The following is a 70,977-nucleotide window of genomic DNA, read 5'->3' as shown; positions in this document are numbered from 1 at the left end:
TTTGTTTGTCTCTCTTTTGCTCAGCTTCTTTATTCTCTGTCATTTGGTCTTCTGTATCACTAATTCTTTCTTCTGCCTCATTTATCCTAGCAGTAAAAGCCTCCATTTTTGATTGCACCTCATTAATAGCTTTTTTATTTCAACTTGGTTTGATTTTAGTTCTTTTATTTCTCCAGAAAGGGCTTTTATCTCTCCAGAGAGGGTTTCTCTAATATCTTCCATGCCTTTTTTGAGCCCGGCTAGAACCTTGAGAATCGTCATTCTGAACTCTAGAGCTGACATATTACCACAGTCTGTATTGATTAGGTCCCTACCTTTGATATTGCCTCTTGTTCTTTTTTTTGTGCTGAGTTTTTCCGCCTTGTCATTTTGTCCAGATAAGAATATATGAAGGAGCAAATAAAAAACTAAAAGGGTGGCAAAGACCCCAGGAAAATGCACTTTAGCCAAATCAGAAGAGACCCCAAATCATGGTGGGGAGAAAGCGGATAAAAAGAAGTTCAGAAAAAAAAAAAGAAAGAAAAGAAAACAAATTTAAAAATATATAAAAAAGAAAAATATCTATATATTAGACTAGAACGGGGTCACCCACTTAATTTTGGGGGTATTTTGGTCTCTTAAAAGAAACTACCTCCCAAAATTTTAAAGAATGAAAAGCATATATAAGGGTAAACACAATGAAGGGATGGAATATGCCTATAAAGATGAAAAAAACTTTTTTTTTAATTTCTAAAAAAGGAGTTGATGAAGTAAGTTGGTTAGGAGAATAAAGAAAAAGAAAGTGGAGAGATTTTGCTCAGGCTGGAGACTAGAACAAGCCCGGAGCCAGATTTAGGGCATATTTTGATCTATTAGAAGAAGTTGTACCCCAAATTTTTTAGAAGAAAAAACCCTATGTGTATACAAAAAATAAAGTTAGATACAATGAAGGGTAAAATATGACTATAATAATGAAGGTTCAAAAAAGATTATTATTATTTTTTTTAATGAAAGATATTGTTAAGATAAACTAGTTAAAAAACATTAAAAGAGGAAAGGGTAAAAGTTAAAAAAAATTTAGAAGAAGAAAAAAAATTAAATTAAAAAAAATTAAATTAACCGCAAGACTAAGGAATCATGGGGAGAAAGCCATGAATTCCATGCTTTGCTTTCTCCTCCTCTGGAATTCTGCTGTTCTCCTTGGTACAGGAACTTGGTCTTGGCTGGCTTTCTTGTTGATCTTCTGGGGGAGGGGCCTGTTGTAGTGATTCTCAAGTGTCTTTGCCCCAGGTGGAATTATGCCGCCCTTACCAGGGGCTGGGCTACGTGATCCACTCCGGTTCACTTTTGGGAGCTTTTGTTCCCTGAGTGCTTTCCGTAGAGTTCCGGAGGGCGGGAATCAAAATGGCGGCCTCCCAGTCTCCGCCCGGAGATGCCGAGAGCTCGGGGCCCCACTCCTCAGTGCGCCCTCAGAGAAGAGAGCCCAATCACTCCGGTCTCCGTGGCCTCCGGCCACCCTCCAAGCTCACCCAGCCTGCGACCAGTTCAAGGTAACCCCGGACTGAGAGCTCACTCCTCAGCTCTGTCTCTGTAGCCAGCTTTTCCGCTCTAATACCTGCGAGCTCTGCGGCACTCAGACACCCCTGATCCTTCTGTGACCCTGCGGGACCTGGGGCCACGCTGACCCCGCATAGCCTTCACCCCAGTTTAACCTCTGGAGCGATGTCCCTCCGTGGAGCAGACTTTAAAAAGTCCCGATTTTGTGCTCCACTGCTCCGCCACTTGCCGGGAGCCGGCCCCTCCCTCTGCGGTCTGTCTTCCCGTCGCTTTGGATTCACTTCTCCGCAGGTCCTACCTTTCAGAAAGTGGTCGATTTTCTGTTTCTGGAATTGTTGCTCTTCTTCTCTTCGATTTCCCGTTGGATTTGTAGGTGTTCACAATGGTTAGATAAGCTGTCTAGCTGATCCCCTGCTACCCGATGTCATCTCAGCCTGCTACTTCTCCGCCATCTTGACTCCTCCTCCTCATCAGACATTTTCTTAATAGATAAATTCTGTTAACAGTGTTCGAGCCTCCTCAAAAAAAAAGAAGTTTTGCCTTACACCTTTAGGGAACCCCAGAATCTAAAAAATCCATGGTGCTGAGTGGGTGTTTGTGCATGATGGTGATGATGATGTGGGGAAAGGATACAGAGAAAGTATTTTTATGGAAACTGACAAAGTTTTTTATGGAAGTTATGGAAATACTAATAAAACATTCTCATGATTAAATGCTCAAACCAGGGGTGCCTGGGTGGCTCAGTGGGTTAAGCCTCTGCCTTCGGCTCAGGTCATGATCTCAGGGTCCTGGGATCGAGCCCTGCAGCAGGCTCTCTGCTCAGTAGGAGCCTACTCCCCCCTGCCCCCCGCCTCTCTGCCTACTTGTGATCTCAGTCTGTCAAATAAATAAATAAAATCCTTTAAAAAAAATGCTCAAGCCAGCCTTATCTTGGTCCTCTATATTAACTCCTTCCTTGACAAAAACTTTGATTTTGTTAACTGGGGTATCTGTAGCATAATAACATCATTCCACACATGTCTTAAAAACAACCAACCAAATAACACACATGTAGTGAGTACCTAATATTTCTCCAAGCACTGGGCTTGGAGAAATGGAAAAAGAAAAGAAATGATGAAGATTGCTTCTGGAGAAGGACTTGTTTTCCCAGAGGTTACAGTCTCGTTGGGGAGACAAGTAGTACATACCCCAGATAATAATAGGGAAAGAATTAGGTTACACAACAGAGACCAAAAAGAGGGTGTAGTATCTCAAGAATCAGGAGATGAGAAATCCCTGGAAGAATCGATGAACATGTCACAGACATGAAAGGACCCGGGTTGGACCTTATGTGACGAGGTCCATAGTCACATGAGGACAGCCTTGTGAACGTCCAATGGCTTTAAGCATAAAGAGAAACACTCGACACTATGTGTGCTTAATCTAATGCACAATTTATTAATCTCATAAGCCTATTAAATATTGTTCTCCTAAAGATCCAAACACTACTTACCCAACCAATAACCTAAAATGAATATCCAAATGAAAAAAATTCCCTGATTTTTAAACATTGATTACAAACTTCTTCAATCAAATTTGCCTAATCATCTAATTAAAAAATCATAATTCAACCATACTGACTTCTTTTACACACTTCAAAAAATTTGTATATTATCACAATGATAATGATACTTTGTTACACTTAAAACAAGGATAAAAGTACTAGTATCATGAACTATTTGTTTCTTTATTATTTTTCTACTTATTTTTATTTTGATCCATTCCTGAGATTTCAGTGACTATACGAGATAGTAATTTCTATGCACCAAAGTCAAAGAATCCTCTCAGCCTAGCCTAGCCAGTGGGTTCTAGGTTCTATACCAACTCACCCTTGTTGGGATGAAAGGTGTGGTTACAACACCCAAGGGAATTCAATTCCAAATTTTCCAAGCTGGGTCCCTTTTTTATGATGGAATTTTGATTTCTGTGTTTGCAAAATCTCTCTCCACACTTTGCTGCATCCACCCTATACCCTCCTGCACCCCAGCTGTCTGCCCTGAGGGCCTGGCCTATGTGGGCTCATAGACGGATGGAAGAGACTCTGCCTTCCAGCTGGGTTCAGCTAGCGGGGCGCTCAACCTTAGATCAGAGGTCGGCAGTGGACTGGCACCTGGTCTGACTTCCCTGGCCCTTCACTGAAGTGGTCTTGGCAGGATGTGTCCCCCATAGCTCTTCTCGAGCTGGCCTCCTCCACCTGACCCTCATGTTCCATGTTCTAGGGACCGCTCCTTCCCTCGTTCAGGCAGGTGGTTGGGGAGCCAAGACAGCACCAGTGCTGCCTTCCTGCACTACCTCTCAGGGTGCCACTCAACCAGACCACACCTTTGTAATTATCCCCTCCTTGAATTATCCTGTCTTGCCAGGCGACTTATTTCCCTGCTGGGGTCCTGGCTGTGGCCTTGGTAGGGATGGTCATGTACTTGGATAGTTTGGATGCCCCAAGGCTGGGTAACTGCCCAGCTAGCCAAAGGCAGGGACGGGAAGGGCGTGTCAGAGGAAGTACACAGACTTTGCAAGATGGCTGCCAGTTTGGTCCATATAGTGCCGGTGGCTGACCTCAGGAACCACCTGCCATGTTCCCCGCAGCAGCGGGGGAGCAGGGGATCTCCCAGCAGGGAAAAATATTCCAGATGATAAGCTCGTTCAGAGACCAAGATGATCCTCCAGGTGGGAACTACACCTTCCAGGATTATTGTGGACAACGAGCGATAAAAACATCCATCAAACCTCGGCCAGAGGAAGTCCTTAAACCTAAGTCCTCACACACCAGACTGTTGCTACGGAGGGATGCTCGGCAGAGCCTTGTTCTTCCTTTATTAGAATGGCATCATTATGATCCTTTCCTGACTTCGGATGCTCCCTTAGAGGAGCTGGAGATTTGCGAGGTCGCATCTGCATGGATGCACTGGAGAACAAGAGCAATTATGCGGATAATTCAAGCAAGAGCCTGGCTTTGCTTAAGTTCCATAATCACCTGAAAAGCCTGTTTTTCAGAGTATCTCCAACAGCACATTCAGACAAAAACAATTTTGTTTTCTGGATGACTGCCTCAGTCTTTTGGCCCTGTGGTTTTAGCCCCAGTGGAAAAGTGATATTCGTCATCCTCTGGTCCTGAGCCCGTGGAATCAATAAACAAGGCGTCGTGATCAGGGCCAGTAACAGGTCCAACTGCACAGCAGAAAAAAGGGGGGGGCGGGGAGAGCTCCAGAGCTGTTCACTCTCCCTCTGCACAGCCCCCTCTGCCCAGCTCCCCACTCTGTGGACAGAATTCATGCAAGGCTGAGCAAGCTAGCAGGGGGCTGGTGGGCTGGGCCCTGCGCCCCCCATTGCCTTTCTGGAGTAATGGTCACTCCTGTAGGGGTGAGTCCTCCACAGAGCTCTTTTAAACAGCACGGACACCTCCCCTGCATGCATCAAACAAATGCAAACTTTGAGTCAGTGCTGGGTAAGAGGCATTTGGCCCCTTTGGGCAAACTGGCTTGGTGGTTATCCTCTGCACTGTGGGCATAGTCAGGGCATGGGGGTGATATGATTTGAGGGGGTGCAAGGAAGAACGCTTGGCCTTCCAGGGTGCCAGCAATTCTACAGTGAGAGCTGTGTTTCTTCAGCTCTTTGAGTGTTTTCCCTCTTTAAGAGGCTCCCACCAAAATATTATCTCCATGAGAAGGGATATTTCCTAAGACCATTAGTGCAAACAATGAGAGCAAATGCTTGTTCAGTGTTTGTACCGCGCTGCTTCATCTTCACAATCTCCTTGAGTGGGACGTGCTATCATCATCCCCATTTTACAGACATGGGGTCCCAGGGACAGAGAGGTTCAATAACTTCTCCCAAGCCACACAGCGAATAAGTAGAGGGGCCAGAGTTGAAACTGGGCAGGCCACTTGAAGTCTGTGGCATAACTGTCCTCTTTTCTGCATTTTGGGGACAAAATTGGGTTACTCTCCCATGGTGACAATCTAACAGGAAAAGTGGGTGTAGCGGAGCTGGTTTGGACTGGGGGGCGGGGAGGAAGTATGGATGGGGCAGAATCCAGGAGGAAGAGTAAGGGGTCAGCCGCCAACAGCAAGGTCTTCTCCAGACTGCTCAGAGCTCCCTGGAGGAGGACAGCCCCGCTGGTCCAGGGTTGCCTTGGGTTGGGGAGTTTGCCCAAGAGCCATGCAGCTGAGAGGACACAGAGTAAGAGGGAAAGAGAGTCAGATATGAGGCAGGGCAGGCTCCATGGAGCCAGACTCCTCATGGGTGGTTCTAGCTCTGCTACTTTTCAGAAGTCTCTCTGGAACTCAGTTTTCTCACCTGTGAAATGAGAAGGAGGGTGGCAACAGTATGTGACCTGTAGGTTTGCTGTGAGGACAGAAAAATACGCAATGGCTTGGCGGGTGTTAAGTATTCACCCAGTGGCTCTCAGTGTAGAGTGGGCTCTGGGGTCTCCAATGGGTGTGGAAGGGAGTTGGGGAGGGGTGAGGCAGCCTGGGAGCAGGTGGGAGATGAATGGGGGCAGGCTGGCTCATAGGGGTGGGCTGATACGGGGTGGCAGAAGCTGTCAGTCAGAGAGAAGGAGAGTTTCCTTTGGTAAGTGGTAGGATGGGTCCATCAGGTTTCAGACATTCAGGAACAAATGCGTGGGTCTGAGGAGGGGTGGTGGGTAATGACCCTGTAATTAGGAATCTTGGCCACACAGACGTGGCAGCCACATACAGTGGGACGTGACCCAGCCGGGAGAACAGAGGATATCTTGCCATTTGAGTTACGGCTGGACCTTGAGGGCATTCGGCGAAGTGAAATTTGACAAAGAAAGACATAAACTGCAGGATCTCACTTACATACGGAATCGAAAAACAACAGAACTCGTAAAAACAGAGAGTAGAATGGTGGTTACCAGGGGCTGGAGTGGGGGTAAGTGTGGGAGGGGGAGGGAACTGGGAAATGTTATATCAGGGTATGACCTTGCAAGTGGCAGATAAAAAAACTCCTGGAAATCTAATGCACAGCATAGAGATTATAGTTAGCAATACTGTGTAGTCAAGTTCAAAGTTGCCGGGAGAGGAGGTATTTAACCGTTCTCACCACAAAGAGAAATGGTAATTATATGGCGCGAGAGAAGCCCTACCGAACGCTCTGGTGGTAATCCTATTGCAATATACAAATGTATCAATCAAGCATGCTGTACGCCTCAGATTTACACGAGGCGACACGTCCATTCTATCGCAGTACAAATCAAAAAATTAAGTTTTTAAAAAAGAATGTCGGCTGTGAGAAACGGCCTGTTGGGGAAGACCGGGGGCTCAGGAGAAGATGATTTCGTGATGTCAGTAAGGAGTTCGGCGTGTGGGGAGGGAGAGGCCGAGCAAGGGGTGATGGGAAGGTTCTCCGAGGTGAGGACAGACAGTAGACAGAGAGTTTAGGTGGAGAAGTGGCCCCGGGCAGAGGGGCACACGCTGCTTTCCTGGGGCCCCAGTGGAAAGGAAGAGACATCAGATCTGGAGGGAGGTAGTTCTCAAAGACGCAGAGCTAAGGCTGCCGTAAATGAAGACCGCTCTCTTTTTATGGTCATCGCCTTCTCTATACTCCTGAGGGTGAAGTTATCAGCCAGGAGGGAGAGCAACTTGTAACCGTTGAAAAACATTAATCAAACAAAATATGGTACATTTATCTCTGCAGGCACCGTTGACCAATTTTGTTGTTGTTGTTGTGCCCATCGCACTTAGAGGGAAGCTGAAATAGCTCCCGTGGTAAGCTAACTTTGCAGCGCTGGAGTGTTTATAGAAGGATTAGTCCGAAAGACTCAGTGGCCATCAGACACTGAGGGCTAAGAGGGTCTTTTCATTTAGAGATATTAAGGGAGAGAAGTGGTGTGCGGCCGGGATCCATGCCAGTGTTGGGTGGGAGAACTCTGAGGGAGATGCTAATGTATCGGACTGAAGGTTTAAATTCGAAGGTGGTCAAAGTCCAGTGTTTCCAAAGACAAGCAAGCTAAATGTAGATCAATGGCCGAGACTGTTGGTCAAGGATGTAATCCATCATTACCTGTGGTCACAGTGTCCCCAGAAGCCCCCTCCTACATCACAGAAGGCTCAGTGTGCCAGCCTTGCCTCCCCAGCGTGTCACAAAGCATAGGTAGGAGAGAAGACAGAATCACCAGTACTTTAAAAAAAAAAAAAAAAAAAAAAAAAGGTCTTTCTTTGGGAAAGAAGACAGATTATATTAGGGCAAAATCACACCTGACTAATTTCTTAGAGTTTGACATGAAGGTGAATAGATTTGTGGATATAAATTGTATGGACCTTTAACAAACCTTTGTCTTGTCAATGGTTACTGTGAAATACTGACTTTCTGTGAAATTGGTGAGAAGGTAAAGTCATGAAGAGGGGATTGGTGTAGGGGCGACAGACACCGTGATTGGGCTCCCTGGAAATGTGCAACGAGGAGGAGATCTCCAGGTTGCCAACAAAACTAAATTCTTTTGTAGTAAATCATCAAATCAATAGAGAGAGCTTCTAGGAAAGACATAGAAACTTTGATTGGTCTCTAGAAGTAATGACAATATTAACATTCGCAATTATGTAGCAAATGTCCCCGGGTGCCTTGTCCTCTACAAACCTAACTCTTACAAGAGAGTCCTGCAAGAGAAGGAACAAAAGCTGAAAAAGGCTCCAGGGACTTTGTCCTTTTGACAGTGTTTTAAATCACTAAGGCTCCATACAAACTACCACAGACCGGATGCCTTAGACATCAGAATGTATTTAACCCAGTTCTGGAAGCTACATGTCCAAGATCAAGGTGCCGGCGGGGTTGGTTTCTTCTGAGACCTCTTTCCTTGGCTTGTAGGTGGCCATCCTCTCACTGCGTCCCCACGCGGACCTTCCTTTGTGCATGTGCAGCCTGGTGTCTCTGTCCAAATATCCTCATCTTACGAGGACACCCATCAGATAGGGTCACAGCAGCACTTTGACTTCATCGCCTCTTTCAAAGCCCATTGACGAATACCTTCTGAGATACTGGGGGTTAGAGCTTCTATGTATGAATTTGGGGAGGGGGAGGACACAATGTGGCCCAAAGCAGATAGCAAGTAGGGTGAAGTACCGGAAACTGGTTGTAGAGTCTATTGGACTCTCCCACCCCGGAAGGTGGGCCGGGTGTGTGGGGAGGTCAGAGGATGAGGAATATCTCCCCAAAAGAACGTGTGAGGGGAGAGCTTACCTCTCCCTCCCTCCTTCCTGCATGCCCTCCCTTCCCTCTCCAGTGAAATCTTGAGGCTTCTCTACAGGTCAAAAACACCGAGTTGCTGAATTCATTTTCTTCACCCTAGGGTCTAAATACAGAGTTGTAATAAGAGACCCGGCCACCCCCCACCCGACTCCGGGGCCAAATCCGATCGATGGCAAGCTGCTCCAAACACAACATCATTCCGTAGCACATAGTTGAGGTGGAGTGTGTGGAATGGGGCTAAAGTTACTTGAATTCTTTTCGAGGCTGACATGTATGCAACCCTAGGCACAAAAAGCCCTCTCTCTCTGCATTCAATTTGAAGCAAAGTAAACAATTTGTAGCAAGTAAACAGGGCAACCATTGTGTCCCTGCTCTGCAGACCCGGCTTCAAAGAGGTCTTTTGTTTTAAAGGATATTTAAAAATTCTTCATGAGCTGTAAAAAGTTATTTAAAAACCCCTTGCCCCGACACCCAAATACCTCTAATTTAAAAAAAAAAAAAGATAAAAATAAAAAAAACCCCACAACATTTATGAATAACGAGGAATGGTCATCTGGGGCCCGGACTTCTAGTCCAATCATGTCGGCAGGGTTTCTGCCGTGCTTTGGGGTGCCCTCCTGGGTGATGTGCAGAGAGGGAGGAAGAGGAGGGAGATGAGTTCTGGCTGTGAGGGAGGAGAGGGAAGCATGATGAAGGTGGCAGGGTCTCGGGGACAGTAGAAATTTCACCCTGGCAGAGCTGAGCCATTTGTCTAAGCCTCAGTGTGAGTGGAAACCCTGCAGGGGAGTAAAATCCAGGTACACCTGGGTAAGGGGCCCTCCTGAGGACTCGGGAGCAGCCCCAGCTCAAGTCCTATCACAACATCAGTAGGACCCCCAAATGCTCCCATGGGCCCCGTGAGCATCCCCCCTTGTGCTCTGTCCCCTAGGCCCAGCAGACCCCATGGGCCGTCTTTCTGGAATATTCCACAGGGATGCTGTAGCACCTCCACTTGGCCCTCCCCTTCTCCATAAACATGCCTCACCACTTCTCAGGGGCTCACAAAAGCTCCTGCTGCCCGGCAGTCCCTGAACTGGTCAAGATCGAAGGAACGGTCAGGTGCCTGACGTCCTGTCCCTCCTTGCGCAGGGGACCATGTTAGTCTTTTCTGCATCGCTCCAATTTTAGTGTATGTGCTGGTGGAAGCGACCACGGCCACACCCCTCCTTTTAGACAGAAGAAAACTGAGACCGAGAGAGAGAGGCCAGTGTCTAAGGCCCCACAAGAAGTGAGTGTCACTCCTCCCTCCTCCAAAGCCTCTTTGGCTTTGTCCCGGTGAGCCCAGCCTCCTGCTGCTGTCAGCTAATTCCCCAGTTTGCACAGTGAGAATTGTGACCCTTTATCTGAAGGCATTTACTCCCATTACGATGTAAATACATTAATACTTCTCCTGTGATCAGAGCAAGAGTAGTTGTATCAGATCCTTTGTTAGAAGCAGACTTGGGGAGGTGAGAAGGGGAGACCCTAAGCTGCTCTTGGTGGTGATGGTAGTGGAGGAGGGGGTGTGCCCCCCCCACCCCAAGGAAGATGGGCAAGAAGCAGGGGGAGGGCAGAGGGGCGCCCAAGACAAGTTTGCACACTACACAATATTGCCTCCATCTGGCCTCACTTGGATGGTCGGAATGATTTTGATATTATCCAGAAGACTTAGGATGCTGACCAAAGACTTCTCCAGATGCTCAGAAGTTGTACTTCCAAGCATAATTCTTGGCTCTCCGAGAACCACAAGTAATTGATGACACCCCCCTGCCTTTTCCACATCCTATCCTTTCCAGCTCCCGGACAGATAGATTTTCTTGTTTGTAGGCTCATTCATTCCAGGCTTTGTGGTCATGTCAGATTTGACAAACGCAAACGCAGTGTGGTCGCATTCATCGGTGGTCACCTGGTCCTCATTAGGGCCATCGGAGGAGGCCAGGGCCTGCTTTTGTGATTAGCGATTCCTCCTCCACGCGGGCCGGAACGCTCTCAGCAGCCTTTTGTTGTTTGCATGAAGGCCTTGGAGGACTCTGCCAGGCTCGGCTCAACATTTTCCACATGACTGATGGCATTCAAAGCTCTGCACTCCCAATAGGCAAATTTCTGGACTGGCTTTGTTTCTCGTTGGTTCAGGTGGAATAATAAAGCTCTTTCTGCCAGGAATGTCAGTGTGTGGTTGGGAAGTTGGCATTTTTCTCTAAGGAGGCAGGGAGGCCAACTGGTAAGGGCCTGGGTGCCTGGGGGCTGGGAGGCCAAGAGTCAGAGAGGTTATTTCAGTATTTCTCATTCTTACGGAGACAGAGATGGTGTGTCCTAGGGATCGGGTGGGCCACCAGAGGAAGTCTTCCTGGGGGGCTTGTGCTGTGGTGAGCCAAGCTATGGCGAGGCTCTCTGCCTCATAAGCTCCCCTTAGGCCATGTGGGGGCTGGGCCTGGGGCGGCGTGGAGGGTGTTCTGGGATCCGTCTTCCATTTCTGCAGCTGTGAGAATGGCTTGGTCCCTGCCAAAGCCTTTTGTTCCATTTTTCTCTTGCTTCATTGGGACATTTCCGGAACCAAATATATTCAACTGGTCTTCAGCCTCAGGAGGTAATTGAATATCCAAATGCTGGTCCTTCCATTGTCCGATGACCAGAACCAGCTGAAACACCCAATTTTGCAAAAACATTATGCTCCCGTCTTTCCCCCTAATTATCTCTTCCAATTATAATGTCTTCATATCCTTTTCTTGTTGAGGTGTGTGAGGCCCGCACGAATTCTGAGAATTCTTATGTTAAATTCCATTCTTCGGGCACCCAAATCACGTTCTCTTAGGCTGTTTTGCCCCACTGTACTTTGACATGGATTCCAAGGTCTGCATCTTACTGAAGACAGACCATTGTAATTATTATTTTGAAACGGACACATTTCTGAGCTCTTGGATCTGAGCCTGAAGATAAACATGGGTACTCAGGGGCCTTGAAACCCACACTCGCAGCTTGCTGATCCTTGCAGGCCTGTGAGATCAGTGCCAGACTAAACATAAAGCTGGCACTCCCTCCCTGGGCCAACACTTTGGGGCTTTTGTCAACTGGGCAGGAGTGCAAATCCTTGAAGATACTCTCCATGGAAAGCCTGTTTCTTTATGTCCTTTGGCTCGGACCTTGGCCAGGGTTGGCAACGTGGCCTTGAGCTGCCCTGGGATGCCTTGACATTTCCTCCTTTGGGCCTCTGGGGTCTTTGTTCCAGCTAAGCTGCATATCTCAGGGAGAAGAAAGGAGGGGTGAGCATGGTCTTCTTTCTTGGCCTTTGGGATTGAGAAGAAGCTTTGGGTTGAAGAGGAGCCCCAAACCCCGGGCCTTGACTGGTTTCTGACCAGAAGGTGTAGGGGGAATCAGAGAGGCGGGCTTTGGAATGGTGAGGAGAGGAGGGGTGATGGCAAACAAGCAGGGAATGTGAGTTTATTGCCTACCTGTGCTGAAGATGCATCTGGTGTTACTTGGAGTCACTAAACACCTGGGAAGTGATACCCCTTTACCTAGCCAGGCACCTCCGGGTATGTAAATGCATTGGCTCTGCAGCCACATGCAGTGACTGGGAATCCTACTTTGTCCTATATGGCGATGTTCCTGTCTCACTGGGTATCATTTACAACCCTCTTGAGCTGCCCTTAGCAGATCCTGGCTCTGGAGGTCATTCTCCTGGGTGGTGGCCCTCCATGGTTCTTCCTATAGAGGCCACCTCTACTCCCTGCTGTTTCTCCTGCTAGCTTCCCTTAAGCTTTCTATATCTTCATCTTGCTCCCCTGACCAGAGAAGAAGGGAGGAGCCCTCCTATTCAGAGGGCCCCCTCTTTTAATTCTCTTTGATTCTTAACTTCAACCAGTCCCTTGTCCCCCCTGGGTGACACTGCCTCAGGAGGCCTGCCGTGGGGACTGTTTTCCATTGCCTCTGGGAAGCAAACCCAGGGGGTCAGTCGACTTTCAAAAATAGAATGTGTTCCTGAAATAAGGGAATCCCAACATACATTGCTACTGGGATGATGTGGAAAGTAGGTGAAGAGTGAAGGAAAAGGAGCTGGGATGGGTGGGGAAAGACCAAGTCACCCATCTGGTCTCAGAAGAGCCACAACTGTGTCACAGCTAATGCCATCCTGAGACTGTCATGGAAACCACAGGACTATAGTATTTGCCCCCTTCCTTTGTCAGGGGGAGGTCCTAGGCAGGCTGATGGAAGAGATGGGCATGACCTTTTATATGCCACCACTTACCCTGATAATCAGCCAAGAGCAAAGGACAAGATGCCTCTCCCAATGAACAAATTCAGCTCACTCTCAACATAGGCTCCTTGAGTGTAGGAACTATACTTCTTCATCTTTGTATATCAATGTCAAGCACAGTTCCATCTCAAAATAAAGGCACAAGAAGAGCTTGTTGGTCTGAAGGAGCTCAGGCTGGCTAGGACCCAGATGCGACAGGCAGAATCAGAAAAATGGGACAATTGGGCATTGGGTCCAAAGCCAAGCATGTCTTGAGACGTTGGGTCAAGAGGGTCCATAGAAAAATGAGAATCACTAGAAACCCATTAAAATATTTTTCTTTGGCAGTGCCTGGGTGGCTCATTGGGTTAAAGCCTCTGCCTTCGGCTCGGGTCGTGATCTCAGGGTCCTGGGATCGAGCCCCGCGTCGGGCTCTCTGCTCAGCAGGGAGCCTGCTTCCCCGCCTCTCTCTCTGCCTGCCTCTCTGTCTACTTGTGATCTCTGTCTGTCAAATAAAAAAATAAGATCTTCAAAAAAAATAAAATATTTTTCTTTGTCAATTTTAACAAAGCAAGTACTCATTTTTACTAGTGATACAATGCAAAGATGTAGGAAGAAAAAGTTGTATGTCCCTTCACGTCTCTTCATTCTCTCTTATCTCGGTAAGCAAATTTTTTTTGGTCCTTGGAATTCCAAGATTTCACCAAGTTATATTTAGGTATGTGTCTTTAAAAAAATAACCCTGTCTAAGACTTGGGCCTTTCAACCTACAGTGTTAAATCTCATATCAGACCATGGAAATTTTCTTCTGTTTTTTGTTTAAATATTACTTCTCCTCCATCTGTTCTTCGCTTTCTCTCTCCTTCTGGAACTTCTATTATTTGAACGTCATATCTCCTGTTTTGTCCTCCAAATCTCTTACTGTTTCCTTCTGTTTTCCAAATTTTTGTTTTCATATTATGAGCTTTTCTTCTACTTGATCCCTTAGATCTTTAATTCACTGATAAGCAGGGATCATCTTTCTTTCAGTTTATTTCCCAAATTTTTAAGATAAAAAATAATTTTCTTTTCGTTCCTAGAAGTCCTGTTCTTAGACAGTGTCCTCTTGAGCATTCTCATTACTTGTTTTTTCAAGCACTTTTTGTCAGTCCTGCTCCAACAGGGGCCTTTTGGGCTGGAGGCTTGATCTTTCTCCCTCTCATCACAGACCCTTATGTGTTCCTGATTTTGTAGTCCACTGGCAGGCAGATCAGGATAAACACATTTATCAAATAGGGGCAGAAGGAGCAGGTAATGGGAGGTTCAGCAGTTTCTGCTTTCCGGAGTCAGCAGTAAACCAACTGGTCAACCACTGATCTATAGATCTGAGAAGGGCATCCTCTCTTTGAGCTCCTGGAATTAAGGTCTAGATCTTAAAGAAGATGGAGGTTGGGAATTATGAGCACAGGTAAAAGAATTAGCTTCCAAGAGGAGGGGAATATTCTTTCTTCTAACCTGCAAGACTGGCAGGGGAGGGAAATAAATATAGACCTTGTACCTTTGTCATTTTATGGGCAGTAAGTTAGGGGAGTCTGTGATCAATGTTGGAGATGGGCCTGGGTGGCCATTTCAATGTCTCCTCTAATTCAAAAATAATTAGCCACTAAGTTGTTCCTTCAATCTCCCAAGGCTTTCATCTGTCACAGTCAGCTCAAGAAGTTGGTGGCTTGAGCACCTCCTCTTTTTCTAACACTGTCAGGTGCTCTGATGAATGAAAGAGACTCAGAGGGCAGAGTTCCCACCCCAAGACACCTCCCTGTCTTTCAAGAATCTATTTGATTGCCACATCCTGAATTCTCCCTCCTGTCAGCCATCAGGATGCTGTCACTCCACCTGTTCCCTCTTCCGGTCCCTGGGAGGATTCTGTGCTTCCCTGGAGGGGCAGCTCATCCACACAAACACAGTGTTGCTGGGTAGTTCGGCAGGAAGGCCTGAGGCTATAGCTGTCCTTGGCTTACCTGTCTGTGTTGAAGGTGAGACTCAGGAAGAGCCAAAGTTCTGGAGGGGATAAGCTGGGATTGCTGAGAAGAAGACTCCTGGGGAATTCACAGTCAGACCTCAAAGGGGAAACCAATCACCAGGAGTAGGTGGCCTCTGATGGAGCCAAGGAGACTGACCACATGGCCACAGCCTTTGGCCACCATTTCCAGGGTGTGAGCTCAGCCAGCAGACAAGGGTTATGGCCTAGGAGTCTAGAGAAGGCAGAAGTCACCACACCAAGAATGATGAGATGTCCCCTTTGCCTTGAGGTTATGACACCACCACCACCCTATACTGTCAGAGGCCACAACCACCTTGGGGCCAGGGAAGAGAAATCTCAGAGATTTAGAATTTGGGTTTATTTTGTTTTCTTTTTCTTCTAGAAAGACTGAGCATAATTGAGAGGGCCTTTTAAATTTAGGATCTAGGTAATAAAGCGGATCAGAGCAGTAAAGACCAGAAGGAAGACAAATAAGTTCTAGACAACATAAAGGAACTAGCTTTATTCCCTGCTCGTCCAGGTTATACAAGGAGTCTGGAAATGCGAATGCACACACACACACACACACACACACACTCACTCACGCAAACACTTTCACGTCTTTTGATTTTTTCTGACCCCATTGGTTAGAAGATGACCTTAAATTTATAGGGGAAACCACAAGAAGGCAAACAACCCAATTAAAAAATGAGCAAAGGACTTGAATAGACATTTTTCCAAAGAAGATACACAAATGGCCAACAAACACATGAAAAGATGTCCAGTGTCATTAGTCATCAGAGAAATGCAAGTCAAACTCACAAAGAGATACTACTTCAAACCCACTAGGATGGCCAGATTTAAAAAAAATTTTTTAATTTAAATTAAATTAATTAACATACAGTGTATTATTAGTTTCAGAGGCAGAGTTCAGTGATTTATCAGTCTTATATAATATCCAGTGATCATTCCATCATGTGCCCTCCCTAATGTCCATTACCCAGCTACTCCATCCCCCCCACCCCTCTCCTCCAGCAACCCTCAGTTTGTTTCCTATGATTAAGAGTCTCTTACGGTTTGTCTCCCTTTCTGATTTCATCTTGTTTCATTTTTTTCATTTTTTTAATTTCATTTTTTTGTTTCATTTTTTTCATTTTTTTTCCTTTCTTCCCTTATGATTCTCTGTTTTATTTCTTAAATTCCACATATGTATGAGATCATGTGATACTTGTCTTTCTCTGATTGACTTATTTCACTTAGCATAATACCCTCTAGTTCCATCCGTATCATTCCAAATGGCAAGATTTCATTTTTTAATGGCTGCATAATATTCTGTTGTGTGTGTGTATGTGTGTGTGTGTGTATGTGTGTGTGTGTGTGTGTATATACACACACACACCACATCTTCTTTATCCATTCATCTGTCGATGGACATCTGGGCTCTTTCCATAGTGTGGCTATTGTGGACATTGCTGCTATAAACATTGGGGTGCAGGTGCCCCTTTGAATCACTACATTTGTATCCTTGGGATAAATACCCAGTAGTGCAGTTGCTGGCTCATAGGATAGCTCTATGTTCAACTTTTTGAGGAACCTCCATATTGTTTTCCAGAGTGGCTGCACCAGCTTGCATTCCCACCAGCGGTGTAGGAGGGTTAGGACGGCCAGATTAAAAAAAAAAAAAGGAAAACATCAAATGTTGTTGAGGCTGTGGAAAAATTTGAACCCCTGTATGTTGCTGATGGGAATGTAAAATGGCAGAGCCACTGTGGGAAAGTGTTTGTGATCTCAATTACTTAAACATAGTGTCTATCTGACCCAATAGTTCCACTCCTAGGTATATACCCCCCAAAACCGAGAACAGGAGTTCAAACACAGAGTTGCTCACAAGTATTCATAGCACATTTTTGACAATAGCCAAAAGTTGAAAGAACCCAACTGTTCATCAACAGATGAATACATCAAAGAAATATGGTCTTCCCACACTGTGGAGTATTATTTAGCCATAAAAAGGAAAGAAGTACTGATATATGTTCTAACATGGATGAACCTTGAAAACATGATGCTCAGCGGAAGAAACCAGACGCAAAAGACCACATATTGTATGATTCTTTTTATTTGAAATGTCCGGACTAGGCAAATCCTAGACACAGAAAGCAGATTCGTGGTTGTCAGGTGCTTGTAGAGAGGGAGAAAAGCAGAGGGACTGCTTACTGGGTATAGGGTTTCTATTTGGGGTTCTAGAAAGTTCTGGTATGAGATCATGGTGATGTTTGTACATTGTAAAGATATTTAATGCCACGGAATTATGTACTTCAAAATAGTAAACTTTATATTATGTGTATCTTTATATCGACCCCATATTAAATATCAGCCCCATATTAAGTATTGACCCCATATGAAATGGAATATCGACCCTGTATTAAAACTTGTACCCACTGGGTGCTTACTGCATGCTTGTACTTGGTGTAGACTCTCTCAACTTGGTCCTCATAGCAATCCTGGGAGGCGATATCATTATTCCTGTTTGCAGGAGAGGACACAGACCTACAGAACTAATGGGACTGCCCAAATCCCAGAGAGTGTGACTCAGGAACCCAAGCAGCGAGGTAAGAAAGAGCAAAGGGCTGCTAAGTCCTCCTCCTCCTTAGGACATCAGCTAAGAGCTCGGGACACAACACCAACTTGTGGTAACAGAGGAAGATCCTCCCCACGTCATCAGGCTGAGCATCAGGAGGTCCTGTTCAGGCTTGGGTCTCTGACGAAAGGTAAAACAGCAATGGGAAAGGACATCTGGAAGGAGACACCTTCCCAAAGCCTGTTGGAAGGAAGCTGAAGGTCACAAGGATGATCATCCTTGAAGGACTAGATGGCGATACTTGGATTGTGGACAGAGGTCCTCCCCCATGGAACATGTGGACCCAACCCAAGGGATACTGCTTCTTTAGTGTTTCCCAGCCCTGGAGGCCGGAGTCCTCCCTCTCCAGCACTACACATTAGTTCCTACAAAAAAGGGCCCAAGCAGGCCAGCTGAGAAAGAGTGGTGAGGTGACACGACGCAGGGGGCCACCATGCATGGCCAGCTGTCCCCTGAAAGGACTTCAGGATGGCAGCCAGCTCTGTCCCTGCTATAACAGACTGGTGGCCAGCACTCCAGTTGAAGGACAAGCTTCAAGTGAAGGTATGATGAACAGAAAGGACGTACCCTTGGCATTGGCTGTCCTAGCCCTGGGCCACCATGCATGGGTCCCCAGTGAAATCCCATACAGTGTTCCCCCTTCTGAAGATGATCATCAGAGCCGGCTCTTTGGAGGGCAGCAGTAGAGAGTTTCTGGCCAGTAACTGGCATCAAAGCCACAGTCCGTGATAGGACGTCCCTTGACTCCCGTCCTTGCAAAAAACTCGCTGATGAGATTCTAACTTTGGCCTCTTCTGAGTCACTAAAATAGAAGTGGCAAATACTCTCATGCCAACGCCTCTTCATTGTCATGGCTTCCTGGGGCGCAGGGTTGAGAAGGATTCCGAGCCCCTGTCTCAGACTCAGGAGGAAAGATAACTGTTCTTGATTGATTAGTGAGGTCTGCAGTGGGCGCATAGCCGCGGAGGTGGCCGGCTCCTGCGGAATGGTGGCTCAGCTGCAGGTTGTGATAAACCTCTTTATCATCCTAGGTGTTCACGGAAAGAAGTCTAAGGGCATTCATGTTGCTAGAAAATTTCTGGAGGTGATGATCACTGGGGTGGTGGGGCAGGGGGGAGCAACTCCCAGAAAGACTCCTTTCTTCTCCATCATTCTGTGCTCCTGAGAAGGGCGGCAGGTCAGGGGCTATTTCCTCCTCTCTCCCCAAGGAGCGAACTGGATTGCTGGCCAGAGGGGCCTCCTTCTCCAAGGCCGTTCTGGAACTCTCGTTAGCCCAGGGCAGCTGCAGCCACACACTTCGTCTCTCGTCATGGAAAGCTGAAGCTTCTCGGAGCCCAAGCTAAACACTGGCTGCTGCAGAACATCCCGTTTTCATGAGCCCCCGGTGAATTGAAACCCAGAAGCCAGCAGCACACCTGCCAATTATTACAGTTAATTCTGTGCAGGCCTGACTCAGGAACCGAGACAGAGAGTTCTGTTTGCTGTCGGGGGCTGCGCAGGGCGGGCGGGAGCGGCAGAGGCCCCGGGCTGTGAATACCCCCGTGTGTGCCCGCGCCGGGCCTGGCAGCCGCCGTGCCCTCCCTTGCCCCGGGAGCCTGGCATCCAAGTGTGACTTCAGTGGGGCCTCCTTCCCCCTCACTCTGTCTCTGTGATCAGAGATGTGGATGGTCCAGAACTTTCCTTTTTCCTTCTGCCTTCCTCAGCCGCCCCCTTAAGGACTCCGAGAAGAACCCGTTATTGCTTTCTTCCAAAGGAAAAGAGTACAAGACACTCAGCTTAAAACGGTGGGGTCTTTCTGGTTGCCTTTTCTCCTCGGATGTGTTGCCTTGGAAGATCCTGTTGATTGGGGCAGTCGCCCCTTTGTTCCCTGGAAGCTCCTCTTGTGGTGGGCCGCCACCAAGTTCTAGCTTGCTCTTGCCTGGCTCAAGGTGACCTTGAATCTGACGGCTCCGGGTTCTCTCTCCTGAGTTTTTCCAGGCCTCCTTTGGTTGATTAATTAATTCATCCATTCATTAGTTCATTTGCTTCTATGAAGCCAGGTAACTGGGCTGGGCATGGGAAGATAGGGAAGTCAGGTTTCCTGTCCTCCAGACTCAAGACGGAAAACAGACAGTAAGCAAATGATTACACAATGATCGAGTAGCATCATAACAATGCTAGGAGGGGAGGTACAGGGAGCCATGGCGGGAGTCCCAGGGATTAAAACCATCTCTGCCCCTAGGAAGGCGGTGAGTACACATAAGACATTATAGTAGCCCCTGGTGTGTGGAGCAAATATATAAGGAGGGAACTTAGTCTAGACTGAGCGGGAGTGCTGTCAAGGACGTTGTCCTCAACTCCCTTGGCATTTGCGGTGATTAGGATGAATCGGACAGTGGATCTGGGTCAGTGGGACAGCAATACTGAGGAGAAGAAAGAGTGTGCAAAGGGCCCCAAGCTACATGGCTCTTTCCAAAGCTGAGAAGACCAAGGAGGCTGGAGAAGGAAGAGCCATGAGGAGCCCAGCATGGGCGGCCACACCCAGCCAGGAAGCCGTGTGAATGGGGGTCTCCTTCTCTGGGACTGAGCGAGTCCATGCAGTGATCAGCACCCCTGTGACCCTTCTGCTCCTGCTCTCTCGTCCCCTGGTCCCTGGATGGCGTCTTCCCATGACTCAGTAAGATAAGCCATTGGCCAGCTTGACTGCCCATACTGGCCACTATGCTGGGGCCAAGGCTGGTATAAGGATGTTAAGATGCAGACCCTGATCCCCAGGAGCTCTCCCAGGAGTGCAGTGGATGGACCCAGGGATAGGGGATCTCAGTGCCCAGAGGAGGGCACCGTGACCACTTCCAGCCGGGGAGGGGTTGGGGAATGTCCAGAGGGGAAGCTTGTGTTGCTTCTAGAGGAACAGGCCTTCCAGTCACAAAGCGGAGAGTGCAGAGATGAGAAGGCCATGGTGAGCGGAGGGAATGTTTCACTGGCCTGTACATCTACTGCCCCTAGAACACTTGAGCCTCTTTATTAACCCAGGCAGTGCAACCGCATGTTGGAACAAATCCTCTCCTGGTGGGGCAGGAGTAGGGGCTCATTCCAAACCCCGTGCAGGGAGAAGAGGCAGCCGGGAGGGGACGGTGCGGGGCTGGTCTCTCTTGGATGAAAACCCCATCCTCTGTGACCGACAGCAACAAAAGACACCAGGTTGTGACTTCTCTGCTCTCCCATGCACCTGCCATGTGCCTACCCTGGGAGACTGCTCTGCCAGAAAACCAATCTAATCACCCTCATACCTGCCAGGGTTCTAGGGCTCCCGTACTCTCTGCTCCCCTCTGGCCCGGGCTGCAGCGAACGTTGCCTCACAGTGGCCCAGCTCCCCGAGCCACCTTAATCACACGGTATAAGCATCTATTTTAGTTACATAAACAGAGTTGTCTACATTTGGATCCCGGGGCTGGCTGCTGGAATTTGTAAACAGCGTGGTGTACGAGGCTTGAAGCTAGTTGCCAGGACGCGCTCCTTTCCCACTGCCTGTTGTCCAGTTTTCCCTTTTATAGAGAGTCTGGCTGGGAAAGAGAGACAGAACTTATTTGGGAATAGAGGACAATCTCTCCGGCAAATTCCTTTCTCCCACTCCTGCAACCACTACCTCCTCTTCTGAAATTTTGAGGTCTGGTGCAAAATGAAGACGGCTCTTGAGTTATGGGTTCCTCCTAAATGCTAGCTTCTCATAAACCTAAACCTAAACCCCACGGAAAACAAACTCAGGGAGATTTTATTCCCAGAAGGGTAACCAGGAATTTGGAATTGGAGGCAGGTTCTGAACACTACTGGACACTGCTGTCCCTCTCATAGCCGAGACCCTGCATGACATCGTGATGTCCCTCTTTGGCTCCAAGCAAGGGCTTGTAAGTTTCCAAAGTAATGACATTCTGGGAACCACAGAGAAGCAGTAACCTCGAGGGGGAGAGGGGCATTCATTTTTTTTTTTTTCTTTTCATTTAATAACCATTAGTGAGGTTATCTGTTCGGATTAGATGCTGCGTCTGGTACTGCAAGTCTTAGAAGGGATATGACACAGACTGATGGCATCAAAGTGCCGCAGAGGTGGCACGTCAGGACCCATCGTGAGAGATCCGGGATGGCCCAGTGTTGAGGTTTACTGGGCACCCATTTGCTGAGCAAATGAATGAATAACAACTAACGCGGCGGAGAAGGAAGCCTGTCACCAGGACTGAAGTCAAATCTTAACCTAAAATTCAGCGCAGGTTCACCTCTGCTCAAACCGACAGCCGGGATCGCAAACCGTCCCACTTTGCCTGGGATCGAGGGGTTCTCGTGGGTGCAGACTGGAAAAGAATTCCCAGACAAACCCGTACAAGTGGGGCAGCTGGTTGAAACCGCAAAGAAAAGAGAATTAGGGAGAAGAATTCCTGAATAGGAAGCGTCTGAATGAGGGACATAAGGGGGCGCTGGGGCCAGAGGCGGGCGTGAAAGAAGCACTTGCCTTTCCCCGTTCGTGTTTTCGTTCGGGAGAACAAAGAACCAGAACGTCATTCATCCACACAGGAAGAAACAGGGCAATTAGGAGATTATAAGGAGCTGGGCATCGCGGGCAAAACAAGAGGGCTTCAGTTCTTAAAATATCCCCAAACAAGCTCAGTAGTAAACAAAAGTGCAGATAGGTCTGAACTCCGTCTCCGCAGAGAACTGCAGGGAAATTCATAGCTTTCAAGCATTCAAAATGCAGGAAGGGTCTGGAACAGTTATCTGTTTCTCAAGAATATCCATATATGGAAAAGTTGCAGTTAGGAGAACCAGCAATTTTAAACAGTTGATGTTTAGTGGGAAGGTTCTACGTGCCACCTAGATGTTGCATTTCCTGGCTTTTTGCTGTAAAGTGTAACCCTTTTAGAAAGACGTGCAGATGTTACTATGTACTGATTTGATTTTTAAGGATGTCTGCTATTTAAAAAAAAAAAAAAGTTTACTGTGCTAGAAACGCTGTAGTTGGGCTGGAAGCACGCACGGGCGATGGAATCAGCAGCCGGCATCAGTGAAAAGTCAGACTGGACCCCGCGGAGGGAAAAGCTTAGCGTTGGCGCCACCTGGTGTCCGCTATGCGAGTTTCAGGCATGGAACCCAAGGAGAGGTGCACTGCGCATTTAAGCACTGACGGGGGAGGGCCACTTCGGGCACCCCAAAGAGTATTTTATGCACGCTGTGTATAATAACGACCTATACCTTGGTCTCGTATTCTGAAACTTTTGAGTTTGGTCATGACTCCTCCAGCCATTTCTCCTCATCTGTCGAATGGCTTTCATTGCCCCAGCCTTGCAGACTTGGGGTGAAGGAAAACATAAAGTGCCTCGCACATTGCCTGACACACAGAAGGTGCTCCATAAACGGAAGTAGCTGAGCTAGAGGCAATGGGTGACTGCTGGGCAGGAGGCCGGGTGAGCCTGGGAAAGTGGGCTGTGGGCTGTAACTTCAGACTGCATTTGAACTTTGGTGCTGTTAGTAATTTCCTGAAAGAAGACAATGCATTGAGAGCTGTGTGAGCTTTGGAAAGTGCAGCCGGAGCCTGGTTGCTTCAATGGTAGCAAAGCACAAGGTCAAGTTTTCTGGGCAAGACACCCCCCAGGGGCTTGAACAAGGCTCTCGGGTCCTGCCCAACCTTTCACAAGTTTCCAGAGATGTCCTAAAGTGGAGGCAGTTTTGCCGGAGCCTGGGACTCAGGGAGGGTGGTAAAAGTACCAGAATTGGACGAAGGGACAAGGGATGGTCAGATCCCTCCCCCACATCTGGATCCTCCCTGAGCAGAATCAATGCACTAGACTGCACAAGAATATAGTTCGAATCTCCTATAGTTCTAGTCTTCTAGAATCCCAAGAGTTCATAACTCTGGGTACAAAACAGAGCTTTGCTGGTGAGAATACGGAACAAAGAGAGCTTTCACTCATTGCTGGTCAGAATGTAAAATGGTGCAGGATCTCTGGAAACTGATTCGGCAGTTTCTTATCAAACCAAACATGCCTCTGTGATCTGATCCAGCAACTGCTCTCTTGAATGTTAACCCCAGAGAAATGAAAACTTACATTCACACCCAAATCTGTACATAAATGTTCACAGCAGCTCTATTCACAATAGCAAAAAAAAACTGAAAACAACGCAAATACCTTTCGGCAGATGAGTGGTTGAACATCCGTTGACTGGAGTAAAAGTCAGTGGCCAGCGTGGATGTACCCAACTCACTCGGATCTCACGGAAATCATGCTGAGTGGGGGAAAAGCCCATCTCAAAGGGTTTTATAGTGTGCAATCCTACTTACAGAACATTCTGGAAGTGGCAGATTTATAGAGAGGGCAGCCAGAGAATAGGGATACAAGAAAGGGGTGCAAGTGGCAAAGGAGGGGGGCATGGAAAGGTTAGTTTCTTAATGGTGATGAGGGAAGTTTTTACCCTGATGGTGCTGTTGGTTCCACAGATGATGTAACAGTTGAAGACACATCAAACTACACACACACACGCATGCATGCACACATGCGCACACACAGATGAGTGCTGGTTAAAAATGGTGAAATCTGGATTTGGTCTGTGGGCTAGTTGACTGCACTGTATCAGTATCAGTTTTCCAGGTTTGTTTTTCTTTTTTTTAAAGATTTATTTATTTGTGACATGGAAGGTAGAGGCGGAGGGAGAGAGAGTCTTAAGCAGACTCTGCTTGATCTCATGATGCTGAGATCACGACCTGAGCAGAACCCAAGAGTAGGAGGCTTAACTGACTGAGCCACTCAGCCACCCCCGGTTTCCTGGTTTTGATACTATATTCTGGTTGTGTATGATGTCACCACTGGGGAAGGCTGACTGGAGGGCAGGTGGGACTCAGCATTTTTGCAGCTTCCTCCGAATCTATCATGATTTCAAAATAAAAATAATAAACAAGAAATACATAGCATGGTTGTATTCATCACGCTCCAAAATAAAAATTAAAAAAGAAGTCAACCCAAAGTCTTCCCAAGGGTTGTTGGCAGTGAGGGCAGGCAGAGAAGAGGGCTCTCCCACCCAGAGCAGCACGAGCCCATTTTTATCAGCTTTGTACAACTGAACACCTCTGGACTCAGTAGCTTTATGAGTCACGCAAGCTTGACAGCTCTGTGGGGACACAGTGTGGTTGTTCTGAACACGGCAGCCTCTGGTGTAGACTCTGTTTTTCTAGCCCTAGAGGAGGGGAGCCTATCAAGCTTGAAGGACCATACAATAGAAAGTGGTCATCGAGAATTCTCCAGAACTGGACAGCAGGTGCCCCTGAGCCATGCCTTTTCTGGATACTCGGTAAAGTTGTGCTTTCTCCTTAACGTTGCTAACCTGAAGCGAATTCCTTCATTTTTAATTTTATTTTCCTGTGGTAAGAACATTTAGCATATGCTCTACCTTCTCAATGCTGTTCACGTGCACGACACCGCATTGCTGACTCCAGGGACCATGTTAGACAGCAGATCTCTGAAACTTTCCCATCTTGCCTGACTGAAACTTTGTGCCTGTTGGGCACTCACTCCCCATCTCCAAGTCCCACTAGTTCCCGGCAACCACCATTCTACTCTCTGATTCTCTGAACTATTTTAGACATTTCAGAGAAGTGTAAACAGACAGAGTTTGTTTTTCTGTGACTGGCTGATTTCACTCAGCATCATGTCCTCCGGGTGTCTCCATGTTGTCACAGAGGAGTTTTCTCTTTAAAGGTTGACTAATATTCCATCATATGTGTACACCACACGTTCTTCACCCATTTATCTGTCGATAATCCACATCTTGGCTGCTGGGCACAATGTCGCAATGAACACAGGGATACAGATAACCCTTCGAGATCCTGATTTCAATTCTTTGGGGTAAATTCCCAGACCTAGGGTTGCTGGATCATACAGTAGTTCTAGTTTTAATTTTTTGGATGACCCTCCACACTGCTTTGTGTAGCAACTCTACCACTTTCAATTCCCACCAATGGTGTGTGAGTCTTCCAGGTTCTCCACATTCTTACCAATGTGTGTCTTTTTGCTTTTTTGATAGTGGCCATCCTGACAGGTCTGAGGCGAAGCAAGTTCTTAAAGCTACCACAGTTTGGAACCCAGCGGAGGCTTGGAGATGGTTTTCTCTAAGACCAGGCAAGGAATCGTGGGTTTGTTCTAAATTTTCCAGGAGACAGAATCCTTAGGCAGGATTTCTTAAGGGAGCAGGTGCTTGGGTTTAGCCAATGTTCTCCGCTGAGACCAATCCTGTGTGTGTCAGGAGGGTAGGAAGGCTGGGAGTCCATGGTAATGGAGTGGGTGGTATGGGTGCTCCCACCAGGGATGTGCCTGGGCAGGGGGCTTCTTCTTGTCCTGGAGACTCTCTAGCCTGGTTGTCTGTCTTTGAATTAAACACAGACGCTCCAGAGAAAACCCACTCAACACAGTGCCCAAATGAAGGACTTGGGAATGAGGAGAGATATTGCCAATGATGTGTCTGGAAAGAGCCCTCTGGAAAAAGTTTCACTGAATGCACTAAGGGGACCTGTGTTCTAAGCAAAGGTAAGCCTGATTCTTAGCAAAATCCCTACATGTTTGGGGAGTGGAGTTCTTGATGAAGCCATACTTGTTGGGAATGGTCAAGCTTGTTTTCGATTAAAAGAAGAGAGAACATTAGAGTGACTCCTCTGTCAAATGGTGTCACTGCTGCAGACCCATTTGTCAGCTCTTGTAATATTTGGAAGCTGGGCACAGAGAAATTAGAGGCTCCATGTGCATGAAAGCACTGTGGTTTCTCAACACATCCAGCTCCAGCTTTTCACGAAACTGTTTTGCTCATGCTACAGCCATGAAAGAAAATATCCCGTTTTAGGAGTCCCACTTGGAAACTTCAAGTATTGTCAAGGCTCTCGAAATAATGCAAAGTTTCTATTCCAAGTATCTTTTTGATTGGGAGAATAATCTCAGTACCTTATAAATAGATGGGGTGGTTGGTTTCCTCAGTGCCCAAATCTAGAATTGCTGTCTTTTCTGAGAGTTTGGGAAGCATCGAGAGCTTTTGTTCAACCAGACTCGGGAAAACAATACAGACAAGTTCTTGCTGTCACAGAGCTCAAGTTCTAGTTAGAGGCAGGACAAGGAAATAGCAAGCAATAAAGTAGGGTAAGGTCAGAATTCAGAGATGCCACACACACAGGTTGTGGGCTGTGCAGACTCCATTCCCACTCTCAGTGAGGGTGTCCTCCCATTATGCACTGCCCAACCTACGCTACAGTACATGGCATCCCTGCCCAACTCAGACTATAAAAAAGACAAGGAAAATAAAGTAGGGGGACTGGTGACAGATTGGGAGAGCAGGAAAACACCTGTCTGAGAAGATGTCATTTGAAGTGAAGAAGAAGTGAGCCATGTGAAGATCTGGGGGAAGAGCATTCCAGGGAAAGGGAAAAGGCAATGCCAAGTGGTCAGTTGGATAATGGTCCCTTGAAGATGTCCGCACCTTAATCCCTGGAACCTGTGAACATGTTTCCTTTGTGTGGTAAAAGGGACTTTGTGGTTGTGATTGAATAATAGTCTTGTGATGAGAAGATTACCCTGGATTGTCTGGGCAGGTCTAATACAATCGCCAAGGTCCTCAGTAGAGGAAGGCAGGAGGGTCAGTTAGAGGTCAGAAGATGTGAAAGCAGAGGTTGGTGTGATATGAAGGGCCACCACCCTTTCCAAGGAATTAGGGCAGCCTAATTCCAGAAGAAGCAGGCTCTCCCTCCAGAGCCTCCAGAAGGAACCATCCTACCCACACTTTGGACTTCTGACCACCGGGACTTCAAGATAATAAATTTGTGTTGTTCAGGTGACTAAGTTTATGGTATTTTGTTACAGCAACAATAGGAAACTATTACAGATCCTATGGTGGAAAGAGAAGAGCAGGGAGACAGGATCAGACTACAAGACGAAGAAGAGGTCAGAGAAGGGGACCCGGGACTAGGTCCTCTATGGCACCAGGCATTCTGGACTTTATTCTGAAGAAGCTGGGAAACCAGTGGAGAGATTCATACAGGGACTAGCATGTTCTGATTTATGAGGTCCCTCTTAGAAGTGGATGAATGGGGACAAAGAGTGGAAAGTCATAACACAGCTCCGCCATGAGCCGAGGGTGGTTTGAAGAAAGTAGACTGACTTGGGATGTGCTTTGAGGTTTCAAATTAAAACACAAGACTACCAGAGCAGTAACAAACACAGGTGAAATTTATTGCTTTCCAGGCAAAGGAGACAAGGTCAAAGAGTCTGTGCAGAAATGGAAAGAAGTAGGTTTGGGACAACAGGAAGAAAGTATAACAACAACAACAAAAGGCAAGATTCTGAGAACAGGTATCTGGCTGGTTCATGAAATGGGTTGTAGTTCTTCTTTACATTTGGCTGTTACACTAGTTAACACAAAAGCTCCTAGCACATTTTCCAAAGAAGTCGGGGATGGGTTGCTAAAGTTCTGGTGGGTTTAATTTCACCCAGTAGGCAAATTCATACAGCCATGGTCAAGGCTGAGAGTTTTCTTTGATAGGGGGCAGTCAATAGTATTTGCTAATGGATTGGAGGTGGGAGCATTGGTTTTCAACCTTCTCAGCAGCGTCCCTGTATAATCTGAAAGTAGCCCCTGTACTTAGAGGGCAGCGAAAGCTTGAAGAGACCAGTGGCCACTGCAGACTGGTAGGTGGCAGGTTTAAAGTTCCAAAGAGAATTCACATATGAGCCTCACCTTGGGCAACATCAAGACAAATGGATCCCCACACCTGCTTGCCAAATCTTCAAAGTTTATAAAGAGGCATTAACTGGGTCTAGACCCATATACTGTGAAGGTGTTCTCAATACCATGTCATTATCTCAAGGCTGTGTTCTTGGAGCAGACTCTGGGAGAAGGAAAGATGAGCAGAACCCACATTTGAAGGACAGGATGGTGTTTGAGGAGCCTCCAAGTGCCCTGTCCAGCTCACAGGTCAGTGGGTGGTCACATCTTTTCAATGATGTTTCCCAATAGGGAGGTCAGGAAAAGAAAGGAATCAACACTAATTGTTAGGGTTTCAGCTTAAGGAACTGGGAGGTTGGTGGGGTCAGTCTGCTGTGACAGGGCAAAGGGAGAAGCAGATTTGGTGGGAGAATTAAAAGTTGTTTGGACCTTAAAGTTGTGATGCCCATTAGACATCCATGTGGAAATGTCAAGCAAGCATTTGGACATTTGAGTCTGAAGTTCAGAGGAGAAAACTGGGCTGGGGATATAAATTTACAAGTCAACTACATAAACATGGATTTTTAAGAACTCAACTTTATTGTGGTAGAGCTTACATAAAATTACATGTATGTATTTTAAAGGTACAGTTCAAAGAATCTTGACAAATGTGTACATCCAGTAAGTACTACCACAATCCAGACCTAGAACAATTCAGTTACCCCATAAAACTCTCTCAGTCTTTTGCAGCCAGTCTTCTCCTTACCTGGCCCCAGAAGACAACTGACCTGCTTTCTATCACTATGGATTACTTTTGCCTTTTCTGGAATGTCTAGAAATGGAATCATACAGCACAGCTTTTTCTGTGTATTCAACTTCTTTTGCTCAGATAATGTTTCTGAGATGTATCCATGTTGTTCCATGTATTAGTTCCTTTTTATTGTTGAGAAATATTCTATTGTGTAGATATACTATGATTTGTTTACCTATTTATCTACTGAGGGGTATTTGGGTTAATCCCAGCTTTTAGCTATCATGAATAAAGCTACTAGGAACATTCACGCATGAGTATTTGTGTGGACACACTTTTTCCCCCCATTTATTTTGGGTAAATACTTAGAAGTGGGATTTTTAAGTCCCCATGGTTACTTTCTAAGAAAGTGCCTGTTTCCAAGTGGTGGTACCATGTTGTGTTCCCATCAGCAACATAAGAACATTCCAGTTACTCCATATGCTCGTCAACACTTGCTGTTGTTGGTTCTTTAAAAAGGACTTTAGCCATTCCAGGAGGTGTGTAGTGGTATCTCCTTGTGGTTGTAAGTTCATTTCCCTAATGAGGAAATGATGTTGAGCCATTGAGGGGTAGAGCTTAAAGGAAAAAGAAGAAACAAAATCATAATTTGCTCCTTGAAAACCAAAATTTGTATAGGAGAGAGGTGACTGGGTCATCGAAGAACAATATTTCCATCACCATAGAAATGCAAAGTCTGAATTTGGATTTAACTGTAAATTGTGATATACTGGAAGGGTGTGGAGAAGTTAAGAGGCTGTGGACATAGAGTTACCTACCATAATAGGAGGTCAGTAGGTAAAGCCTACATGGGTTATCTCCTAGTAGGATTGGCTTGAGCAGAGTGACATTGACTGACTTGAAATTCTCCAAAGACAATTACTCGACTTTCTGCATTCCGCATTACTCGCCACTAGCAGTTGTTAGCCTTTTGATTTGTATCACAGTGGTGCCCTAAAAACAGTACTAGTAGCTTGAAAGGCAGATTCAATTCTAGACAGTCTTCCACTGTTCTTATCTTTCGAAGGAATTTTGGGTTTATTAGTGCTGGATGTGGAACTGAGTCACATCCAATTTTAAACCCAAAGCAGACTCAACTCCCTGGGCTTTAAAAACATATGCCATATGTAGGCAGAGGAGCTCTGTAGAGGTGTGGGTTGTAATTTGATTTTCAAAGAGAACATTTGCTTTTATGAAACTCGCTTTCTGGCAGATACCACTTTGCTCTCCTGTTGGAGACAATGCAGAGTGGATCTATCGAGAGCCTTTTGTAGAGGCCAAGTGGGCTGAAGCCTGTCAGGGGGAGACATGAAACAGCTCTGTCCTCCTTCCATTTTCTTCTCCAGCCTGCAACAGATGCTTGGGTCGTGTTTATACTCCGCTTCTGCAACCACTTTGTCAGTCCTCATCTCATTCCAGTTGTGTGAATTGAGTATCAGGGCATAAGTAGGAGCTATCTAAAAATAAACTACTAAAGAGCTACTCTTCACACATGCTAGAATATACTTTTCCTTGGTGAGGTCTGCTCAAGCTCTGCTTCTCTCTGCCATGTCCTCCTGCATCCTTCTCTTAAAAATAACAGCAAAAGGTCCTACTTATAAAACATTTTCTATCTTACTATGTGTCAGGTTCTGTAGGAAGTGCTTTCCATTCATTATCTCATTTAACTTTGGTGACAGCCCGGTGAGGTAGGGGCTTTTAATTTTCCCATTTTCCAGATGAGGAATCCAGAGATCGGGAACGTAAGTCATTTGCTCACCTGGTTTGTCAGCCTCCAAAGCCAAGCTCTCAGCCTCTGTGATGTATTGCCTTCCAGTTCGGCCTCAAATTACTGAAGTGTAGACTTGTATGCCGTTTTGATTCTCCTCACCTTTGCTCTAGGAGAATGCAAGACACCAAATTAAATGGTCAAGACGAGTTCAGGAGTGAGGGAGACGTTGGTCTCTGTTCCTTGCTTCCACCAGCAGGTGGCAGAGTTGCCCCGGGACTGTCCCTGGGAGCCCTTTGTAGGGCTTCCGTTTCTATGGAGACGCTTTCCGCCCCGCTGGACCATCCAACCATTTTTGTGTGGTTGAGGTCGCCTAACTGTGTTCAGTGAAGACAATCTATGAGGACATATGATGTCATGAGAGGCTGGCGTGGAGTTACAGAGAAACTTGCATTTCTTTAGCTCACACCCAGTATGTTAACTGCTACGAATTGTAGATAATTTGATATCCCAGCCACCTTCCTCTTGCCGCCCAGTGCACCTCAAGCCACATGGCTCAGAGTACTGTTTGATGACAAAATTCCATTGTAAAACACAGGTCATCTTACTTTGCACAGCTATATGACAGAGTGATGGGCAGCCCTCTGACTTTGACATGATTTCGGTGTATGTCACTACTGTGGCCACCACTCAGGGTTAGGCTCAAATCCTGGCTCTACCTCTATGTCATTCCGACCTCTGGACCTCTTTGTACCTGGATTCCTTAGCTGTAAAGCTCAGAGTCCCTTTACATTGTGTTGTCACAACTGCATGAGCCTAAGACAATGAAAGCGTTTGAGAAGGACCTGGCATTTGATAACACCCTGTCTAATTCCAAGGACTCCCACCATGATAGAAAAGGATCTTTTGGTAAGCGGAGAGCATTTAGCTCTTTTGGAGTCCGTACATAATTACCTGAACTTGCTTCCGTGTCCTTTGTATAGTACCCTTATTGTGGCCGGTTTCTACCGTACAAGATAACAATGTTGCTCTAAAGCCATATGAAAATGGTCTCAAAGAGGGGTTATATAAAGAAAATTCGGTTTGGGGCAACTGGGTGGCTGAGTCGGTTAAGCATCTGCCTTTGGCTCAGGTCACAATCCCAGGGTGCTGGGATCGAGTCCCGCATCGGGCTCCCTGCTCAATGGGAAGCCTGTTTCTCCCTCTCCCACTCCCCCTGCTTGTGTTCCCTCTCTTGCTGTCTCTCTCTCTCTCTGTCAAATTAATAAAAATAAATTTAAAAATTTTAAAAACAAATAAAATCAGGTTTATGAGCAGGTGGTTAGAATAGGGGTGCTGGCCCGGAGGCATATTGGCCTTCCCCTCAACCCACATCCCCATAGATGGCCGTGTTTATCTCATCTCTCTGGAGCGCTTGCCCTCGGCAGAAGTCTTACGGGGTACGGTGCTGTCCACCAAGCCTTTCCGTGAGGAGGGGGGCTCGCTGTGGCAAGGCAGTATCCTGGCTGGGGCTGGCATCACGGGGCTCAAGGAGGGAACTTTACCTCTACCCAATGCCAGCCTCCAAGCAGGCACACCCCATCAGGCACCAAGGTTAATTCCCAAAGGCCGGCCCGTATTTAACTTTCCACGTGAGATTAGATTAAATATTTGGGTTCATAAAAGCCTAGATTGCAGACCGCGGCTCACAAAGGCTTGGTCGGCTGCAAGCTGAGGGGGGCCTGGCAGGCTGAGATTTATGCAGAGTTCCTGAGAGCTTGCCAACACCAGCCAGGAGGTTTAGAACAGCCTGGCTTTGTAGCAGGGGATTTCATACTGCCCACGCACTGCCTAGGTAAGCTTCCATTGCAGATTAGTTTCTGAGAAATTAAGTAACAAAGCGATCGATTTCCCTTCCCAGAAATTATAAAAGGAGTGATTTTCCTGGTATAAGACGGCCTTCGCCTCTTCTCTTCTTTTTTCTCTCTCTCTGTTCTTTTCCTTCTACTCCTTCTTCTTCTACTTCCTCTTCTTCTTCTTCTTCTTCTTTTTTTAAAGATTTTATTTATTTATTTGACAGAGAGACAGAGAGAGAGGCAACCCAAGCAGGGCGAGTGGGAGGGGGAGAAGCAGACTTTCTGCCGAGCAGGGAGCCCGATGCGGGGCTCAGTCCCAGGACCCTGGGATCATGGTCCCAGCCAAAGGCAGACGCTTAACAATGGAGCCACCCAGGCGCCCCGACTTCCTCTTCTTTTTCTTCTTATCCCCCTCATTCTTATTCTAATTCTTGGTATTGTTTCCTTCCTCATTTCTTCATGCTCTGATAAAAATTTTGGAAGTGTTTTTGTGGAATGTTCATGGGAAATGCAGATAATCATATCGTTTTCTATTCTTGATATAAAAATGAAAGACTTTGGGGTACAGTCGGTTAAGTGTCTGACTCTTGATTTTGGCTCAGGTCATATCTTGGGGTCATGAGATCGAGCCCCGTGTCTGGTTCTGTGCTGAATGTGGAACCAACTGAAGATCCTCTCTCTCTCTCTCCCTCCGCCCCTCCCTGCTACTGTGCACTCCCCACTCTCTCTGAAACTCTAAAAACAAAACAAAACCAAACTGATAAACAACAAAAGCCTTCACTCCTTGTTGGACCCAGGTGATGCTAATGGTCCACCATATTTCCTTCGGAAGACTTATTATTATTATTATTATTTTATTTGATGGGGTACGGGCAGAGAGAGAGGGAGAGAGTCTTAAGCAGACTCCCTGCTGAAGATGGAGCCTGAGATGCGGAACTCGATCTCATGACCCTGAGATCACGACCTGAGCTGAAACCAAGAGCTGGTCGCTTAACCAATGGCACCACCCCAGATCCCCACCACCATCTTTCAAGAACGCAGAACTTTGGGGTTTGGGATCGAGTGGCTGTTACCTTCCTCACAGTGTCCAGATTGTCTCTGTTGTGAATGACACACACCTGTGACAAACACAGTTGGAAATAGGGGGTCATTCTGTGTCCTGAAGGTAGGGCACAGCCACTTGGTGCACAGGAGCTGAAACGGGGGTCTCGGTCTCACTTCTTTTACTCAGCTGAGCTGCCTGGTCACAGATGATGGAAATGGGGCATTACTGGAATGTGTGACCTCTGGCTAGGGCACTGTGGGTGCTGGGTGCCAACCTGGGTGACTTGGGTTTCTAGTCCCAGAGCTGTGGCCAACATGTAACTCCTGTGATGCCTGACGGGTGACTTAAGCTCTGTGGGCTATACTTACCTCACCTGCCAGATGAGCAGGCTAGCCTAAATACTCTCTAGAGGCCCATCCTGTTCTTTGACTAACAACTATTTATTGAAAATGCTTAAAAACATAGGTTCCCCTATGTTAGGTTGAACCATATGAAATTGCCGACACCGCCCATACTTAACATACAGAAATGGCAATTTCATATGGTTCAACAGAACATAAGTAACAGTCTTCACATTACTAAACACCTGCCATGGTGTTCTACTTAGAGAGGGATACTATGTGTACTGAATATGATCAACATCTATCAGTTAAGTAGTTATTCTGAGTATCAAAAATTTAAGCCTATTAGAACTTTCCAGCATAATGTCCATCAGTAAAATTGCTTTCACACATCAATTCGCTTTCCCCTTTGTTATGGAAAAGACAATGGGCTATTCAACCATGTCTCATGCAACAGTGCTCAAAATATGAATCACCCTTGGACTCAATGTTTTTTGAAAAAATTTTTCACCTCCCTTCACCTCCCTGGTACCAGGGGCCAGGTACTTAATCTACCTGAGACCTTTTCACTCTATAAGTAAGTCTTATCAAGAAGCACCTCCCAATCTGCTTTTTAAAAAATTTATTCGTTACTTTAGACAGAGAGAGGTAAGTGGGTAGGGGCAGAGGGAGAGGAAGAAAGAGGAGAACCCCCAGAGCCAGATCCCACGATCCTGAGATCATGACCAGAGCTAAAATCAATCGACTGAGCCAGAAGTTTTGCCATGAGCCTTTGTCCATGTTAGAAAAGCTGAACAAATAATCAGTAGTAGCTCCCGCAGCAGGATGCCAAATGCTGTTATGCTCGTACCTTAAACAAATCCGAAGAGCTCCAGTGGAATCCGGCACTGAGGTCCCTCAACTCAAAGATATTCTGTCACAGGGATACCCGATTGGGCTCTAGGGGACCAGGAGTCCCCTGAAACTGGATGTGGAGCTTTGTATGTGCATATGTATACTTTTGGGGAGAAGAATAGAATCAGTTCATTGAATTTCATTTTTCAAGGAATTTGTGAATCCCTTCCTCTCCTACAAGTAAGCTGAGAATCACCGTTCTAGTAGTTTCCAATTGAAATCCATAGTACGTGAGAGAGGACCATTCATTGATTCACCAAACATTTGACGAAGATCTGCGATGTACCCTACGATGCAGGGCCCTGGGATACAAAGATGAGTAAAACCGTAGATCCCTGCCCCCCAGCAGCTCAAGTTCCCACATAATTGTGATCCAAATGACTTTAGCTCTCTGAACGCCAGTTTCCTTGTCTGTAAAAGGGAGGTGAAAATCCCAGGGTCGTAGAGTGGTTTTGACTATCACATGAATAATTCACAATACATGGGTAATTGAAAACGAGCAAATAGACAAGCGTGGCAGTTTGCAGAAGAAGCACAGAAAAGGATCTCCAGCTCAGACAGAGTCCTGGGGAAAAGCTCGTGGGTGACGTGACCAAAGACAGGGTAGGAGGGTTTGAACGTACCGCCATCTTTATGTGTGAGCCCGGAGAGACTCAGCTCCTTTGTCCTGTAGAAATTGTATTTCTTTCTTCCTCTGCAGGGTGACTCAGGGACATCAGAAGACCGAGGTTACTCCAGTGCCCTCTCTTCTCTCCTCTGGGCTCCATCCCCCGCCTCCCCCTCAATACTTACTGAAAGTGCCCCATTCCTGTTTTAGCCGTGGAATCTCGAAGCTTCCCTTGAGGCACCCTGTCCTGGATGGCCTTGTCGAGCCTCGAAACACAGCTCTCCTGGGTCCCCATTCTCTTAGAGCCCTGAAAAGACAGGGACCTCACAATGGAGCACTCTTTTAAGTCAGGCGCTGGCCTAGATTTTTCACAGGTGGTACCATTGCTTTGATGAAAACATTCGCAGAAGGGTGTTGGCAGTGGGCCTGCCCTCTGCTACTGCCCTTCCTCTCTTCAGGGTTGTCACTGGTGGAATTCCGAGCACAGTGCACAGCCCACAGAGGAGATACGTGGGAGGCAGGGTGGGTAGATGAGCTCAGGGTACTTAGGAGTTTGCAATGCTGTCACCTCTCTGGGGAGAGACTCCAAGGCAGGGCCTCGTGCAGCCCAGTGCTACTGGAGTAGTTTCCAAAAAGTGCTGTCTGATGAGCAAAAATAACTAGAACAATTCCAATCTTGACAGCACCTTAGCAAAAACATTGCAGGGAAGCTGATTCTCAGCCCAGAAGGGGATTTCCCCCTTCCTCTGGTTAATTTTCTGCTGCTTGCCTCTGCTCATCACCCTCCCCCAGACCAAATTTCCCTCATCAGTCACTCCTGGGACTTCTCTACCCCTCCACCGGCCCTTCCTTCTGTACACTTAGCTCTTCCGTGGTGTTTTTTTTTTTTTTTTTAACTTGTCTCTATGTTCTGTCGAGTTTTTCATTTGGCTTCACAAAAGGAAACTGAATTTTCTCTAGATGGTGCCGAAACGGGGAGATAAACAAGCTGGTGAAATCACAGGTTTCTTTATTGGATGAAGAAGTGGAGAAAGGTTGGCAGAAAGAGAGGGTGAGAACACTCACAGGTGAAGGAGTCACCCCTGTACAACCAGCCCTGCGGGGCGCCTGGGTGGCTCAGTGGGTTAAGCTGCTGCCTTCGGCTCAGGTCATGATCTCAGAGTCCTGGGATCTCTCAGAGTCCTGGGATCGAGCCCCACATCAGGCTCTCTGCTCAGCGGGGAGCCTGCTTCTCTCTCTTTCTCTCTCTCTCTGCCTACTTGTGATCTTTCTCTGTCAAATAAATAAATAAAATCTTAAAAAAAAAAAAACAAGAACAAACAAACAAACAAAAAAACCAGCCCTGACATAGCACAGAGGGGTGGGTTGTCTTTTGATTGATGAAATAAGTGTGAACTCCTCCAAAATGAGGCAGATCTCATCTCTGGGAGGGTTAAGGAACCAGTGGTGATGTCTTGTGTGGGATTAAAGCTACCTTAGCTATACTCCTCACAGCGAACTGTTTTATTTTAAGGGGGGGAGAAAGCATGTCTTTATTACGTTGCTTTGAACATGTGCTTGGCATGTATTTTGGGGCAATCTTATTCATTTGTCAAGTTTCCTTTTCCACTTTCTAGGCTTTGGGTGGAGGGACGAGTGAGAGAAAGACCTGGGAGCCCTTTGAATAATAGGGTTTAATACAACGATTGAAAAAAAAATCTATTAACTTAGTTACCATAATTCTCAATGAATGAAATGTTGGGAAGGCATCAGAGAAAGACCTGGGTATGTACTTGTGCCCTTTCCGCAGGTGGGGAGATCGGAAACCTCTCTTCTCAGAAGAGGAAACAAAAGACATGTTAAAGAGAAGGGGCATTGTTTTCAGAAAGGCATTAGGCAAACACACGATTGGGTTGTTCAGGCTTTTATTGACTGGGCAAACCTGTAGGTTCTGGATAATCCTAGGTTCTCCTCCTGCCTACATTCCTTCCACTTCTGTTCACACCTGTTTGCTCCATCAATGCACCATGTTCAGCTCCATTCTCTGAGCTCCCTTATTGCTTTGTTCAGACCTCTGAAAACTCTTTGTTACTTCTCGTTGCTATTTGTTTGCAGTTCTCCCATGACCCTGAGCTTCCACAGACAGAAATCTCATATTCATGAAGGCATTTCCAGTGCCCCTCATGTGCCTGGCACATCCATTTATTCATTCAGCATCCACTGTGTGTCTCTGATGTGTCAGGCTCTGTGCCCACATTAGCTGTCCCAAGGCAGGCAAAGAAGATATGAGTCCTGTCCTCATGGAAAGGACAGTGGAGTAGGAAAGATGACACCCTAAGCCAATAATTACACACACACACACACACCAGCAATATACACACATAATAAACACATATACATGTATATATATATATATATAGTTTTATCCTCCATTAATTTTTTTAAAGTAACTGATCATTGAATTTTTTAAAAGATTTTATATGACAGAGAGAGAGAGAGAGAAAGAGATCACAAGTAGACAGAGAGGCAAGCAGAGGGAGAGGGGGAAGCAGCCTTCCTGCTGAGCAGGGAGCCCAATGTGGAGCTCAATCCCAGGACCCTGAGACCATGACCTGACCCGAAGGCAGAGGCTTAGCACACTGAGCCACCCAGCTACCCCCTCCATCAAATTTTTATGGTAAGGTAACCCGCAATCCAAAAAATGCAATTTGCATGTGCGAAGCTTAAAGACCAACAACAACAACAAAAATGCACTCACTCAATCAATCACCAACTAGGTAAGAAGAAATATTATCTCCTCCTTTGCATTCTCCCTCACTTTATCCCTTAAAGTAGCCAAATGCAGAAAGAGTCAGTGTTCTCCACCTTGTTCATCTATTTTATCATTCAAATTGCAGCAGGAGGGAGCTATGCCTACTTTATCCAACCTGACACAGACCCTGGAAGATGTCTTCAAAAGGGTTTTTATTACTTATATGGACAACTGGCGCAGGAACACAACAGCTGAGCAAGAGGCCCTACAAGCCAAACTCGATGCTGAGAACTTCTACTACGTCATCCTGTACCTCATGGTGATGATCGGAATGTTCTCTTTCATCATCGTCGCCATCCTGGTGAGCACCGTGAAATCCAAGCGGCGGGAGCACTCCAACGACCCCTACCACCAGTACATCGTGGAAGACTGGCAAGAGAAGTACAAGAGTCAAATCTTGAATCTAGAAGAATCAAAGAGCACCTTCCACGAGAACGTGGGTGCAGCAGGGTTCAAAATGGGACCTTGAGAAACGGAATAGGCACAAAGCCAACATCTGATATCTGGGTCCGAAGAGATGCCCTGTCGTGGAGTAAACCCAAGTTGTCATTGGTTAGGAGACACTCAGTTCCTTGCTTGCTGTGGAGAACTTTCGCGGAGATCATGTGGCCGCTCAACCAAGATAGATGACATTTTACTCTCGGTGATTTATACTTGCTCATTGGAGCCATATTTTATGTGCAAGACCTCTTTTAAGTTCTGGGCAATGTTAATGGCATTTTAATCAATGTCCACTGTGACAAATGTTGTCAAGTTAGTGAAAATAAAGTCAAATTTGAAGTGAAAGACCTGTGTGATGGCAGTGCAGATAGAGGGGGGACTAATAAATCACAAACCTTCTTTTTACAAAACATGGCTTTGCATGTGACAAATTCACTTTATAAATAACCCAGCTGAATTATCCAGAAGCTGTGTTTCAAAACCGCATCACTTGCTCACTGGCTTGACATCAGAGTGTTTATTCATTAATTCAGGAATGCAGAGTCTGAAGTGATGAATGAACAGAATCACCAGGTTACTTTACGGGTATTGTTTTCCTGACATTTTGCTTATTTGGAAGTCTGAAGACAGAACAAACATTTCACAAGGGCAAATCGTCCCCAGTGGAGACGTAGCATCTTTAAGAACTACCCAATACAACAGAAACCTATTTTTATTTTTATTTCTTTAAAAGATTTTATTTATTTATTTGACAGAGAGAGGGAACACAAGCAGGGTGAGTGGGAGAGGGAGAAGGAGGTTTCCCGCTTAGCAGGGAGCCTGATGCAGGGCTCGATTCCAGGACCCTGAGATCATGACCTGAGCCAAAGACAGACGCTTAACGGCTGAGCCACTCACACCCCAGAAACCTATTTTTAAATTAACACTTAAAGTTTTCCAGAAAACTAACTCTCCAAAGCTCTTGTTACTGTAGAAAAAATAAGGAAAAGTTGTAACATTGCCTTATAAATAACATATTCTTTCAACTCCGTTTATCTTCTTCCATGTATAATTACTTATTTTCACTTATGGTCCAAGGGACTGGTAGTACAGAAAGTGAACTACCCGTGTCCACTGAAAAGCTAGACAGTTCATTAAATCTAGAGATTGCATTACAGATGCAGTCCACAGATTAGGTGACTTCATCTGTTAATTAAATCAAGCAATACTTAGCACCTGTCTACTCTACTTGGGCCACTGGCGCAGACCCCAGGAGTGTGGAGATGAATGAGACTCTCTGAGCTGGAGCAACCTACTCATTAGAGAAGCTCGGGTACAGAAACATCATGATGATAGAACATGACAGGTTATAAAGGAGATCAGCACAGAGTGGGCAGAGCTGGAGCAGGGTTGGAAGGGCAGGCCTAAGTCTAACTATCGGAGTCGCTGAGAGTAGAAGTCGGAATCAAGATAGATGTATGAGGTTGTGGCTTTGTGCCCCTCCCCACCCTCCACCGCTTGCCTTTCTCCTCCACCATCTACTCAGCCAAAACACAGAAATTGTGAGTAGGACCCCAAGTGTCAGGGTACTAAGACAAAATTCAAAAAAGAAGTCCTTCTTCAAGGCATGCTTGTAGGATGTCTTCCATTGACCTTAAGGATTCTATCTCCAGAGTGAGATATCTACAAGGTATCTGATTCCTAGTAACAAATCTGCAATTACGCTAACATAAGCCTTACATAGAGCGTTATGGAAAGCCATTTATATTCCCAGAGCAGATGTGGCAGGAGTGGCCTCCTTTCTCAGATCAGAAACCCAGAAATGCAACTGCACACAGAACATTTCTCCCAGTCTGGGCACCCCGGCTACAAAATCCTGGCCTTGGGTCTGGATCCAGGCAGAGATCCAAGCTTTCCACCACATGACCAAGACTATCTTCATCACTAACCTCTGGTCAGGCTCTTCTGGGCCCTCAAGGAGGCCTCAACCTTGGCTTACAAACAGTGCAGGCACTTGGCATAAATGATTTTGTCCCCCTCTCCATGCTAAGAGACTTGAACAAACTCTAGCATAGCTTCTAACAGCTCAAAGTCTCATCCCCAAGAGGACCCCAAACCCCTTTGGAGTGCCTGCCTGAGAAAACTCAACAAGCTGCCAGGAGAATTAACTGTTGGTTCTAGCCAAAGCCTGGAGAGAAGCAGATCAGCTCCCTGAATCCCCTCTAAGAGCAGGCACTTTAGAAAACTTGGAATTATAAATCTTTTCTCTCCCTCCTTGGGATAGAAACCTTTTACCACCCAGAACTGTGCCATCTCTGAAATGCCAGCATTCAAGGAGGTAACTCTCCCGACCGAGTTGGGGGACCTTGCTCTAACCTGCACCATTGCCTCTGGTCGGAAAGACAGAAGTCTCTCTTTCAGATAAGTGCTTATTAACAAAATCAGAATGAGTAATCCCCTGGTTTTTGTAAATACTCACATCCCTGATTCTGCTCCACCGACCCCACAACCTCATTTTCTCTTTAAAATGCTCTGTTACCACTGTATAAATCAAAACGGACTTTGGTTCACACTGGACCCTCTTCTCTGCTGCAGTAGTTACTGAATAAAGCCTATGCTTAAGGCTTTCACTGGTGACCGGCTTGATCTTTGACACAGGAAACCAAATGGAGGGAAAGAAATTTAGACTTTTCTAAGAAAGTACATTTTATTATCACCGCTGAAAGTACAGTGTCAAGGTAGATGGTTATCAGCCAACTTTACTTTTGGGAGATGGGAGGAGTGGCCGACGTTTAGAAGCATGTTGGGTACACAGTTGTTGGAACCACTTGCCCCCGTCTGCCACTTTAGCACTGATTCCCAAAATTCCAGGCTGGTCACTTTCAACTGGGCAACTAAAGACCGCAGTTCAAACAGCTCGCTGTGTTCCCCATTCCCCCCCCTCCCCTCCACCGGGTTTGCTTTTAGAGCTCCATCGGCTTGGATGACTGACTTCCTAAGATCTGAACCCCACTTCCTTCTTACAAGCAGAGTTCACAAGTGGTTGGAAAAGGAGCCCATGGTCGTTGCTGCTCTGATGGGCATTTACATCCGCTACTGAGAGCCAGGTCCCAGCTGTGGCACTTGCCGGCTTTAAAACCCTGGGAAATCGCTTTAAAGTCTCAGCTCTCCGCTTCTTCATCTGTGCGTGGGTTCTTCTACGTCCTTCTACAGGCTCGGGGTGAGACTTCCGCGAGACCAGAGCCTCACGGCGCTCAGGACAAAGCTATTTGTTCCTTTCTATGGGAAGACTTCGCTGGCCGATGCAACTAAACCCTCCCCCCTCGGTTTGTCCCTTCGTCTGCTTCCTAACGTCGTGTACTTCATCATCGCAGAACGTCCCGGTGGGATCTGGAGTCAGTCCGCCTGGGTTCGAATCTAGATTCTGTCCCTGCCAAGACGCGCGTTTTCTTGCGCCAGCCACTTCTTCTCCCCTTGCTGGTTTCCTCAGTCCACAGAAGGAACTCCGTGGACATTCCCTGTCGTCACCCCGTCTTTGTTTGGGGTCCAAAATTGCGCCCTCCCGTGGGGCAGGGACAGAGCGTGCGCAGACACTGCGCGCGTGCGGCGCCTTTGTTGAGGGAGTCTGGGAACCCAGGATGGGGGCAAGCGCCTTCCCAAAGGTAAATGCACGCATGTCGTCAGAGCACATGAACGCCACATCTGGAAACTTCTGGGGAGCCAAGGATCCTTAGTCGGAGACAACAGGGGACGCGAGAGCCCCAGCGCTCCCGCCGCCGCCTCCCCCAGCTCAGGTAAATCAGAACCGTGGCCTGGACAGCCGCACCCGCCCGGGCCCATGGTGACCCTTGGCCCCTGCGCAGTCTCCCAACGCCCGGCCCACAGCGGCTCACTGCGCCGGCGCGCCCAGCTCAGTACCCTGAAAAGCAGCCCGGACCCACTGCGCCGGCGCGCGGTGCGGTGCATTTCGGGACCTGTAGTTTCCCTGCAGCATTGTGGGAGTTGCGGTTCCTGTGCAGTCCCGGCGCTGGAACCTCCGCGGCCTGGAGCTGTAAGTGGGTGACATCCGGTCAGCGGGATCCTGACCCGAAGCCCGACAGCTCTTTGAGGCGCTGGGGAGTCGGGTGGACGGCCCGCCGTTGGCCCGTTTTGTCCAGGATGTCCGCCAGCCGGCCCCCTGCCGCGCGGCGCCAGCTCTCCGGGTGGGGACCGGGACGGGGAGGGCCGCCGCGGTCCCCACCCGCAGAGCGCCCCTGCCTGGCTCTGGCGTCCAGTCGCCGCGGAATCCGTCCGACGCGGCGCCGGGGGCGCAATGTTTAAGCTGGCAAGAGGTCCGCGCGAGGCCCAGAGTTGTTCTGGCCAGAGAGTTTGGGCGGATGAGCGAGTGCTCTGGACAGCCTGTTCTGTGGATGGGTGGGGGAAGCAACGGCCGCCCGTGGCCCCCATCTCCGGGTCTGAGCGGGATAGGTGTTGTTCCCCTGGTGTCGGGGCGGAGAGGACCCTGGCCTGGTCCCCCGGTTACGGAGGAGTCGAGCTCCTGTGTCTCTGGCCCTGGGAATCCCAGATGACCGAGAATTGGGGCTCAGTGGTCGACGGAGTGATGCCCAAGGTTCACCCGCAACTAACTCCGTCCTCCCCGCACCTTCCAGCTTCCAAGGATGGGGAGAATAGTTGGGGTGACAAGGGTGGAGACTGGGAACGCGAACAGGTTCGGAACGTTCGGACTGTCATACTCAGCGGCTCCAAGAGCGTAGACACGAAGAAACAGACGATCCTAGAGTTAGGTGTGCTTAGAAGAAAATGTAGATTGCGGACAATATGTTATCCATATTGCTTTCACTGACCTAACCCAAATAAGCGGAGAGCTTTTTTTAGGAGAAAACTGGCAAAGGAAAAATGAGACTATTTTTCCAGTAAAGGACACAGAACCATTCCTGTCTGAGCCATTGTTATTTTTGAGATTTAAGCTAGGTTTGTGGATAGTTAGTTCTAGGAAAAGTCTAAAAACTTCCCGCACTTCACAGATTTTATATATCAAAAGTGTCCCCATCTGACTGGCTTTTGCCGTTCAGCCCTCAGATACCAGCTGTCTCCTGTGCGTGATTCTGCAGCAGGTGTGTGCTTATGGCTTGGAGCTAATAGCCTGCTGATATTTTTAGCTTTCTCAGTTGTTCTCATTTGCTGAAGTCCTGCTGGGGTGCTACAGAAATGGCTGAGTTGGAGTGTGTTAGTGCAGGGGGGTGGGGGAGAGTTAGCATTTGGAGGCAGCAGGTAGGAACAGCTGCCTTGTCTCTCATTCTCTCCCTGCCTCCCTTCCACTACCTTGTTTGCAGGTTGACTTTAAATATGTTTTTTTCTAAAGAGCTTAAATGTTCTCACTCCTGTATGAAGTTGTGGAGACTGCCAGTAAGTTTTCATAGTCCGATTCTGTGGCATCCCATTTGACTTACGGATGCCAGAGTTGCAGAGTTGTTCTTTGGATTCTGGTTTTCAAAGTGAGAACATTTTGGTTCAGAGAGGTGAATGGCTTACCCCAGGTCACATGCCTGCCAGGAGTGCCACCAAAAATAGAGTCCCGCCCTCTTGGTCCCTGCTGTCTTGCATCGACGGCATTTTACCCTGCTTGCCTCTTGTTTATGGTTCTTAAGCTTGGCATGTCCATTAGCAGAAAGAGAGATATTTGTCGTGACAGTAATGGTATTTATTTAATGTTTTCCATGTGTTGAGCATGGTGCTTTGCTTTGTGTTTACAGTCGGGCCTCCGAAGAATTTACAAATGAGGGACCTGAGGCTCAGAGAGGCCAAGTGACTTGTCCAAGGTCACCCCAGTCATAATTGTAGTCCTGTGTTGTTGTTGTTTATTAAGTCAACACTGTTTTTTGTTTTTTTTTTAATTTTCTTAAATAATCTGCACACCCAATGCAGAGCTCGAACTCACCACCCCAAGATCAAGAGTGGCATGCTTTACTGACTGAGCCAGCCAGTAACCCCACTGGGTGTTCTTTTTAATTTATTTCCTCCTATAAGCTTTTTGGACCTATTTGTCGACCTTTACCTTGGGAATCAATATCTTATATTAATCCATTAATGTGTCTTACGTTAAGCCATTAATTCTTAGATTAATTCATGTAATTAACATATTAATTACATTAATAGGACCTCAGAAAATTAGGAACAGCCAAACTCACCTACTATATTTGTACCCAACTCAATTAGAGCAAGAATTGTAAAAATGAAATTTACATAACCTTAAACATTGTAAGTTACAATATGGCTAATCCCCGAGATTATCCAAGATTCCTGAAATTGAAAATTCTAGCAATAGGTTATAACCTGTTAGGAACATATTTCTGTGGTGCAAGTCAGAATCTGCTGCTACTAGAAGATAAACAGGCCTTTAATCCGTGAAGAGAATCACCGTTATCGCATTTAAACTGACTTATGGTGTACGTTCCTATCATTAACTTACCTGGCTTTGAAAGAAGTCATGGGGAAAACTGGGTTATCTTGTGCCAACCACCAGCCTGTTTTCCAGTTACTATGACCTTGACTAGATGAGGTCTGAATTTTCTATATTTAGATGTTTTTGTAAGTAAAAGTTTTAGTAAAACATTTTTCCCCGAAGCCATTTTATTATCCCCATTCTAAAGGCCCGTGACATTGTCTTGTGCTTTTCTTAATTCTAAGTACATGTCAAGACAAGCATCTCCGTGGTTTTTGAATGCAAAGCTTTCTGCCTGCATCAGGCTAAGACTCGAGAGCCGCACCAGTGGGTTCAAATCCCAGTCCCTGTCTGACCCTGGACGTGTTCCATTAACTTTGTCTCCTCGTCTCTGGGATGGAACCATAACCTCTACCTCCCAGGGCTGCATGAGTTCATGCAGCTGATGTGCTCTCGTGCCGCCCAGCACCGTGAAGTGAAGCTATGATTCTGCTCTAAGCTGCCCAATTTCAGAAAAAATCGGGGCCCTGCGGCCCATCTAGTTGACACCCCCTTTCTTCATTTAGAGATGGGACCAAGGCCCTGAGAGGGAAGTCACTTACCAGAGTGTGTAGGTTCTTCATGCAGAACTCAAGTCTTCTGACTCTTGGGGTATGTGCCATATTCTAAAAATAGTGACATACAGGCTTGGAGCACATACTGTGCCCCGGCCGTGTCCCTGACCTGCCACTCCCTGCTTTGCCTTCCCCTAGGTCTCCCTCACAGCTGAGATGAAATTCTAGATAGGAATTGCTTTCGAAGGACAATTTTTTCCCCCATCATTTACTCCCTTCCAGATATTTTTTAAGAACCAAGATTTGCTTCATTAACACTCAGAGGACCTGAAAAACAGAAAGACACTCATCCACAACCCAGCTCTTGCTCAGGCCAGGAGGTGCGGGGAGAAGTAGCTTTGGCCTTGTGCCGTTGCATCCACAGATGAAATGGATGGGAGCGTGTGTCCCCTTAGGAGCAGCACTGCCGCCTCTGCTCCCGGGCTGTGCTCCCACCCCTGGCCGAGAGCAGCCAGGGTGACGTTTCTGCTCACCAAGACCCAGGCCTGCGTCCGTCCCAAGCCAGGCCATCTGCTTTCCATCAGGCTCTGGGTCACATTGTTAGGGGCACTGACCCCTCCTGTCTGCAGCCCTCACTCTCTTTGCTCAATGCACCCTTTCTCTCAATCAAAGAGGTCTTCCTATGGTGATCTGCTCCAGAAAACCGAGTGACCCGTTTCTTCTCTTTCCCACCAGAACAGCAAGACTGCCCTTCGAGCTCCCCTCCTCATGTGCTTGTCTGAGGGGGCCTGCACTGACCCGGAGAGAATCCGCCCAACATGAACTGGAAGGTGAGAACAGTGTTCGACATTATGGCTTGGGTTTCTTCTTTCTCCTCATTATAAAAATTCAGAATAACAGTTCTGTAGATATAGGTTGATTAAAAAGAAAAAAGTGGATTAAAGCAGGAATCCTAATAATACTTAATAGTTTAAGTTCAAACATATAAAAGTACATGTATTCCCCAGACTTTGGAGGGAAGGCTAGGCCCTTTCTTTGAGTGGGTATACAGACTTCGCATCTGCCTCACTCTTCTTGCAAAAACCATGCCTTTAAAGTTTTCCTACAGTTTCACATTTTGGTTTCTTTAAAGTGGGTTAATATTTTAGGCAACAGTCTACATACAAGATATTTCCAGATTTTTATGTTCTTCCTAATCTTTTACATTTGTGTTGCCAACAGCACTTTTTTTTTTCCAACCCAAATTTGAAAATGCATTGAAAGCATTCAATTTAGTTTTCATGGAAACAATTTTTTCCTTGTGTGATATAGCCATATTTCGTAAGTGTTGTATTTAGTTAAATTATCCATTATAACATCAAGTACAACTTCAACTAGTTGGGGAATAATCCCAGCTGTCCTCTGCAGCATAGACCCAGCCTCCGGGAGCACAGGTCCAAGGGCAATCATACAGTAGTCTGCAAGCTGTGGGTCTTCAGTGGGCCGTGGGCAGCCGTCAGCAGGGCTCACAGAGGGAAAGGAGAGTCATCACGTTAAATCCCTGAAGTGCGTGGGGTGTGGTAGAGGTTAAGAGAACAGCACCAAAATATATTTTATTGTCGATTCTTTGGAAGTTTAAAATCCAGTAAAAATTGTGTTATCTCACCCTCCAGAGATGGTTACTATTAACAATTTTGGTGTGTTTTCTTCCAGTCTTTTTTCCATACATGTAAGTGTAGTGTGTATATTTTCAAACTTAATGATCTCATTGTATTTTTTTTTTCAATTATGAACATTTCCTTGTTCAGAACATCCTCCAGATTTCCATTGCAAGGCTTACTGGAAAGATCTGGAAGCAGGACCTGGGAGCTGGGAGATAGAGAACCCCTCTCCTTCCTCAGCAACTTTGGGGAGGGGTTTTGGGGCCATGCAGGGAGGCCATGGGGACTATCCTCCAGGACGAGCCTGGTTGAAGTTAACAGGCAGAGTGAGAGGGGCGCCTGGATGGCTCAGTGGGTTAAGCCTCTGCCTTCAGCTCAGGTCATGATCTCAGGGTCCTGGGATCGAGCCCCACGTCGGGCTCTCTGCTCAGCAGGGAGCCTGTTTCCCCTCTCTCTCAGCCTGCATGTGATCTCTCTCTCACTCTATCAAATAAATAAAATTAAAAAAAAAAAAGAAAAAAAGAGGCAGAGTGAGGGTTTCTTGAAGGGGTCGAAAATGTAGGAGTGTTTGTTGAACGTACACTGGGGTTCCAGAGCTCACAGCGGAATGGCTGGGAAGGAAATCCAAGGCGGTGAGGGGGTCTGAGGGGAAGAAGCGGAAAGCAGCATGCGGTGGGATTTAGGGCAGGGCTTGTCCTTTCTGCGGTGACCACAGTCCAAGGCGGTCACTGGTGTGAAGGGCCACGTCAGTAGGGCTCAGAGCATCATGCTTAATGCTCCAAGGCGGTGGCTCTCACACCTCAGTGCATCAGAACCAGCTGAGGACTTGCTAAAATACAAGTTGTGGGTCCACCCCCAGTTCCTGACCACTTAGGTCTGGGGTTAACACAGGTTGTGCAGGGCACAGAGAAGGCTTTTATTTTATTGATTTTCTTTTTAAAATTTTTTTTTTTTTTGTTTGTTTTTTTAGAGAGCATGCACATGGGGGTGGGGGGGGAGGCAGAGGGAGAGGGAGGGAGGGAGGGAATCCCAAGCAGGCTCCACACCCAGCACAGAGCCCAACTGGGGGCTCGATCCCATGGCTCTGAGATCACAACCTGAGCCGAAACTAGGAGTCAGACGCTTAACTGACTGAGCCACCAGGTGCCCCTTCAAGATTTTATTTTTAAGTGATCTCCCACAATGGGGCTTAAACTCACAACCCTGAGATCTAGAGTCACATGAACCAGCCAGGTGCCCCGCAGAGAAATTTTTTTAATCCCGGAGTGACGGACAACCCATTTGAGCACACAGGCCAATCCTGCTTGCGACAAAAAGAGTTCTTTCTGATGTCAGGAGCAGAATCTTCCCAGACCTTTCCAACCTCGAGCAGACGCTCAGCTCTGTGACTGCTGGGGAGCAACCTCATATTTGAAAGAGGCCCTTCCTTGTGACATCAAAAAGAAGTGGCTTCTCGCCGCACCCTGACCTCACAGAGCTCTGGAAGGCAGATCAGGTAGCGCCCGGTACATCCTGCGGCCTTCCCTTTCTGGCTCAGGGGGCCATGGCTGTCAGTGACCATCAGCATCATGCATTAGCAACAGAGTATGACCTCATTGTTGAAAAAATTAGCCATTCACCTCCTTGAAGGTTGGTTTGTTTTGAGAGTTAAAATGAAGGGTTTGTTAGAAATCTAGCACAACTGAAGCTTGGTACCATAGAGGGGCAGGAGGGGAGCCCCGAACCCCTTTGCTTTAAGCCCGTGTAGTGTCCTTGACCTCCGCTGCCACTGCTCTGCCCTCTCCCAGTCCCAAAACTCATGTCTCTTGCTGCTTCCTTTGTCCACTACCTTTAAGAGGAAGGTAAATTCTCGGGGCGCCTGGGTGGCTCAGTGGGTTAAAGCCGCTGCCTTCGGCTCAGGTCATGATCCCAGTGTCCTGGGATTTAGCCCCTCATCGGGCTCTCTCCTCAGCGGGGAGCGTGCTTCCTCCCTTCTCTCTCTGCCTGCCTCTATGCCTACTTGTGATCTGTCTGTCAAATAAATAAATAAAATCTTTAAAAAAAAAAAAAAAAGAGGAAGGTAAATTCTGAAACTACTTACCTCTGTCCATGTGTGGATATATTTCCAATTCGTGCATTTTCTAACCTAAAATGGGGTTTCCACCTCTAAGCTGTTGATTTTTGCCTCCAAGGAAGTAAAATAAAAAAATGTTTAACACTTTGTTCTTTTATAGCTGAATTAGGGGATTATTTGGGGGGAGGTAGCAGAGGTTAGCTGTAACTAACAGAGTATGTATCTTCACAGAGGAAGATCTGTGTTTGTTTTTTTTTTAAGATTTTATTATTTTGTATATATTTGAAGGAGAGTGAGAGCTAGAGAGAGAACGTGAGCACACATGGAGGGAGAGAGAGAAGCAGACTTCCTGCTGAGCAGGGAGCCCCACATGGGACTCGATCCCACAGAGCCGAAGGCAGATGCTTCACTGACTGAGCCACCCAGGAGCCCCGGAAAATCTGTGTTCTAAGCCGCTTATATCTGTCAGGAGAAAAAGTTCCACTGCTGCGATTTTTTTAGTCTTTCATGCTCTTACTAGAGTGATCTTTCTGAAGCGTGTATGTTATGTTTATTTTTTCCTCTTAAAATGACTTTGCGGTTGGAAACTATTATCCAGATACTCTGTGTTCTTGTAACCTTAACGGTTTTAGTTAAATTCGGACGTTTTAAGGGTTCGGGTTCCTCCTTTTGCTCTCTGGCACATTCCTGCCATGTCACACGTCAACCTTCCTCAAATATCCATAAGTAACCGGCTAAATGATTCCAGAGGTAGTGATTCCGGTTGCCCTTGGGAAATTCAGTAGCCGAGGCTTCATTTCTTTGCGTAATGTAGGTGTAAAACTGGGGAGGGCTGGGGAGAACGTGGGGGATGTTTCGGCGTCGTGTACTGATGAAGAGAGTTCAGGCTTCGGAGCCGTCAGAGCTCTTTTCCAGACTTTACACTCTCTCAGCCACCACAATTAAGACAGTGTCCCTGTCTCCCGGGGATCCGATGAGAATCCCCGGGGGAAATGTAGGGGAGTCGCTGAGCACAGTAAGCTCCCAGTGGGCCTGACTGATGCTCGGTCTTCTGTGTGTGAAATCTGCGTGTAGGCCTCAGTTGTCAAGAATTTTAATAAAACTGGACGAACACCTATACACGTAATTTATGATTGTGTTAATTCCGTTTCCTTGGAAATCAGGATGCAGGGGAAGGAAGTCTGGCGTAGAGGTTAGAACGTTTCATTCTGAGTCTGGCCTCCTCATGAATTATTCACTGTGTGACGCGGGTTGGCCTCTCCCCCCAACGAGGAGCTTCGCTCTCCTTGTTTGTGAAACATCGTGGGGGACTAAGTCATCTGTGAAATCTCCCCTGGGCCTCGAGCTCTGTGAGCATGTCGTTCCCAGCTGAAGTTTCCTCTGACCGGTCGAGTTAAAGTGTTACAAGCAGAGACAAACGTTCTTCCCGTGCCAGAAGTCATTGTATAGGAATTGCATAAGTGATGTTTGGCGATTTAATGATTGCATTGGACTAAATCCTGCCTAGTCCTCTAGAACGGCGATCACCCAGAAAAAGCATGCCTTTATTTGGGAAGGAATTTTTAATCACACTAAAAGCTCATCATTGTTATTCAGGTCCCATTACTCATGTTTCTGAAACGAGTATCGTGTTTGCCTTGAGATGCTATTGTGCTACCGAGATTATCGTATAGTGTACCTTACTAGTACGGACTGTAATTCAAATCCATAGCTGTTCCCCGGGTATCATTTTAGCCCATGGGTTAAAGCCTCCCTCCAACAGAAAATTACAGGAACAGTTAATAGGTAGCTAAGTTTTCATGTTCTGAATTTTTTTTTTAACACTTTGTTCTTTTATAGCCGAATTAGGGGATTATTTGGGGGGGAGGTAGCAGAGGTTAGCTGTAACTAACAGAGTGTGTATCTTCGCAGAGGAAGATCTGTGTGGGCTCCCTGTGTGGAGCCCAACACGGGGCTTGAACCTGTGACCCTGAGATCAAGACCTGAGCTGGGATCAAGAGGCAGATGCCTAACCAACTGAGCCCCCCAGGCGACCCTTGTGTTTTGAATTTTATTCCTTTTTATGTTTACTTTACCTTCAAGTGCCAGAGCTAATGAGTAGCCACAACCGAGAGGAAAGCGTAGCATGCTAAAGTTGGAGAATCCAGAAGGAAGGTCCGGGCCAGCCTCCCCTGAGGAGGAGAAGCTCAGAAAGTCACGTGACTGGCACTGGTCACGTGGCCAGTGGGTTGGGGGGGGGGTGGGCAGAGCAGAGCTGTCACCCAGGCCCCCGGCTCTGGCTCCTGGACCATGAGGCTGCCTCAGGAGCAGAGGGCCCTGGGGGACTGGCAAAGTGTGTGGTCCCCTTGTGAGAGACCAGAGCTATGTCCACAGTCCACGGGCGGTTCCCTTGTGCAGCCAGCAGTGGGGGATGCTGGGGGGCAGAGTAGGGGCCGAGGTAGGCCTCGGCTGGCCGGTGCGGGGCCGGGGACCTTGCCTGTCCCGGACACTGGTGTGGCCCCAGCGCCTCGCCTAGCTCGCCTAGTGCCTGTTACATAAGAGGCGGACAGCGAAGGTTTGTTAGATGAAGGGACGCAAAAGAAACCTTTCTTATCAATCACGGAACATTGAGAATGCTTGTTTTCTTCTCTAAGGTTCTGGAACACGTGCCCCTGCTCCTGTATATCTTGGCAGCCAAAACCTTAATCCTCTGCCTGGCATTTGCCGGAGTCAAAATATACCAGAGGAAAAGGTTGGAAGCAAAACAGCGACAACTGGAAGCTGAGAAAAAGCAGCAGCCGGAGAAGAAGGAGAACTGACGGGAAGTCACAGGTACGGGGGCTTGGCGCGCGCGGAGCGTCCGGTGGGCCCGACTGGTCCCCGGCTGAGGCAGTCGGAGAACCCCTCAGCCCTCGGACCCCCCGGTATCTGAAGCAGACGTCTGTGGAAGGCGAGGCGTGCAGACCCTGACCCCGCGCCCTGGTGCGGACCAGCCAGGCCACACGGCTCGTTCCTCACACCCGCCCGAAGCCTGCGCTGCGGCAACCCTTAGTCGGGGGCCCTGGTGCTTGACCGCTCCTGGGTCACAGGGCTCCTGAGGATTTCGTGGAAGCTGGGGACCTTCTCCCAGCAGAAGGATGCGTGTTAGAATCACCCACCAATTGTACAGAAGATGGCAGACGGGGGTGCGGAGGAGGTGTGGCCACCGGTCTTTTGAAACCCATGCCCTCACCTGAGATGAAGAAATCCTGCTGTTTCTTCAGGATGAAGTCCGAGTTGTAGGAATGGCATCACCATCCCCATGTGTGTCCTTCACCCGGGTCCCATGTGTCCCCTCTAGCGCCCCCTCCCCACACTCCGCAGGCCATCCTTCAGCCGCGATAGACTTTCGTGCCCCTCGGCCTTTGCCCGTTAGTCCCAGAGGGGCCTTCCTCGCTGCGTCTTCCCCGGGCACCAAGTCTGACTCGTCGTCGTGGACCCACGGGAGGCGCCCAGAACACGTTTGCTGAGCTCAAGCCCCCATTTCAGGTTGAGCTTATGACGGTCCTTCTCCCGCACTGGTCTCAACTCTTCCTGGATCAGGCTGAACTCTGTGCTTCTCTAAAAGTTACGAGATTCAAATACGGTGTCAGGGGTTTCTCGATCAGTGGTCCCCACCCTTGGCCGATGATCAGAATTGGTAGACGTGCAGATTTCCAGGCCCCAGCCCCTGGCTGGGTGCAAACGTCCTCTGCGAGGGGACCCTGAGGCGGCCCCGTCGGCCGCCGCTCTGGGAGGCAGTGGGCCAGCGATCTCCAAAAGCCCTCTCTGCCCCGGGGTGCCACGCTTCTGCCCGTGGGATTCCCGTGGGGGCTTCCTAGAGGTGTGGAGGGGCACAGCACACTAACGAGTACTCGTAGCAGCACTTCTGCTGAACGACTGTCGTGGGGCCTAGCGTTGGCTCAGGGCGTTTGCTCAGTGTTTCTTAGACGGTGGCGGTCCCCCTCCTGACGGCTCCGTGCGGCCTGTTCAGCCGGAGAAAGGCCTGACACACGACCTGGTGAAGAGCAGGGTGAGAACTGAACCCAGGTCAGACCTGTGCCCCCCGGGCCTCACCCTGACGCGCCACCTTCCCGAACGCAGGGAATTCCACTGTGGCTGTCCGGTCCTCACCCCGGGGCTGGCAGCCCCCGCCTCCACTGGCACCATGTGGGTCCTTGGCAGGCTGGAGGCTTCTACCAGGCCAAAGAAGTTTCTGTCAAGGACCCTCCCTTTTTTTGGGAAAAGGTGTTTTACTGACTAAAACTCAGGAGTCGGCACAAGGGAGAACAAAATTAAAACAGGCAAGGGAAGCCCGTCCTCTTTGAAATGTTGCAGGTTCAAGTTCTGCCCCGGGCGGAGTCCTTTTGTGTGTGAGACCGAGAAGAGGAAGGGAAACGTGGGGCGTGGGTCATAAATGCCTCTCCCCTCCCACAGGCATCCACGGAGGGCTCCAGGGAAGGGGGGTGGTGGCAGCAGGCCTGACCCTTCATTTTCCCTCCAGCCTCGAGCCCGGTTTTATTTTATTTATTTATTTATTTATTTATTTTTAAATTTTTAATTTTTTATTAAAGTATTAATACCCTCTAGTTCCATCCACGTCATCCTTTTTAAAGTTTATTTTTATTTATTATTTTTTAAAATGTTTTATTTTTATATTAATGTATTATCAAGTTCCGTTTTAAAGAAGGGGGATTTTTACAAAACCACAATGAGATACCACCTCACACCAGTCAGAATGGCTAAAATTAACAAGTCAGGAAATGACAGAAGCTGGTGAGGATGCGGAGGGAGGGGAACCCTCCTACACTGCGGTGGGAATGCAAGCTGGTGCAACCACTCTGGAAAACAGTGTGGAGGTTCCTCAAAAAACTGAAAATAGAGCTACCCTATGACCCAGCGATTGCACTACTGGGTATATATCCTAAAGATACAAACGTGGTGCTCTGAAGGGGCACGTGCACCCGAATGTTTATAGCAGCAATGTCCACAATAGCCAAACTGTGGAAAGAGCCTAGATGTCCATCAACAGATGAATGGATAAAGAAGATGTGGTATATATACACAATGGAATACTATGCAGCCATCAAAAGACATGAAATCTTGCCATTTGCGACGACGTGGATGGAACTAGAGGGTATTATGCTTAGCGAAATAAGTCAATCGGAGAAAGACAACTATCATATGATCTCCCTGATATGAGGAAGTGGAGATGCAATGTGGGGGTGTTGGGGGGTAGGCAAAGAAAAAATGAAAGAAGATGGGATTGGGAGGGAGACAAACCATAAAAGACTCAATCTCAAAAAACAGACTGAGGGTTGCTGGGGGGAGGGGGGATGGGAGAGGGTGGTGGGAATATGGGCATTGGGGAGGGTATGTGCTATGATGAGTGCTGTGAAGTGTGTAAACCTGGCGATTCACAGACCTGTACCCCTGGGGATAAAAATACATTATATGTTTATTAAAATAAAAAAAATAAAGAAGGGGGATTTTTAGATGGGCAGAAAATCAGGAGTTTGTAAAAATACATTCTTTCATAGATAGACTTCAGTGGTTTCTGCTGGCTAAGTTGAAATGGCCGAGCATGAGGGGTAATGCCAAGCAAGTAAAACATTCAGACGTTTCTTACTTGTCCTTCTGGTCTTCCTTTCTAGAATTTGCGTTTACATGTCAGCCTGAGTGGATTCCAGCTGAGAAAGAAGAAAGAGAAGACAATTACTGAATGATGTGTCAGAGGATGAACTCCCAACCTGTAGGGTTAACTTAAAATTATATGAACTTTTGGGGCGCCTGAGTGGCTCAGTGGGTTAAGCTTCTGCCTTCAGCTCGGGTCATGGTCTCAGGGTCCTGGGATCGAGCCCCGCATCAGGCTCTCTGCTTAGTGGAGAGCCCGCTTCTCCCCTCCCACCGCCCCCACTCTCTGCCTGCCTCTCTGCCTACCTGCAATCTCTCTGTCAAATAAATAAATTAAATCTTTTAAAAAAATTATATGAACTTTTTTATGCTCTTAAAAGAACCTGTATTTTGTTTATTAAAATAAAATACTTTGTAAAAAAGGGGGTGTCTGTCTCTAGAATAAGCCAGTCTTTTGGTCTCACACAGACACACACCTGCCGTGTTGTGAGGGGGGTAGTTTTGCAAGCCTGCACCCCTCCCACCCTGTCCCAGCTCTGGGTGCCAGGTCACAGGTGCTCTTGACTCAGGACTGGGCCGCAGGAGGAGTGGCACCTACTCTAGAGGTGGAAGCCTTGGCCGCCTGTCCTCCCCAGTCCTTTCCAGCCCTCTTCTCTGCTGCCCTCCCACAGTCTCTTCTCTTGCTGACTTTCCACCATATTTTCATTGTTGGGGTGGAGGGAAGCTGCACACTCGCTTCCCCAGGGAGCATCTCAGCAGAGCGTCTCTGCTGAGCCAGGAGGGTCCTCGTGGGGCGGGCTACAGGGTGAGACCCACCGGCCACCCTGGGTGGGAGTCTCCGAAGAACTGTCACTGAGCCCTGTCGTGAGTGAGACGAGCGGGTGTACTGTCCTCTCCCCCTGATTGCCTGTTGGGATTTGCTGAGGAGAGATGAGTGGGGAGTTGAACTAAGGAGACTTCCAGATCTGAGAGAAGTGATACTAAGATTTTTTTTGACTCAGCACCTAACAGCCTGAGATCTCTATTAAAAGATTCCTGTTGTCTCATTTCTGTTGATACCAGAGTGGGTGCGGGATGAGGAAGCAGGAACCAAAGCTGAACATACGGTGCAGTGTTTGCTCTGGTCCCTTTGCTGGTGGCCACGTGGGAAATTTGCATGAGTGTCCAATTGGCCCTTGACCCACCCTGGGTTTGAACTGTGGGGCTCTATTCAGAAGCAGACCTTTTTCCATAAAGACAGTACAGCACTGTACTGTGTTTTCCTTATGATTTTCTTAGCATTTTTTCTCTAGCTTACTTTAAAAATACATCACGTAATACATATACAAAATATGTGTTAATCAACTTTACATTAGTTGGTAAGACTTCTGGTCAACAGGGGGCCGTTAAGTTTTGGGGAGCCAAAAGTTAAAACACATGGATTTTTTAAAAAGATTTTATTAATTTATTAGAGAGATCAGAAGTAGACAGAGAGGCAAGCAGAGAGAGAAAAAGTAGGCTCCCTGCCAAACAGAGAGCCTGATGCGGGGCTCGATCCCAGGACCCTGAGATCATGACCTGAGCCAAAGGCAGAGGCTTAACCCACTGAGCCACCCAGGTGCCCCCAAAACAGGTGGATTTTTGACTGCACAGGGCTTTGGCACCACTAACCTCTGCGTTGTTGAAGGACCAACTGTATATTAACAGATGTCCTCCCCACTCCGGCCCAGGTTGGTGGAACTTTGAATTTTAAATGAGGTGTACAAGGAATTCTCTCTTTCTCAGATTTTACTGTGATTTCTGATGCTCTTAATCACAATTTAGAAGGCAGCGTTTACATCTGTAGCTTGACCCAACAAGCTGCTAATCCCCAGTCAGTGTGGCCTGGGTCTCGTGAGGCGTGAACAGACACCAGAACGGAAGTGGAATGCCCTAGGATTTCCGCCCTCCGACCCCACTGCTTCCCTGACTTGCTCAGGTTGGGCTCAGAACCGACCCTGGGCCCGGGGCCAATCATCCTGCCTTTGTTAGGGGGCCCTGGTCAGCCTGACCCACCATGGGCCCACCCTGGTCCAGGATGGTTCTTTCCCTCTCTGCGGATCTAGGGTGTTCCTGGCTCCCAGCATGCCTGGCGGCCACCCGACACCATATCCACTCCTCGAACCCCACACCTTCCCTCCCTTCCCTGCTGGGCGCCTCGGAAATCCACAGACGGACAGGGGCTGTTGACTTTCCCTGGAGATTCTAACTATGCCTAAGCCCTAGATGGTCACGTTTATCTTAAACAGAGACGCTTTCCTAGGGGGACTTAAAACTTGGCTCTGGAATTTGTGGAACATGGGGTCAACTTGGAAAATTTGGTGGAGGGTGACCTAAGGATTGAACTTAAGCCATTGACCACACTCCGGGGATTTTGGTACAGTGTTGGTTTTGGCTCCGGTCACCTTTCTTACACACTCCCTTCCACCACTAGGGGGAGATGAGGAGCTCCTCCTGGAGTTAGGGCTCACAGTTCCACTGCGCATGCCTGAAGTCAGTAGATTGATAGTTTAAGTTTAAAGAATTGGTTGGATGCCTGCACGCGTGGACGAATGTAGGTGGATAGAGAGCTTGGGAAAGCCCACAACCGGGACTCCACGTGGACTGCAGCTAGACAGCCCCTCTCTGGACCACAATCGTGAGCAAATCCCGAAGAAGGAGCCCACCCCTGGGTAGCCGAAAGATGTTTCAGAGAGCATCAGCTGAAATCTGGGTTCTCTGTCCACAGAGGAGCCCCAGGATCCCCTTACACAGATCCCCTTTAATCTTTAACTAGCCCCACCCTAACACCTCTTTATTGGTTGGGGTTCAAGCTGATGATATATTGAAATACCTTAGAGGGAGAGAGGTGGTCCTTGTAAAGCCTCCCCAGCCTGAGAACTCACTGCATGGCGGTCACAGCCCCACACGGGGAACACCGCACATTAGGACGTTATGTTCACAATGATGACCTTAGTCGCTAAGGAAGGGTTCAGCTGTGTTTATGTACTCTGCTTCACGAGGCAGAGACACAACGTATTTCAGGAACCGAATAGTACAAACAAAAATTCCCGGGTGCTTTAGGAAGGGTTACCTCTCCCCAGACAGTGTCCAGATGATGGTCTCCAGGGAAACAGCTGTCTGAATGACTTGGTTTGACGATTTCCAGATCTCTGGCCTTGACACCTGAGTCAATGACATGGGTGCTCCTTGCCATGCACTGTCCCGTGTGGGTTGCCTGTGTGTCGGGGTGAAGCCGGGGGATGATGGAGAGATTCTGGAGGGAAAAGAGAACTGAGGACGGGTTCTCCAATGTGAGCACACGTGAGTGGCCTTTTAAAATGCAGATTCCTGGGCTCGACCCCAGACCCACCCCAGGGATCTGTGCAGGGAACAGCCTCAGGAGATCACAAGGGGGTGGTGCTTGGACCTTCTCATGAGCTTTAGACAGGGAGATGAGCCCCGGAAGCCAAGCCTGGGAGAGAGCATCCAGGGTAGGAAGATCCGGAGACAGCCAGGCAGCGTGACTCCCTGTTCAGCCCTGACTCTCCCACCTGCTTTATTCCTGTTACCTCCACCAGGGGTCATTATCCCCTTCTCAAATAAGGAAACGGAGGCACAGAGGGGTTAATAGCCCCATCTAAGGCTCCCAGCTGGCCAGAGGCAGAGACAGGGGTCAGCCCCCTTCACTCCTGCACAGGGGAAGGGGAGGTGGGCAGGAGCTCTGGGTCTGTGTGGCTGTAGGTTGGCCAGTGTGCAGGGTGACAGTGTGAGCAACATGGTGGGGACAGAGGCCAGGCTGTGGGGAGCGGCAGAGCAGGGAGGGTGCGAGGGAGTAGAAACGGGGCTGTTGACATTGTTATTTCAAGCGTGTGTGTCTGTCTGTCTGTCTGGGGGTGTGTGTCTGGGGGTGTGTGAGTACATGCACACGCGCATGTGTGTGGTGTCTGCAAAGCCAGGACAGAAAGGTTTCTGCGCAACGTGTTCGTTACAAATAACTGGCTAGTTCTCAAATCACTGGCTCAGTATTTTCCGTGTGTTTCCAGATGTTTGGGGCCCTCTCTAATGTATAGATTGTGCTTTTTTTTCAGATTCGCAGTTTGCCCTATCAGACTAAATTTGGAGATACTTCCCCTGAAAACACAGAGCTGATAACTTGAAAACTGCAAAAGAAGTGTCATGTGATTCCCAACTGCAGTGAGCTGCAGGCCTGCCTGCAGGGAGGGGAGAGAGACCTTGGTAGCCATCGGGGAAGGCAGGATTGAAGGAAAGGCTTTTCTGGAAGGAGGAAGCTGGAGCATGGTCAAGGCTGAAGGACACACAGAGGAAGGGCGACCTGCTGCAGGAGGAAGTGGGAGGGGGCCCAGGGGGGCCATCTAGGAACCAGGCCCTGAAGGCCTTGGAAGCCATGACTCTGAATGTCTTGAGGGCCCGAGATTCTTCTTTGGTACCTCTTTTCCAGAAGGTGCTGGAATGTTGATGAGTGGATGACTGTAACACCAAAAGGAAGGGGAGAAGGGAATGTGGCCAAGACTGCCAGTTGCCTACCTCAGTATTCCTCCTCCTCTTCTCCCTACTAATAGAATCATGATTTTAGCAGCCCACATTGCCTCCCCAGCTTCCCTTGCAACTAAGTCTTGCCAATGAGATTCAAGTGGAAGTGTTATGTGAAACTTCCAGGAAGTCCCCTTAAGAAGGGGAGAAATGAACTCTTCTCCCTTCCTTTCTCCTTTGCTGCCTGGAGTGTTAATGCAATGACTTGAACTCAGCAGCCATTTGGGACTATGAGGATGAAACCAGATTAGGACAATGGAGTAAAAAGAGGACTCTGAATTCCTGATGACCATTGATCCATCCTATTGGCCTTGAACTTTCCCTCTGGCGCTTCTTGATTGTAGTGGTGTCTACCTTCTTAACCACCTTCTTAACTCGGTGTTTGGGTCTCCACTACTCACAGCTTGACCTAATCCTAACCACCTCATGAAGCCAGCTAGAGACAGGTGTGAGGACTCCTTGAGAAGAAGATGTGGCTTCTGGTTCTGGCCTTCCTGTCGCTACAGGTGTGCATGCCCCTAGGTGAGTCAGTGACTGCCTGGACTTGCCTTCATTTATAAATGACCTCCATGATCACTGCCCTGCCTGTGTACAGGCTGATGGTCTAAACTGAATGAGGCCAAGTATGTACAAACAGTTTGTATGTATAAAACAACCACAAATGGAAGGAGTGTGTACTGCCTGGGTGGGCAACTGAGCCCCCCGACTGGCCAGGTGCAGCTCCTTCAACCCAGCTGAGCTTGGACCTTCCTTGGGAGACAAGGTGGGATCCACTGGGCATCCAGCTCCATTTACCCGTTTACTTTTAGGTTCATTTTGGGACAGATCATTCTGACACACCACCTACTTGGGAGACACCATGTCCATGGAGAGGGAGTGAGGATACGGTTGTTGGTAGGTAAAGGGCCAGAGAGGATGCGGTGTCTCATCAGCCAACTGCAGAAGGACAACAGCTCCACCAACATCATGAAAGCTCTTCCAGGGAACTTGTCCACGCACCCAAGACTGCTGTGCCTCATTACTTACTCTTCGGTTCATATAAACACAACACAAGTTTGCTCTCGAAGAGTCTTGGCTCTGCTCACCATCCTCCCTGTCACCCCACCAGACAAAACTTATTCTCATTAGCTGCCTGACCTGTCACAGATGGTCTTAAAAGAAATGCCAGAGAACAAAGTTCCTTTGATCAAAGTATCTTAAAATGTGTCTGCTCCCATTGGGTCCTGGTGATAAAAAGCAGCAAGAATTTCCCCTAGAGAGTGAAAAGGAGATGAGGTCAGTGACATCAGGTATGAGTGTGGGCACACTTGCTGGCTCCCAGCCTGGACTATAACAACAGAAGCTTGAGTGTATGGGGCACCCAGAAGGTGCCAAATGTGGTTTAGTGGTGTAGCTTATGAGAAGCGTCTTAAAGTCCTCAACCCGGGGCACCTGGGTGGCTCAGTTTGTTAAGCATCTGCCTTTGGCTCACGTCATGATTTCAGGGTCCTGGGATCGAGCCCCGCATCGGGACTCCCTGCTCAGCGGGGAGCCTGCTACTCCCTCTCACTCTGCCCCTCTCCCTGCTTGTGTGCATTCTCTCTCTAATGAAAAATTTTAAAAATCTTTAAAAATAAAAAAAAAAAGTCTTCAAACCTCGTTTACTAATGAGTCAACTGAACCTCAAGCCAGTGAATTAACTTGGCCAAAGCCTCATAGTTCATAAGCTGGAAACTTGAGATTCCAGCAAGGTCTACTGGATTCCCAAAGCCCAGTGTACTTTCCATTACTTTCTGCTGGAAGTTCCCATGCTTAGTATTAAGCAGCCTTTCTTAATCATGCATACAGTATTACGTAACGAAATCACACATTAAAGGAGGTCCTTTTGATCTCTCTGGTTGTCCTGACATCTCTTTCCTCTCCTCGCCTTCCGAAAGACGAAACAAGGTCCCAAGGGAAAAGGACCCTAAACTTCTTAGATTATTTTGGTTTTCACACAAAAATAGCTCCTCTTGGTTTAGCTTATTTGCCTGAGAACCTTAAAAACCTTCCATGTCTTTGCCCTCCCTGCGAAATAATGTCTTTGCAAGGCGCTCTGCCTCTTGCTCAATTCTGCATTGAAATCCCTTTGAAACCTCTTTTTGTTGAGGGGTCCTCTTGGAGATGGCCACTTTGTCGGCTGCCAGAGGCAACTCTTGTGGCACATGAGCTGTGGGAAAGAAGAACAAAACGCTGGGCTCCAGCCACGAATCCAAGCATGGTGCTTAGGCACACGGGCTTTAGCGTCTGACTGGCTTGCGTGACCTCTTAACATCTCAGTTTCCTCACCTGTAACATGGGGAAATGAGAGAACCTCCACGACGGGGTAGTTATGGAGTTAGATGAGCTGCCCAGTAGTAGAGAGGCAGCGTGAAAAATGGCTGTGCGTGTGAATGCTGGGTGTGAACTTCAGCTCCTCTGCACTGGAGTGAGTTATGTGACCGCTCTGTGCCTTAGTTTACACAGTGAAAACAGTGGTTTTTCCATCACGGTCTGTTGGGAGGACTAAGTGAGTTAAGGATGTGTAGCTGTCAGTGCTTATGACTATGCAGACTCTGGGCAGATGTATAATAAGTGTGAAGTAGGGACAAAGCACACTCATACCCCAAAACCCAGGCCAGCTACACAGGGTAGCTGGCAAATGTCAGTGCATTGAAGTCACCAAGGAGGTTTGAGTCCTATTCCCTGCTCTCAAGGAACCTAAATTCTAAAACTTACAGTTTTAGATAGTGGAGAAGACCCCAGAAACATAGCACAGGATTAGAGCTGTTTCACCAGTTAATCGCTGATGGGCAATGCCATATTCCAGTTCGCAGAAGACTTGCATCAGCATCTGTGGCCAACTAAATAATGGTCCCCAAAGGTATCAAACTCCTAATCCTCGGAAACTGTGAAACGTTACCTTGTATGGAAAAAGCACCTCTGCTGATGGGATTCCATTAATGATTTTGAGGTAGTAGTTTTCCCGTCTCCATGTGGATGGGCCCCATGTGCCATTACGGGTGTCCTTACAAGAGGGAGGCAGAGGGGAAATTAGACTCAGAAGTGGAGAAAATAATGTGGCCACAGAAGCAGGGATTGGATCCTTGTGGCCACCAGCCAAGGAAGGCCAGCGGCCACCAGGAGCCAGAAGAACAAGGAACTGGTTCTCAGAGCCTCTAGAGGGAGGATGGCCCTGCCCACACCTTGATTTTGATGGAGTGGAACTGATTTCAAACTTCTGGCTTCCAGAACTGGGAGACAGTGTCTGTTGTTTGGGGCCACCAAATTTGTGGTATTTGTTACAGCAGCCACAGGAGACAAACACAGCTCGCTGGCTGGGAAGTGGGCAATGCAATAACTGAGATTGCCTGGTTCTGGGGGTTTGGCGCTTGCAGGTGCAACGGGTTCATCCCCAGATAAAATGCATGACAACAAAATGATGCAGAAGTCTGCTACTTGACTGCTGAAAAGCATTGAACATCGAGTCTCATCGGACCACCTATTTCTGAATAATTCAGGGAGGTCCTGGAAGGAAACAGGGCAGGAAGACAAGGAAATCATCTGATGTTTTCTGCAATTGGCTATCAGGAACCTGGCCTCACAATCTCACAGATGGGTAATTCTGTTAGGAGTTAGGTAGAGATTTTCATGAGTTGTTTTTGACACACTCTGGAATAATTATGTCTGTTGTAAAATTACCACCTGAATATATATAAATGGGAGTGAAATTTCTGATATGTTTAATTGGAGGCAGGTCTTTTTCAATAAAGGTGAAACATACTACCACAAATCCCTACAATCTGCATTAGCAATGGCCTTAAACTTGAGTAAGGTGTGCAGGTGTCTCAGCTCTCGGGGCCCCAAGATGCAACTCCATGGCAAAGTCTAACAACTTCCTGGTGGGATTCTTGGAGCTGGGATGAAATATTAGGTAAGTGGGCTCCACAGACCCCCAATCACTTCACCTGTTCACCTACCAAGTCCCAGTTGAATCAACCAATGGTTATAGCTTTCCAGGTGCCTTACTGGAACCACCAACTTGCCTTGAGCATCTGGATGAAGTTTCTCCTCAGATGTCTCTTACTTAGCCTCTGACAAGCAATGGAAAGCAATGAACCTGCTCAGCCACTGTCTGGACCACATCTCCTGCTCATGGCAAACTGTCTCCCTGTAGACTATTTTGGTTGGCTGAAACTGGTTGACACACTATTTTCAACTTTTGGTGACCACACACTTGGTTCTGACCTAAATTTCGACTACACAGCCCTTAGCTCTGCTCACCCCTGCTCACAACTGAGCTCCTTTGGGCTGGGTTAGTTGGAATCCTCTCATTAACATAGCTCTCAAGGTGGCCTTAACAAGATGGGAGTCGAGATCCCTAATTTACCAACAAGCTTTAATGGAACCTCCGGTAAACCTAAAGCACTTTGCCAACAGCCTTAGAAACCTCAGTCCTCACAGCATCTCTGTGAGGTTGCTGTTGGAGCATCTTGGGCTGCCGTGGTCCAGAGTCGAGCCCAGCAGACTTGACAAAGACTATGCCCATAGCATGGTTCCAACCGCTTGTAAGAGGAATCACCCTTAAGAAAATTTACCAAGGTAGTAGTTTTCCCATCTCCGTACTTTGTTGGTTATTGTTTTCCATTTGCTTAGGTTTATCCTTTCAATCCCTTTGCTAATTAAATAGCTGAGAAGTATATACTGGTAAGAATAGACACTGTCAATGTAGTGAAAACAAAACTCCTTTCTGTTATTGATGATAAACCATTTCAGAGAAGACCAGGCTGAGTCTAAAGGGTTTAGGTAATTGTAAGGGGAAGGCAGAGAGAGTAGTTCATGGCCACAGGACTTGGCCACCTCAGGGCAACACACAATGCTCGTTAAGTTAATGACAGATGGAGCATGGACCTGGACCTCGGGCTCTTCATCTACGTTTGGCCTCATCTTGTCCTGCTGCCTTCTCTCTTTGACCACAATGGCACACTTCCCATAGGTCTTCTTCACCACATCACAGAACTCAAAGAAGAGGCTGTCTTCCTGTTTGATGCATAACTCATCTCTTAGGAACATCTGATACTTCCAAGGCACCCATCCGTGTCTACCGCCAGCATGCACAATACACCATGTTGGAGTTTGCACGAAATACCCATCACTTAGGTCTTCTCCAGTTACAAGACTTTCAGCGATATCGGTTTCTCCAAAATATATGGTCTTAAATCCATCATATTGCAGCGTTCTCAGGGTTTTCAAATATTGGAGACATTGCTTCCTCCTGATGTTATCAAATGAATTTCTGGTAATGATGTTTCTCAAAAGAGTGTTTGCAAAGTGAGGCATGGTGTCTCCTCCAGTGTTTTTAAAAGCTTGCATGTCTTTCTCTGTGCCCATCTGGCAAAAGTGGCATGATGACCTCACAAAGGGCTTTCTTACAACTAGCCTAGTCACAGAGATACACTTTGGCTTTCAAAGCACCATGAAACACATACTCAGTACAATTTTCTTCTGGCTTATATGATATGGGAAACGCTAACTATAAAAAAATGTTTCTTTGACATCGTTTTTCCCATGGATTGGGACACAGACTGGCAATTGCATTAGTTTGGTAGGGCTGCCATAACAAAATACCAGATTGGTGGCTTAAACAACAAATTCATTTTCTCATGTTTCTGGAGGCTGGAAGTCCAAGACCAAAGTGTCGGCAGGTTTGTGGTTCCTTCTTCTGAGGTCTCCCTCCTGGGCTTGTAGGTGGCTGCCTTCTTGCTGTGTCCTCACATGGCCTTCCTTCTGTGGGCACATACGGCTCTAGCCTAATCTCTTCCTACGGTCATTAGACCTGTTGGTTTAGGGCCCCCCCATAGGATCTCATTTTACTTCAATCACCTCTTTAAAGACCCTCTTTCCAAATAGAGTCACATTCTGAGGTACTGGGGCTGAGGTTAGGGCTTTGACATATAATTTGGGTGAGGAGGACACAATCCTACCTACCACAACAATCTTTTAATAGCAAAGAGCTACATTGATGACCCCTTTCCATTTGGTTCATGAGGATGAAGAGGAATATTTACATTCATGCATCCAGTCCAAATACATTTATTGAGCACATACTAAGCACTGGGCATTATTCCAGGCACCAGTGGTACAGCTATGACACGTCCAGTGAGACTTGCACAGGTGTGTGATTTAAGTCTGCACGTACGTGGAGTTCACAGGTGGCAGAGGAAGGTGCGACAAAAAGTATAAGGAAGTCAGCCTGCATGCCTTTTTTGGAATGCCAAACCTTGAGCTAATTCAGTAACCTATCTGGAAATCACTTTTAATTTTATATACTCCAGGCAAAAGAGAGTTTTTTTAAAAAATTGCAGTAGGCTCTTCAATTGCCTTTGTATTTTCTTGTTCTTAGAGATAAAGATGCTTCATAGGGGCGCCTGGGTGGCTCAGGTGGTTAAGTGTCTGCCTTCAACTCAAGTCATGATCCCAAGGTCCTGGGATCAAGTCCTGTACGGTCTTGCTCAGCAGGGAGCCTGCTTCTCCTCCTGCTTGTGCCCTCTCTGACGCGTAAATAAATTAAATCTTCAAAAAAAAAAAAAAAACACCAAACAGATGTTCCATAAGTGTGCAAAACCGATTCCCTCAAATGACAATGCGAAGGAATGATTTGACTGTTTGACGGTCAGTGATTTCACAGGTCCTTCGCTTGACTGTTGAATGGATGAGCCTTTCTCTTCCCACCATGATTTTCTTGGGACTCACATGTAGGTAACCCTGGACAGTAAGATTTCCCCAGACTGGTTAACATGAAGAATGTGTTCTCTGGACAGCCTCTCAGAAGCCAGGATCAGTGAGTTTGGGTTGATCAGTAGCTTATGGCTATTTTCTCTTAGGATTTCTTTTAATAGTGGGGACCATTTTTCAGACCAAATTTGATAGGAAAGCCAAAGATGTAGAACAGAGGTGTGGCTACTGTGGTTGAAGTGGTAGTGGTGGCCCCAGAGTCACCCTGTTCAATCACTCCCTTTCCCACTGTCCCAAGGTCCCCTGGGCTCTGGAATGGCAGTGTGAGACACTATATAAAGCAACGAAGTCAATTCTAAGACAATAGTACTTTGCTTCTTTCATCCAATGTTTGGGTATGGATATGAGAAACGTGATCAGAGGTATAGAAGAAAAAGTGTTATGTTTTGTGTAAATATATACACATAACTAAATGATAAATAAATATGCATACTTTCTTATATTTTCATTTAGGAAAAACAGAAGAATGAACCAAGTATGAGTTAAAATTGCTTACTTACAAGTGGCGGAGTAGAACAGGAAGGACAAAAAAAGCAAGAAATATAGACTTTTCCGAACATATCTCGTTTTATTGTTTTAGCCAGAGAATATAAATATTTGGCATTTTTAAAAAACAAAAGTTAAAAAGGAAAGATAAAACAAAAATATGCAAATAAATCTGAAACTAATGATCCTACTTATCATGTCAGTAACAAAACAAAACACTCAATCCAGCCACACCCAATCCATAAAAACACTCGATCCAGCCGGAATGTGTACTTCTGCCCCTCAGACTGCAGTCCCTAATATTGTCTCCTATTAGGGGAAACAAAAGTCCTTCTGTTCTAAGGGAAGGAAATATACAAGATGAGCTTGGGACATCTTGTCCAGCCTGAAAGCAAGGAAGCCATCAAAGACTACCAGGTTCTGTTGGAAGGACCTAAGAGTCCGTTTAAAAAGCCTCCCATGGCCAACAATGGAAGAATTTGAGCATCAGTCAATAAAGAAATAAATACTGACTGCAAGAAATTGAAGTAGAATAAATGTATAAAAATTTTTGAGTACATTACAGTACTGAAATAATCAAACAACAAATCAAACACACAATTTAAAAAAATACTCAAAAAACCTGTTAGTTGCCTGGGGGTGACATTGCGGAGCACTATTGCACTGTTCTGCTAATTAGTAAATAGAAGAATCAAATGCTTATCTTGCCTTTTCTTGTGTGGATTCCATTTCAGAGTGGGAAATGACAGGATGGCCAGCCCAAGCGGATGTCAGATCAAGGTGATGGGTGTGAATGTGGCCCTACTGGGCTGTATAGGGACGCGGAATAAATCTGAGCACTGGGGTCGTGGGCAGAGGCTCTGGTACCAGATAAACCTACTGGTCAAATCTTAGCTCCACTCTCAGTAACCTCAATTTCTCTCTCTGTGAAATGGGAGACTACCTATGGTGAAGTATTGAGGCAAATATAATTCACGGGCATGGAGGAGGGACCAATGGCTATTTAGGAAGCACACTCTTTGTTTATACCTTGTCTGTGCACTTCCTCTTGCTAAGTGGTCTGTTGATTAAATCTTTACCCCTACCAGGGAGGTGAAAGTACTTCCTGGTATTTCAGGAAGTGGGGAGGCAAGGAAGAGAGTGGGCATTGGGGAAGGGGAGGGTCTGTTAACTGTCAAAATTGAAATTAAAAAAAAAAATTGTTGGGGCACCTGGGTGGCTCAGTCAGTTGAGCCTCTGACTCTTGATCTCAGCTTAGGTCTTGATCTCAGGGTTGAGAGTTCAAGCCCCACACTGGGCTTCATGTTGGGTGTGGAGCATTCTTAAAAAAAAAAAAAAAACGTTCTATTACCTTTGACTTATAACCACAATGCATAGGTACTGTAGATAATTTCCAGCCTTACAGAAGTCACTCGTTCCTACTGCATCCACACTTGCTTCACTCACCAGCCAGAATGCTGTTGGAATTGCTCTGTGTCGTTCGGACACAGGTGGATTTAGGAGTATAGATACAGATCCAGGCACAGACGTTTGATTAAAAAAAAAAAGAATCATACTCTATATTCTGTAACTTGCTTTTGTAAACCTCACAATAAATCACGGACATTTTCCCATGTCATTAATATGGAAAACCTCATTGTTTTTAATGGTTATATTATATTCCATTGTTTCGAAGTGACACATTCTATTTGGCAAATGCCCTATTTTGTGGTTACCTAGATAGCTTCAAGGTCTTTGCTATCTCAAATAATGCTATGATGAATACCTCCTCATAGTTGCAAAGGTCTGATGTATGCACCTATAGATGGCAGGGAAAAGGAGAGGTCAAAGTCATTAATGGTTTAAATATTGGTAGATATTGCCAAATCATCCACTAAAAAGTTTTTACCAATTTGGACTCCTCGGATTGCTACCACCACTTGAAATTAGTAATCTTTAATTTTCGCCAATTTGAGGCAAAAAGGGCACTTCACTGTTTTAACTTCATTAATTATAAGTAAATCTGGCCATAGAATTTTTTTTTAAAGATTTTATTTATTTATTTGACAGACAGAGATCACAAGCAGGCAGAGAGGCAAGCAGAGGGAGAGGGGGAAGCAGGCTCCCTGCTGAGCAGAGAGCCCGATGTGGGGCTCGATCCCAGGACCCTGAGACCATGACCTGAGCTGAAGGCAGAGGCTTAACCCACTGAGCCAGCCAGGCGCCCCTGGCCATAGAATTTGAAAAAAAATGACAAGAGGAATGCGGAACAAAATGCACACATTTAGATGCCCTTGGGGGTTATTTTTAGAGAGGGCACAGGAGCCGTGGGTTTGGAGGAACCAGCCAAAGGAGGAGTCATGGGGCTGGGCCCAGGTGGGCTCCAAGTGGGGTGCCCACCAGGCCTTGAAGGTTACTGGAGAGGGGGTCCTGGAGTCAGAGTGACCAACAGAGGGAGGCAAAGCCAAGCCACAGCAGCCCTGGCAAAGACTCCTTCTGCACCCTACCCTCACTGGCCTAGGTGGAGACCTTGCCAGCATCTGGACAGGACCAAGAAGTAGCCTGACCAGGTAGCCAAGGGGTCTGGACTCAAACAAACCATTGCACCACACACAATCAAAGAAACCCCCAAAACCTTCCTTTTTTCTTCTTCCCTTGATTCTGTATCTCCTTCGCTTCCCCTCCTTGGCTGTAGGTTCCACTGGGAGCTCCTGAGGGCCTGGGAGAGAGGACATGACCACCCAGGTCACTTCCCACTTTGGAGATGTTGGAGGGTGATGGAGGGACCACCAGGGGGCGGTCTGGATCTGTGTTCATGGTGACTTACCAGCAACACCGTAATCGCCTCCCAGGAAAGGAGGCCTTGCCAGCCCCAGAAGCACCCCATGCCCCTTCCCAATCATAGCCTTCTCCCTCAGTCCTAATAGTAACTACCCTCTGCTTTTCTAGAAAATTCTTCTTTCTTCTCTACAGCCTGGATAACTGATATTGTAAGGTAGAACACTGTGGTGTATTTCTTTAAATTAATTTTGTATAATTGGAAAATCAAGTTTGTTTGATTCAAAGACAAAAAGTGAAAGTCCTAACTCGAATTCACAAGGGGAGGGGTTGTAGGGGCATCTTAAACTTGGTGAGGATTGCTATAATTTTATTGATTTCTGCCCGACACAAATCATGCTTAGGATTAAAAAAAGAAGAAGAAGAAAGAGAGAGAAAGAAAACATCTGGAAACTGGTTGCACCAAAAAAACAAAACAAAACAAAACAAAACAAAAAAAATCCCAAACCCCAAAACAAACAAACAGAACTAAAGCAGTTGCCATACATATGAATAGATATGTGTATGTGTGCTAGTTTGACTCTTACTCCTTAAGTTTAGTTGCACAGGAAACATCATGTTTATTTTGATCCATGACACTAGACTCAGTCGTTGTTGGGGCTCCTCACCCACCCCATTCCCAAGGTTAGAGCACTGGCAGGGCATTGAAGTCACCCGTCCACGCTGCTCACTATGAGAACCCCAGGAGACACTCAGATCCAATTCTTGTGGTCCCATCACCTGGGCCCTGGAGACTTGCTGGGGCTGAGCACCTCTAGGCGTGCCCAATGCCACTGCCCAGGAGGCCCAGTCACATTCAGAGGGGGACCAAGGACAAACAAGTCGAAGACCCCCAGAACCCCCACCTAAGACAGAGGCTCTGGGCTGGGCTGGGGGATAGCTCTGCCCCATTGTCTCTGCTCGGCAGCGCTGGCCTTCTGTCCCTCCACAGGGCCAGCAACACGGTCTCCCATACACAGGGGGAGCAGCTGCCCTCGGACTCTGACCAGGCCCCTTGAACCTAGTCCAAGGCCCAGAGCCTGGCATCTCCTACGGGAGGCAGAGCAGGAAGGGAAAAGGGCTGAGAACGAACCCAACTTTGCAACTCACAAGCGATCTGCCCCTGTACATGTGTGAGTGGTTATATGTCAGACTTCCGACCTCCTCCCCAAGCTTGCTCTTGGGAAGATACTCCCAATGAAATGCGTCTTGGCGTGGGAGGTCACA

General features: G+C 47.2%; 3 protein-coding genes across 5 annotated transcripts; 2 read left to right on the top strand and 1 right to left on the bottom strand.

The window, feature by feature from the left end:
- Window positions 1-38,482: 38,482 nt before the first annotated feature.
- Window positions 38,483-38,854, top strand: KCNE2 (potassium voltage-gated channel subfamily E regulatory subunit 2; the record flags this gene model as incomplete). The annotated part of the gene is made up of 1 exon (XM_080797234.1): window positions 38,483-38,854. The coding sequence occupies one exon, from the start codon at window positions 38,483-38,485 to the stop codon at window positions 38,852-38,854; it is 372 nt and encodes a 123-aa protein (XP_080653360.1).
- Window positions 38,855-42,798: 3,944 nt separating this feature from the next.
- SMIM11 (small integral membrane protein 11) lies at window positions 42,799-55,541 on the top strand. Of its 3 annotated transcripts, none has more exons than XM_080825756.1 (4): window positions 42,799-42,856; window positions 46,537-46,631; window positions 52,128-52,305; window positions 55,146-55,541. In XM_080825756.1, the coding sequence occupies exons 2-3, from the start codon at window positions 46,620-46,622 to the stop codon at window positions 52,290-52,292; spliced, it is 177 nt and encodes a 58-aa protein (XP_080681882.1). In that variant the 5' UTR covers window positions 42,799-42,856; window positions 46,537-46,619; the 3' UTR covers window positions 52,293-52,305; window positions 55,146-55,541. The 3 variants fall into 3 exon arrangements, with proteins under 3 accessions (XP_080681882.1, XP_080681884.1, XP_080681883.1); XM_080825758.1 differs by lacking the exon at window positions 55,146-55,541 and adding an exon at window positions 53,432-53,443; XM_080825757.1 differs by lacking the exon at window positions 42,799-42,856 and adding an exon at window positions 43,079-43,136.
- Window positions 55,542-64,257: 8,716 nt separating this feature from the next.
- LOC308348910 (uncharacterized protein C21orf140 homolog) lies at window positions 64,258-65,013 on the bottom strand (the record flags this gene model as incomplete). Its single annotated transcript, XM_080813367.1, has 1 exon — window positions 64,258-65,013. The coding sequence occupies one exon, from the start codon at window positions 65,011-65,013 to the stop codon at window positions 64,258-64,260; it is 756 nt and encodes a 251-aa protein (XP_080669493.1).
- Window positions 65,014-70,977: the final 5,964 nt, after the last annotated feature.

The sequence above is a fragment of the Martes martes genome, assembly GCF_963455335.1.
Source record: "Martes martes genome assembly, chromosome: 1".
NCBI classification, from domain to species: domain Eukaryota; kingdom Metazoa; phylum Chordata; class Mammalia; order Carnivora; family Mustelidae; genus Martes; species Martes martes.
Note: the sequence above shows the minus strand (reverse complement) of the source record. Positions and strands in the feature narration are given on the sequence as shown.